At 41.3% G+C, this 68,391-nt stretch overlaps 1 protein-coding gene across 1 annotated transcript; it reads right to left on the bottom strand.

Moving 5' to 3' along the window:
• Window positions 1-10,761: 10,761 nt before the first annotated feature.
• TBX20 (T-box transcription factor 20) lies at window positions 10,762-45,255 on the bottom strand. The gene is made up of 8 exons (XM_050316262.1): window positions 45,129-45,255; window positions 42,723-42,957; window positions 41,276-41,440; window positions 36,012-36,120; window positions 30,362-30,520; window positions 26,844-26,920; window positions 15,970-16,079; window positions 10,762-11,610 (listed from the first exon to the last, which is right to left on the bottom strand). The coding sequence occupies exons 1-8, from the start codon at window positions 45,253-45,255 to the stop codon at window positions 11,270-11,272; spliced, it is 1,323 nt and encodes a 440-aa protein (XP_050172219.1). The 3' UTR covers window positions 10,762-11,269.
• Window positions 45,256-68,391: the final 23,136 nt, after the last annotated feature.

Raw genomic sequence — 68,391 nt, 5'->3', positions numbered from 1 at the left:
TTTTAACTTGTGATTTCCTCACTAGCTTAAAATGCTTCATTCAAACACTAATTTTAAAAGTGACTTCACATGGAGGAATCTATTTTAAGGCATTGGTTAATTCAACATCAGTGAAGTGTGGAGCAAAACAAAAATGAAGTCATTGTTCATTTTAAAATTATTTATGTCATATTCAATGGTAGGGGAAATTTTGCAGACCTCTGTTTCTTTCTCAATTTTATTCCAGCAGATTGGTGCACTTATTAATTCTTATGGCTTTCATTAGTTAAATGAAGATGATACACAGTTCCATGTTTCCTTTTCTGGGGTCTTTTTTGTCTTCTCTAAATAATTTCCCCATCTGGATGCATGTTCAGCACTTGTCATGAATCCCAGATAAAGCAGAAATCCATTATTGTCGTCCCATTTCTTGTCTTTATGTGTTTGGATAACTGGTTTAGCTACAGTCATGCAACTTATTTTATATGAACATACTCCAGAGCCAAAGCAGTACACAGGGAAATAGCAGTGTATTCTAACACAAAAATTAGAATAAGCATTCATATTTCCTGTATTTAGGCATGCTTACACAGGTGATTTTTAAAATTTTCTTCAGTCAAGATATGGTATAGCTGAATTTTGGATGTATGATCTGGTTTGCCTTCAGGTTATATGTCAGTGGAAACCTTCTTTCTAAGCTAGAGTTGTCTTTAACCATACTGCAGTTCTGTTTATGGTCATATTGCACGTGTGACTTTTAGTATTCTTTTTTGTGGTTTGCAATTTCTCATGTGATTTTAGGTTTTAAAATGTCTGCCCTATTCTCATGTTATCATGCAGGGCATAGTCAGTACAAAGTTTTATGCTTGGCACATAGAGCAATTCATCTCAAAATTACATGTTATTTGCTTAATTTGGTATTTCTATTTACTCTAACTCTAAATACCCACTTAGATCTTATGATCAGCTTCCAATTTATTTCTACTGTAGCATCCGGACAATTGCTATTTACGTCTTTCTAGATTTTCCAGTGTGTTCGTTCTGGTGAAAGTGTCCATCTCATCACAGCTGCACTGCGGATTCACATTTCCAGAACAATACAGGCATTAAAAATATTTTAAGTCATAAGTTTTCTTTGTGTGAGAGAGAGACCTGTACATTGAAGATCTTAGGTTCTAGGCTCTCAGATCACTCTGGGAATCCACAGCCTTCAGTGGCTCTAGGCACAAGCTGACAAGGCACTTTCTCGACATCAAGTAGTCTGTGTGTTTATATGTTCCTGGACAAGGTGGGTACAAAACAATCCCAAACCTGCTGCCTGCTTTGCTGCCTATACCAAAACCGTGAAGAGGAAAACATTTGGCTTTTTCTGTTGGGAAAACTTTACATGCAGAATGGCAGCAGCTGCTCAGGAGCAGGGTGGGAGGCACCACTTCCTGGCTGTGGTAAGACCGTGCTGATCCAATGCTTTTCCATGCATTTTACATTCTGACTTTTCTCAGCTGCTTGTGTGTCAAGACAGCTCGAGCCTATCCCTCAAATTCTTGACAACAAAATTCAGTTTTGTCTATATTGTCATGATGGTTACTCTGGTTTTGAGACAAGTATACAGGCTATTTTTCTGCAAAACACAAAACAACTAACCTTCTAAGAAGAGGATCCACAAAAAAACAACATGTCCAAAACCCCACAAACAAACAAACAAACAAACAAAATAAATTAATCTCGGCAACTTACATGAGTGCTCTTATTATTTAAGTAGCAAATAAAAATGAAGTATCCATGTGTTCTCTAACAGTTTGGCCAAGGTTGAAAGAACAGGAGAACAAAGGCATAATATTACAGCATGGAGCAAAAGAAGCTTTAAAATAATTCAGGAAGGAATGGTAAAGCGTTTAGGCTGGCCTCTGAAAAAACCATAAACCTTTTAAAATAGCAAACACTATAGTGAAGCCTTTCCAAACAGGACTTAGAAGCGTTGTTCTTGCTAAAATTAGTGGGATTTCTGCACCTACTTCCATGAGAGCTCTGAAATCTCAGCCCATAATATTCCTTGTTAGTCTTTTCCCTCATCAGGTATGTAGGAAGGAAAACACTTTCTGTGACTGAAAACACAAGTAGTTGTCCATCCAGAACCACTGGAAACCATGCCAAGTTGTCTTAAGTGCTGGATAGGCTATACAATACACACTAATTCGTTTAAGAACAACTGGAAAGTGTTTAAAGTCCTGTAAAGGAAATTATGGGGGCAGAAGTGTTAGACTTTTTTATGTTCATACAAAAATGCACAAGGTTCCTAGTGCGTTGTAAAACAAGGGAGCAAAGAAGTCCAAGTCTTTAACTGTCTGAAACAATCTAATCATCCTCTGGAAATGCACTGTTTGGGGTGACTGTGTTAACTGAAAATGGAGTGATTAAATAAAGTCAGGCTGATAAATCCCCTGAGTACTACTAGCTTATTTGTAATATCATTGAAGATGAGTAGTATGACTGGTGTCTCAAGTCTAAAAGCTATGACATTCAGCGGGAAGGTAATTGAAGCCTGCCATTCCAAAGCCTTCGGTACATGTTCAGATATTATCAATGCAAATTTTATGACCAACGATTTGCATCAAGATAAAAATTAATTCCTCTTTTGGCTGCCTTGGGATTGATCCATGAGAGAGCACAGGAAGAAATAGTAACTGATTAGTGACTATGTATCAACCATGTCTTTAAGACAAGGAGTAAGATAAACAGTAAAAAGCTGCTCTCCTCCACACTTCACCCATACTTTTACACTAGAGAACACCAGTGAAGACCATAGACTTATTGTCTCATAAAATCATATGGGATTTTCAACAGAGAGATCCCTAATTGAAAGCAGCCCCATTTCAGCAGCCCCTCTTAAGCATAGACCAGAGTTTAGGAATCACAACTTATTCTATCTCTGTGAGAACTCAAAGAAGGGTGGTTTCTGATGATATCAAATACCTGAATGATTTAGTATTTTATAGCTAAAATTACGCTATGCATTGGCCCTGGAAGCTGACTGGAAGACAGTGCAGACTAAAAATAAACATATCATGAACTTGTAACTTCTCCAAATCCATATTATTGCTTTCACTTCATTTTAAGATGCCTTAGGACAGAGACCCATGTAAAAATTTCAAAAATATAATCTAGTTTGACGTGACAAAGACATAGGAATGCATTGCCTCTGAAAGAGCAGATAACAGACTTCTGACACAAGTGAAAGACACAGATTTTTTTGCCACATGCTTTGTTCCTTCTATGAATCTCTCAGAACAACTGACCAAAGTTTAACATCCAAGCAGAGAAAAGCTGCAACTGTTTAAGGAACTTAACCTTTTGGGGGGTTATTTGCTCAAATATCATCCATTACAGATTCAGTTTCAAGCATTTTCCCTTTTTTAATTCGTCTTGCTGTTTGAGCTGTTCCCCTACAGTCGTTAGCAATTTAAGCAAACAAAGAGCTAGCTGAGTGCCCCTTGCATATCTGGAGGACAATCATTCAGCTCATCACCCTCTTTGCTAACCAGCCTTCTTCAGAGGCGAGCACAGACCTTTGCAGCAGGTGCTCGTTAAGTTTGTGAAAACACGGCTCAGACCCAGGAGATTCTCTAGAACACAGAACCTGAAGCCACTCAAAATTACTGCATATATTCCTGGCAGAGTTCACAATGAGAATAAAGCAATTAAAAGTCAACCAATAGACCAAAATTCTAGAGCATGGTTGCTTGATTTTAATTCAATAAATTAGTTAGTCAATGCAGTCCCTGTATGAAACCTGTTCTCCATCTTGAAAAGTGTTAAAAATATCAGAATTTTATGTGCCTGCCTGTCAAACTGTATTTTATATTAACAGAGCTAAAAATGCTACAGTGGTGATTTATCTAGTACTGTCTGCATTTGGAGAAATTGTTATTCTACTCTTCAAAGAAACATCTGTGTCCAACTTTCCTGGTAGGCATCCCCATAGGTTTCTCCTGGTCCTTCTAGTTATTACTATGGAGAACAAGGGCCAACTTCTGTAGTTCCCACAAAGGTCCCTAAAGCCTTACTGGCCAACCCTCATATCAATGAGTAACTTTAATAAAGATCTTGGGCATTAGACCACTGACAGTTTAATTTTTAGAACTATCATTACTGATTATTGTTAGTTTATATATTGAACTGTTGGTGTATAATCTAAATATTTTATGTGTATTTGAAATGATCTTGATTCAAAATATTGTTTATTGCTCTGTACTTCTACCATTAAATCAGTGCATTCATCATGCTCTTGCACAGGAAGTTTAGAAAATAGCATTTTGCAAATAATTCGTTTTCTGCGCTGCTTATCTGCAAGATAGATAATTTGGATATAAATCTGTTTTCTAAATGCGAAACACAATGACTACAGTCATCATGACTACTCATCAGTCTCTTCAGAGTAACCTTACTGGGAGGCAGTTCAGAATCTTCGTTTTATTTAATCCCTGTTTTCTATTCAGACAATACCAAGGTCTTAATTCTGCAAAGCACAAGGAGCTTTTACAGTTGCAGAGCCGCTGCAATACTTAAACCCTGATTTAACTTTAAGCAAGCAAGCCTACTGATTTCAGTGGGACCATTGGCATAAGTACTTCTTGAACCAGCGCGCAGCCAATAGTTCTGATTCAGGAAAGTGCCGGTGCACACGCTTAGTCTTACATGTAATCAAGAAAGCCCCCTTGGCCTGAGGTTAAGCAAAAGACTTTCAAAGCATTGAATATCCCTGAGAGAATACATGTGTTTTGCTACCAAGAAGCCATGGAAATATAATACAGAGACAAAAGGCACCATACAGAGTTACCAACTCAGCAATCTATCCTAATTTTCATATATTCCAAATGTTAACAAGATAGATTAATGCATGGTTTCAACTCAGCATATTTAAAAGTAAATTTGAATTACCTGAGGCTGTTCTCTACTTGCTTGCATTCACAGACAAAACCAAACCAAGGCAATGCTGCTGCTACTGCTGTTCCTTAGGACCTTGCAGCTCTTCTATCATGCTGAGCTTTTTGCAAACTAGGGACTCTTGTGATCTCCTTGCAAAGGCCCAGCAGCTGATCTCAATTTGAGGACAAGCTGAACTACAGGTGTGTAACAAAAACTTTTGGAAAAACATCAGAATTTTGTCAGAAGCTGCTTTAAGGCATGGCTCTCATAGATAGCTTGGAAGCATGTCAAGAGATCATCTGGTTGTCCCAAGGCAAGATTAACTTTAATCACATCATTCTTGACTAATGCATGTTCAACCTGTTCTAGACTTTCAGTGACAGGTATTGCTCCTTATCTTCTCTAGGTTATCCAGTGCTGTGCTTCACTATCACTTCCTCTTTGAATACCTTAGATGTCTCACGTAACTCTCCCTTGCTTTAATGTATGCTAGTATAATTGAAATAAAATCCTATTAAATAAAAGCCTGCAGCAGGAGGAATTTATTCCTCACTTCTTTACATTCTTCCTACATTTGAAAACTTTATTGTAGCCTCCCACAGTCTCCACTTCTCCTGACTAAACAGACCTAATTCCACTTTCTTCTTAGACTTAGTTTATCTTGGGGACCTTGAGAATACAATATTTCAGCCACCTCTTTGGGTTCTGCTGGCAAATCCAGCAATTTTTATGAACATATTTGCAAAGTATTTTGAAAAAATAATTTGTGTAACTATATACAAACTACAGTTGTATTTAACTACAGTAAAACTATCGCTCCATATGGACCCAAAGAACACCTTTCACAGATGAGCAGCCCTGATGAATTTTGTGCACTCTCAGAAAAATCTGTTGCTGGTTCCACTGCACTGAGTGACTTGGTGAGAGAAAAAACAACAGAAGCAAAAAGATTTGGCTAAATAAGAATGATATATCAAAACACCCAATATTTTAATGAAAGAAACTGAATATCCACACATTTGCACTTCTGTACAGTTTTTGTGATATATATATAATTTTAAGCTGTTTACAAATAACATTTAATGCTTCAAATATTACATAATGTTGATATTATATTTCTAGCAGAAATAAATATATTGCACTTAAAAAGAAAGTTTTCATTAGATGTTGCTTCATATTTCATGTTCACAACTTCTTTTTCCATAAAAAGATTTCCCCCTACCCACACCCCATACACACAAACACACACTTCAGTACATGGTGAATGTGCTCACGCAATGCATTATAAACAACAAAGTCAACACAGCAAACAGAAGAACTGTGGTACATTCTGTTAAAGAGGTTACATCCAGTTTTTTACCTTTGTTATTTTTAAACCAAATCCTTCCTCGTGTTTCTGAAGGTACAATTGGAAAAAAAAAAAAAAGAAACCAAAACCAAAACCGAAAGATTGTTTAAATGTGCTAAAGGTAAAATACAGCAAACTGTATTTTTTGTCCTTAAACTATCATAAAAAGTTACTTCAGATTTTACTTAAATCACCACTTAGTTTTCTTTTAAAAAGATAAAATAAAGAAAAAGAAGTTGTCATTTGATAATCTAGAGACTATATGCAAGGACAGTTGATTACAGAGTAATACATAAATCCTCTGGCCAGCAAATATGTGGTTAGTAAAGAAACCACATCTCCTGAAGCAGAAAATGCTCTGTAAGGAATAGCGAGAATAAAATATCACTAAAATCAAAATTAATCTTGCAGTGAGTGAATGTTGTTCCCCTGCAGATGATGAGTATAAGCACTGTGGCCACAACTCCCTCAAGACAAGAGGCTGTAAGTGTTACACTGATCTCACAGTTGCTTTCGCCCCTTATTTAGGAGTAAATTGCCATGATTTATATTAACCTACAGTTTTGGAAATCCCCCCAAGTTTTTGCAATAATTTTCATTGATATTTCTCTTTCTGTATAGTACATACACATAAAGAGGACGTATTGCATAATCAGGTTGGCAGCCCAAATGCTTTTTATAGAAAAGGTTCCTTTTCAAGTGCTGGTTAGTGTCTGCTGGATGTTGGAAATGACAACATTTTCCTATGAGTACATGTTCATGCAGTGCCACGGCCTTCATGAATAAAGCCTTCTGGGAGAAAATTTGCAATTGCATTTTGAAGATTGTATTACCCAGTATGTTAGCTATCATGCAACTTACTATCTTTGAACCCATGAAGAAGCATTTTCATTAGAAACTCTACCTACTTGGTATATGTTTGGTTTTCAGTTTATACCTAGAGGAGCTTGACTGAAACCCAGTGGCACTGATTTTCTGTCATTTTCTGCCATACAAAGCAATGCTGCAAAGCAAAGAGCCAGATTAATTTTTTTTTTTTTTTTATGTTTAGATCCTCAGGGCTCTGAAAGTAGAAGAAAAAAATTCAGATAAATACATCCAAGTCAGTTTTGTTAGTACACAGGATGCTTTTGTTGGATTAAAGACTGGAGGGTGTTGACTATCTATGGATAATATGGTAATTCAAAAAACCCCACAAAAATACTTGCAACACATCTGAGGATAATCTTATCATTCTCTTTTAAAAGTATCTTCAGGCATGTTCTCTCCACCCTTCTTAAAAAAATAGACAAACAAACCTAAAAAAACCCCAACAACATAAACCAGCTCCATTTTGCTGAGCCAAGAAAGTTCATAAAGGTGAAGAGCACTTCTCATGGGATATAAAATGTGAATTGTATTTGGAAAATAAACTCTAGGTTATATTTGGTGTTCCTAGCCCATCCACCAACAACAGATGTTCTGTCCTGAAAGTGATATAATTTTGACAGCTGTACGGCAACTCCTCAAATAAATTACTGGGTTATTGTCAAAGTGGTAGAGATAATTATTTTTTTTTATAATTTTGAAGAGTGATTTCATTCTTTAACCAATTAATTGTGACTTTACGTTCATTTTCTTCCAATTGTGAGTTCAGTGCTAAAGCTGATTTGTACTTGGTGTTTAGTCTTTTCTGTAGAGTTCCTATATTGTTGCTGTCACTGTTCTTGCTGTTAGACTTTATTTTCAGATGCCAATATGGAATTAAATCCTGCCCCCCTTATAGTCAATAAATTTCCATTTGACTTCAGTTGGGCAGGAATCTTATTCACTCCCATGCTGCTCCCTGCCTACAGAAGGGTGAAAGGGATGGGGAGCAGAAACATTGCTAGGTGGCAAAAGCTCTTCATGGGATGTCCTGTGGTCTCTGTGAACTTAATCCCTTAAATCTCAAATCTATGGAACAGGTTTTGTAGGTAGGATTGTGAAGGCAAAGAAGAGGAAGTGAGAACTAGACATACCTATTGGTCTCATTCCTGGGGAAGGCTGTCACAAGCTACCTTCATTTTCTTGCTTGGGATCTCCTTGTGATTCTGCATTAGTGGGGAACCCAGTGGGAATTAAACCATCAGAGAGCAGCATATGACAGAGAGGAGCATGAGGAGGGATGAGCACACTGAGAGAGACTTGATCTGACTGGAAAAATCAAACTGTGGATTTTGACAGGTAGTTCTGCATCATCTATCATATGAAATTCATCACTGAGAATTTGGGTGAGGAATTGGCTTTATCATGTTTTTATATAGAGACAGCCTACTGCCTTGTTTTTTCAGATATGAATCACACTCCATTTCTAGTGAAAAGCACTTGTCTGTCATTTAATATTTTCATTAATGAAGGTGTCAAAATCTAGTTTCATTCTCCAGAATGAAACTGGAGAATTTTCTCTGAAACAGTATCAGGGACATTTCTACATGCCAAATATTGGTGTTTTCAGAGCAGGGACAGGGATAGGGCTGAAGAGACTGTACAGTTTATTTCTCCAAATTTGCTTCATGAAAGGTCATGTCAATATATGAGCAGCCTTTATGTCACATGTTAACCATGCCTAAATCAGTCTACCTATTCAAACTTCTTTCTGGAGTCATATAAAAGCTGCCTACTCATTTGACCCTTTCTTGATGGAAGTATCAGCAGTAAAACTGCTGGCTTGAGTTCTGAACCTAACTATATCCTCTGCAACTCCAGATAAGTTAATGAAGCTGCAGAAGAAACCAGATAAAAGAAACCTAATTTCCCCACAAGCCTTAGTGCATGGCATCCTAGGGTCTTCATACAACTCTAACAAAAGTCAAGCAACTGAAGAGAGGGAATAAAGCTTTCTTCCAAAATTCCCCTGTAATTCTCGTGTCTGTAGAATCATATGTACTCGAAGAGTTTTGTTGTTGTGGGGCCAGTATCATCTAATTTCCTGAAAAACAGGGGATTTATATCAAAACTGGTCATAAGTAGATACAACCTTGCAACATGCACTTTTTCAAAATCTTTTTGGATACATCAAGCCAAATTCAGTGACTGATTTTAAGCCATTTAAATATTGCAGAGCTTGGCCTTTTATATTCATTTATGGAACTCCTTGTAGCAGCTCAGAACCCAGAAATTGTAAATAGATTTTCATTTTCATTCACATACAGAGCACAGGAGTTGCAAATTGCCCCAGGTCACTTTTTATCAGCAGGTCCAACAGTGATTAAAGGGGAATTATGATGGTACAGCAGATAACTTGATTGAAAAGGTGATTGAAGTGGCCAATTTGAGAATACTTTAAATTCAACTACTAGAAGACATATAAAGAAGGCCCTTATCTGTGGGATGCAAGTACTGTCCTACAGTAGAAGCTGGGAAAAGCCTGGAAGGTTGTCATTGCTCTGTGTGATGGGGCACGTAAAACGAGGCTATGGGACCAATAAGGGCAGGTGATGTGCTTGCACTTCGCAGAGATGGGAGATAGGTGGCTCAGTGTACTGTACGCTGCTTTTTTCCATATGATACCAACACAGACTGGTCAGAAGTGGACAAGTCTGTTTTCTATTTTGTGTTCCAGCTCTATACGGATCTGTAATATTTTGTCAGTAATGGTGTTATCATCTCTAACTTGGATGCAACTCTTCACAGAAACTGTGTTGACTTATGATTTACAGTGAAATCCTAGCTCCTGCCACACAGAAAACCGACGTCACACTGGTACTCTTTTCAGCCGTGTAAAGGATTCATGGTAGCTCTCTGCAGACAGGTCATTATTTTCTTATACCTCTACAGTTCCTCTGTTGCACCAGACAAAACATACTAGAAAAAGTGGACAGTACTTTGAATGAGAACCCAAATTACTAACTGAAAAATGTCAGATATGAATTTTAAAAGAATTTCATGTGAAATTCTGCACTGATATTTTTGTAAGGAAACTCCACCATCCTAGTGGGACATGTTAAAACTGGTAGTACAACCCTCATGTTCCTGGCCAAAGAGCGTGTATAGTATCAGCCATGACCTTACCCAAGAAAATTAGAACAAGTAGAAAGATACTCCAGTCATACTAGTCCACTAGATATAGTTTTATCCAGAGAGTCTACAGACTGATCTAGCCTGAAATTTGGTTTACTTGGTACACATGTGCAGCTAGAAACAGGTCTTAAGTGACAAGCACAGCAGCAAACAAGCGCTGTTTTAAAATTTGATATCTTGGGTTTCTAAGTTTAAGTAACAGATTTTTCCAAATCAAAATTTTCCTTCATTATACCTTAACAGGCAGCTAAATTGCTCTCCTAGGATACAGGACAAACTTCTTTTTAGACTGAAGGAGAGAATACATTATTACTACTACAGTCCTGTAACACAGTTCTTTGGTTTTTTTAACTGATAAGTGAAAGAAACAAAGAAAGAAAGAAATACTTGTTAATAATTTTCTCTTTGTGATTATAGTAGCAACTAAGAAATACTGGTTTTCATGAATATAAGCCAGTCTTAAAAAGGACAGTGGTCTTCTCCACTTTGTCCTGTTTTCAGGAAATGTATGCTGAGATAGCCTAAAACATGCTCAAAGTTATAGCAATACATTTTTCTGTTTAGATGCTCATCAGTCACAAGAAGAGATGAAGATGAGTAAGAGTATTGCCTTTTTCACAATTCATCTAGCATATGAAAAAAGACTTATAGACAATTAATTTGTACACTGCTGCATAAACATAATCTCTTTCTGCTAGGTATAATGCACCTCTGGAACAAGCTGCACGCGACCAAAAATCCTGGGGACTTTGGGATCCATTTTGTCTGTGTTACACATAGATCTGTGAGCAGCTCCAAGCTGCATGCTCTCTTCTTGTGATCCCTCAAAAGAGGAATCTATATCCATAATGCGTTTTCTTAGCTGGTTTGTTACGAGTTCAGCGCTCCTGCCACAGGCCTTTCAGAAAGGTCCCTTGTGTTTCTCATACCAAACTTGCACATTTAAAATGTTATGTTTCTCTTGTCTTACATCACTCATACAAACGGTGTCATCACTGCGGACGAGTGACGCAGTCCTTGGATAGCTGCATAAGGACCCTGCTGAAAATAATGGTGGTACCTAGGCATGTGGAAGGACGGGAAAGTGGGACCACTACCTTGCATGGAGCTGGCTATAGCAGAGGGTGTAAGAGGCATTCCCAGGCGGCTGTACGGAGGCAGAGATCCTTGGATCGGATGAGGAATGGGTGTAGCAATGGATGCAGTGCTGGTACCCAGGGCACTCAAAGACTGTGGATGCTGAAATCCTGGGAAACTGGTTGAAGAAGAAACCCAGGAGCTCAGGGACAGGTTATCAGATGTTGTAAAGGCTGACCCTGCAAGTAGAGAAAAAGAATGCCTGACATTGGCACTGCAACACACAAAACTGGTAAAACAGCAAAAAGGGAGAAAATCAGTATTTCACAGCAAGGCTGATTTCAATGACCAGTTGTCACTAGAAATACTTCCCAAATACTTCACTCTCTATACTATTATTATTATTTGCTGGTTGCTGTCCTTTATCACTACATCTTAGATGAATTTCCATTTTAAGAAGCTGTTTGCAGTGATTTGAACAGTAAAATCAGCTTTGCGCATCAGTCATTTTTGGTGTTGAGCACTGAAACACCTTGTAATGCTGCCACTAAACACTGAAGTATCTACTCTGTCATGGAATCTCACTGCCTTACATCCCCGTTTTGAAGACATGCTTGTAGTTTTTGCACCAGATCCTCAGTAGAACTATTTACTTTTTTTCTTAAAATTTCAGTGTGGCAAAAATGCAGAAAAATGTAATTTGCACTACAAGTTTTTCCTTTTTTTTTTTTTTTTTAACCCAGTAAAATTTGTCAACACTACACCTTTCCAGTCAACCTGCCTCTTTCTACAATAAAGAACAAAAAATTCTAGAAATGTGTATGTCAAAACATTTGTTGTATTTCCAACTGTGTACAGTGCTTCAAGAAACAACACTAATGCTAAGTCATAGTAGGAGGTGCCAAACTTGTTCTGAAGGTAATTATCTGCTTTTGATCAAATGGAAGTGGTTTGTCATTTTGTTCTGGGTTTGTTTAATCTGAAAAGTTCCAAAAATTATTTTCACAAGTCTTCATACTCTTTAAAATAATCTTTTTTTGAAGATTGAAGAATCATAAAGAAAAATAAAAATGGCTTCCTAAAATTTGAACTAATTACTTGTTGACAGTAAAATGTTGGGGCAAACAATTAATAAGTTGTTTGGATAATTATGCATGGTCATTTTCAAATAATATGGTTACTGTATTGCCTTTGTCTTCTGTAGTTCCTCTATACATCTACTCAACATCATATGTCCAATTTCTAGAAATGGGGAATATAATAAAATTCCATAAATAAACTCTCTTTATTCCTCTTCAAACAATAATTCAACTCAAGTCCCTTCTGTGTTTTCTTTCTGGACCAACTTTCCTACTTTAGAAAATAAATTTATTGGCAAGAGTGTTTGACAAAATACAATTTCAAGCCAGTATTGCTAAACATTCAGAGACCAAAAAAATAGTTTCATGAATCTGATTCTAAAAGGCAGGTTCATCCAAATTGTGAAATGAAAAAAATATGAAGACATCTATCTGTCAAGGTAAACTTACTGGAATTAAGTATACTGACTAATCGTAGACACATACTCAAACCAAAGTTATAAGCAGAAAACAACAGAAAGAAAAGAAATGCAAATTGCTATTTCTAAAAAATCATCCATCTCTTAAGGGATATATTCTCAAATCAGAAAGACAGATACTTACAATAATTTTTTCCCTGCTTAATGAAATAAGTAAAACAGTCCAGTAATAAGAAAAAGAAATTGTGTGAATTCAGCAGTGGAAATGAACCAAATCCTGGCCCTACCACTGAAATAAATCCTAACCACTGGGAAGTCAGGATCCAGAGACAAACTCTAAGGATAATACTTTACTCACAAACCACAGCAAAACCCTTGATAAATCAGGAGTTATCTGAGCATTATTGCACTACAGGAAAAGCAGGATGCAAATTTGGATTTGCCTAGAAGGTTTACATTTGGCTCTGTTCCAGGTGGCTACTATGAATCCTCTGTGTGAATGCAGATGTGCATTAAAGACTTTTAATTGGATTTGTATCTTTCTTATCTGTTAATTCCTTTGGAAATAAATGTCTTGTGATGAATGTGCTACTGTAGGCTGGCAGCTTCCGTCTTTAGATGGCTGAAATCATCTGAGCAGAGAATGCTCTGGCAAGGTGCTGAAATAATTAGAAAGTCTATCACTGCTATTTATTTCTTTGTTCTATGCAGCGTAAAGTATGTGATTCTTTCTCATTAACGATTGTGAGATGATCAGAGGGCTGGAGCACCTCTCCTGTAAGATTTAGGATTATTAAACTTCCTTAGAAATTTGGAGTTGTTCAGCTTTGAAAAGAGAAGGGTTTTGGAAGACCAAATTACAGCCTTTCAATACACAAAGAGGGCCTATAAGAAAGTTTGGAACAAATTTTTTAGCATGACCTGTTGTGATGAGGAGTGATGGCTTTAAACTTAAAGTGGTTATATTTAGACTAGACACAAGGAGGAAATTTTTTGCTATGAGGGTGGTGAAACACTGGCAAAGGTGGCCAAGAGAGGGGCTGGATGCCCCATCCGCAGAAATATACAAGGTCAAGCTGGATGGGGCTCTGAGCAACATGATCTGGTTGAAGATGTCCCTGCTCATTGCAGGAGGGTTGTACTAGATGACCTTTAAAGGTCCCTTCCAACCCAAACTATTCTGTGAATCTCATAAGGAACCTCCTCAAGCATCCTTTACTCCTCCAACTGCAATCGTCTGTAACTGCAGCTTAGTACTCCAAAAAATGTCACATACCACATTTGCCAGCACCAAGGAAATGTGCTCTAGTAATTCTGAGGCAATCAAGGTATCAGAGAACTTATAACACATGCCACCCAGCAACATGCATGTATTTGACTGTCAGCTCTCATATGTATGGAAGAACATCCATCAGTTTTGCATGCAAGATTGTTTTAAAATGCATTGGAAGAAATGAAGATATCTATGGGTTTTCAGTAAGAACATTATTTCTCTCCTTGTATCTTGGCAGGACTATTCCTTGTTTAAGGATACCAGACATAAAGAGAGACCAAAGGCAGTACCAGTTGCTCATCTGCAAGAGCAGTATGTTTTACCCTCTGTGCATGCCTCTGGTTGCCCAGAACAATCACGTCCCATGCTAGCATATGGCTCACAGATTAGAAAAAAGTTCATTGCCATAATTCATAATCTTCCTCACTTACTCACTTGCCATATTGTGAGCAAATGCAGAACTGTACCCTTTTATTATACATAATATTAACTGTAATAAAGTATTATTTCCTTCTATGATACCTTCCTAGGGATTCTTTTAGGAAGAGAAAGGATTTAATGGCCAGCTCTCATACTGAGGTTTACCTTGTTCGTTTTGTCACTCCCAAAGGAGGACATCACACCAGGGAGAAATTTAGTTTTGGAAGAGAAGGTGCCTTGCTCTGAGCCCTTCTGGTAAGGGAAAATTTAGTAGTCTTCAACAATAGCTGGCCTAGGATCTAAGAAGACGTGAAGCAAGGCAATCCCCCAGAAGTATGTGAAAGGATGGTATCATACCAGCTGAGGAGTTGCTCCAAAAACTCTGTAATCTAAGGACCTGCTCTTAGAACAGACATGTAAGAACAAGCCCACCTAATCCCATTTTATTGAAAAGCCAGTCATAGTTAAAAATAAGTGTGTTTTCCCTGTACAAGTCCAAAGAGCTTATGACCAGAAATAAAGCTCTTATCTTAGCAACACTGTATGAAGTTAGAGGACAAGACAAGGGCACTGCCAGTCGGAAGACAGACAGAACTGCTTTACCTCAAGTGGCTGTAGCATATCAGACAGGTCACAAAGTCAACATGCAAACTATAATGCAACACAAGTTTATGCTAGTCAGCAATCCCACAGGGTGGATTTGAGATCTATTTCCAGTGGCAAATTGTGACAGATGCAATTTGTCCAGTAAGTATTCCCACAAAGAACAAATCTGTCTTGCTACTACTTTTGCGACTGCTAAAGCAGACAAACTGATAAAGCATTTGAGAGCTAATTGCCTCAGCAGGAAAAGCACCTTTTAGAGACTAAGAGATAACAATTAAACATCAATTTTCCAGGGAGCTACAGACCTTTCTTCCTGTGGAGGCAAAGCAGGTTAACTACAGGCCAGTTGAAGATAGTCAGAACTAAGTCCTCTGTTCACAGAAGGCTGGAGGGACAGCAAGTGGCACATCTATAGGGTACTTTACAAATGGTGCAGGGCCCAGTTAGTAAGTCCTGCTAAGAGGTGGGCAATGTTAGCTTGTTCTTGGCACTGTGGTAATGAAGTTGCCTGGTTTTCAGACATCTTGAAGAGGAAGCAGAGCTGATTCTCTTCTGATGGCAAAGACTATTATGGTCAGCCCTAGAGCTGCCTCCTGAACTGAACCCCTTACACCAGTGTCACAGGCACATCAGATGTCCCAAAGAACCATAAAGTAACAAATATTCTTCTTCATTACAGGACTTCATGGCAGAGAGACACATCAGAGAAATGCTTTAGAGTACCACAGTACTGATTGTGGCCCTGGTGTTCTCAAGCATAACTAGGTCACCACAGTTTACTTCATGAGCACGTTTTCCTACCTCTGCTTTGTGTTGCCTGGCTGTCATCTCCAAGATCATCTTCTCCTCCATAGGTTCGAATGGGGGATCGGGCATAGGAATGCTTTTGGATAAGGCTCTCCACACTTTCTCTGTAAAAAAAACCAACCTACTGTATGAACATCATCCTAAACAGCATTAGCTCAATCTATTAGCTCAAATACGGTACCTTTTTCCTGTCCAGATCACAGTTCTCTCACACAGACTCTCCAAATTACTTAACAGAAGACTTACCTCATAGCATGACATTGAAAATACTGAATTTGGCCTGTGTTTTTTTAATATGGATGATCACCTCTTACCTGCTTACTCAGCCAAGAGAGTGAACTTGCTACTGTGTTCCCTAGATGTGGTCTCAGACAGAAGATGTAAGACCAGCACTGTCCATAAATTTGAAAATGCAAACTCAAATGGGGTTCTTTGTGCTGAGGGATTGGTCTGGGTTCAAAGAGACACCAGTGCTCCTTTCAAACAAGCTTTTGAATTGCATATGACCACCTCATCTGCTGCTCTCCCATTTTTCTGAAATCAGAGGCAAGAGACAGCTCAGCTCTAACCATGTTTTCTCAGCATCAGAGTCGAGGGCAGTTTGTAGCAGGAAGTCTGCAGATACTACTGATCTCGTGCCACATCTATTCTGGGAGGTTAGACGTGTCTGCCAGGCCCCTGCCTCACTGGTGGCACAAAGCACTGAAGTCACCCAAACCATTTTTAAATAGAAGGAAGGCATATCTACACGATAAGCCTTAGTAGTTTGTAAGGAAGATCCAACCTTACACATTCCCAGCGCATTTTCATGTAAGTAGGTGGCATTATACCAAAGAGGAATATGACCCAGGCACATTTCCAAAATGGCTTTGACCTTTTGTTTCTGTTTAAGAAATTTAAGTTGCAATAGCTGCTTAAAACTGCTGTTTAATGAAGGTTTTTGTCTGACTTTACCATTTATCCATCCATACTTGCTAATGCCCTTCGCTTGGACAGTGTGTCTGTTGCAGAAATTCCAAGGAAAAGTATTTCTCAAGTGACATGATAAATCACAATGGCACATGTTTTCCTTTCCTACAGAAAGTCCATTATGGTCATTTTGTCCTTGGTCTATCACTGGCATCATTACTTATGCTAGTCTCCTCAGAAAAAAAATAAATAAAAAGAGGATCTTATCAAAGTGATTTACTTGTGTCAGGATTGGAAGTGGACTGAAAGCAATGGCAGTTCCTACATAGAGGATGATATAATTGGATTACTGCCTTTTAAGTGATTGAAAACAGTAGGCATATCAGGGCTATCTCGAAGAAGATTTTACAAAGAAAAAGACAGATGGCATTGTTTACATTATGTGCTGAATGCCTCTTGAAACACAAGGCTTTTTTCTGAAGCAGAATGTAAAATGCAAAGAATTTTACTTAACCAAAGAGACTATCTCATATGAGTACAGCATAACAGAATAATGAATTAGACCAGTGTTGTCTGAGTGATTTAGATACCAGTATATAAACCTATTCATAACCAAAGAATGACTAGTTTTTAAAGGTCTGAAAAATAAATGCAAGTCAGGTGATTGTCTGTATTGTCTCTATTGACTTTATTACGAGTAAATGTCTGCTTATAACGACAGACATTATGGTATGTAATAGTATCCTGATGCAACAGAAACAATGCAGGCTCTAGCTTTAGTGCAATGGGCCAATTTCATCTCCAAACATTGGATCCAACAGCGGCTTGGGGATAAACTCACCCTAATAAATTTACATTTGAATTACCTACAGGGATTTAATGCTAAATCAAATGCCCACAATTATTGCAGACTAAATTCTTTCCAGATGGATTTGTATGCTAGACAGAGAACTCTATTATTCTACATGGTTGTCTTCTTTTTAAGGAAAAAGAGAGATGACTTCTTAATGAACCCTGAATCTGCAAAGTTTGAAACTATGTGGTAGGCTTATTTATTTATTTATTTATGTTGTAGTGATGCAAGTAGTATGCTAAAGGTTTTAGAAGATTAATCTCATTCATCGGCACAAGAGGCAAAGGTTTTTATGGCAGAGAGTATGGTCTAATGTGGAAACTGTGACCAGGGAAGGCAACTAATTTCACAAAAACAGCCGAGATTTAATACTCAAAACTGTATATGCTTATCTTGCCTAACCATGTTGGTTATTTATGCTATAATCACAAAACATCTACTGATTTTTTGGTTTAGAGGTTGAGGCTGTGATTGATATCATGAGTGCAAAGCATTGGGATTCACACTAGAATTTAGGCACCTCGCCCCCACAGCCTTTAGGTGGACCCTCTTCTTTCCATATAAAACACATGTTGCATATAAACCTCCAAACAGACCTACAAAATGCAAAAGGCTGAGCACAACTAAGTGTGCAAAAGGAAATAGAGAAAAACAAGAAGTGGTGCATTTTCTCCAGTTATGAAGTATATCTCTAAATTATTCCTGCAAGCACTATATCTTCCACTTGGAAAAACAAGAGCAGAAGTCTGCACTTAGATTTCTTTCCTTCCCTTTGTGTTTTGAAGGAAAGGGGTGGTGGCCTCTGAACCACGCTGAAATATTCCATGCTAAGAAAACACCATCCAGAGTGTGGTTAGTGGAGACAGGGGTTGCAACTCATCTAATCTGTGGAAATGTTTGGAGTTTACTCCATAGGTTGGAAAGAGGAAGCCAATCTCTTTACCCTTTAAAGACAGAGGTGCCTTAGGACTTACTCCAATACAGAGAGGTAGGAGAAAGCAAAACTTTAACAAAATTTAAGTGTCTGTGAAATCTAGTTCAAAATACAGAAACAAAGCTGGCAGTCTGTAACACAGATTTCTTCCTTATACTCATTTCCACTGGGGCCAAAAGGACTTAAATCTCAAAATCTTCCTGAAAATTCTCTTTATGGAAGTGTGAACACTTTAGGTTAATCAAATATGATGCTCTGTAGAGTGGATTAGTACAACACACTTGTCCGAGTCCCAAAATATTACAATAACATTACTACTAAAAGGGAAAGACATTATTACCTCTGGCTTTATAGTTCTGTATACAACAACTTCAGATATCTTGATGTGGTTCAAAGGATTTATTGAAATAATTTTTAGAATTACCAAATGATAAATCAATATTAGTCATTTTATAATCCTATGCTCAATTTCAAAAAATAGCAAGTGAAGACTATGGTGGAGTATTTTTAAAGCTTTCTTTGAGTGTTTTTTTAAGTGCTGTTTCACACTAAACTGTCTGAAGAATAAAGTGATTTCCAGTCACTCAATACTCAACTTCTGTCCTTCTGTTTCTTTGTTCATGATCAGACAATTGTTATCTAATACTGGGACCTAACAATGTTTACCTTTCAATGTGTCTTACAACTCCAGTTCTTCTGTTATCAATAAATCAGCAATAAACTTTGTTCTGAGAGATCACTAGCTGCCAACTGGATAAAGGAAAGATGTTTTCTTTTTGTCAAATTCTTTTGTGTTGTCTATCAATAATTTTCAGTCTCCCAGTCTGCACTTCAACTCCTATCTTGGAAATACCCAGAGGAGGAGAAAAAGCACGCACATAGGCATGAATTTTTTTACTATGATTAAGCTGTGCGATGTTTACAGCTGGATAATAGTGGCAGGTAACAGGCTGGAGAAGAGCAAGTTAGGGACTGAAGCTGTTTGAGAAAAAGAAACCATGTGCCAAATGGAAAGGAAAAAATTAAACTCATATTGGCAAGCACACCCACAGAGAAGATGCTGAGGCAGGAAAAATGTGAGGAGGGGTAATAGGGAAAAAGACCTCAAGCTGACCCCAATGATCTGCATTCCAACAGGAGCACACCTTGAGTCCAATCCTGTCAATAAACCTTACTCCAAATGAAGCACTTCTCTCCTTTGTGCAAGAAATAAACCAGCAAAATTTGAATCTGAAATCAAAGGATGTGAAGAGCTGAGAGAATTCATCAATTAGCAAGGGTTTAGGGTGCACAGGGAGCATCCTGCTATTCTGCAGGTTGACCTCTTGATTAAACATTTCACTCTTGTCCCTGCTGGCAAATGATTCCAAAACTAAACTTCCAGTTAGGGATGCTTTATGGTGTGCAGCTACAAGCTGAGTCTTTGGCCTTGTTTAGTTAACAGTGCCCTGTACATACGGAGTTGCCTCAGGGGACAGAAAATAGACTGGAAAATCCTGATGTAGCTGACAAATGACTCACTAACACTTTACAGACCAAACCCAAGATCTTGCCATGGATTTGAACTGGGAGCCAGGTTCAAGCTCCTTTGAATACAACGCGCTAAAGCCAAATTGCAGTGACAAAGAGCAGGTGGCAGAGCCAGGCACTCTGAACTTACGTCGTCCGCATAAGTTACTGCTGCAGGAATGGCTACCAGAGGTACAAATTTCGGAGCAAAGCTGAGCAGCTTCTTAGCATTATCTCTTTTTTTCCCCCCTCTCTTTCTATCCAAGTGCTAGATATGTGAAAAGGTAAGGATATCCTCAGAATCTTCTCTCTGTTCCTGGTGTCATGGGCTGTGCTATTTTCTTTTGTTTTGTTTTTTTGGTTCTTTTTCTTTATAAGGAAAGGCAATCCCAATAAAAAATAATAGCAGGAAAATAGTAAAATAATAAAACTGACAAGCATGTTTTGCTTGGCCTTTCAGTCCAACACAAAGAAAAATACAGAACAGGATATAAAGTGTATGAATTATCAGTTTGCAGCCTGAATGACTTCTTTAGTTCTGCATTTCAAAGGTTTCCTTTTTTTGTAGCTGCCAGTTAGTATGTTTGGAAGAATGCCCAGATAACAGAAGACGTCAGAAGTGAGGTGAGGTGAAGACAGATGGAATAAATGGACTGAGAAGGCACAAAAATAAACTTGTCGGAAGTCAAACTGTAGTAGAACTTCTTTTTTAAGGGAAAAGATGACTAATTTGTCCAAGGTGCAAGTGCTAAAAACAAGTCTGTAAAAAAAAATGAAAAAACCAAAAACCAAACCAAAACAATCCCCCCCCCAAAAAACCCCAAAAACCCAACAACTACAAAAAACTAACTAAACAAAAAAACACACATCACCCCCAAAAAACCCCAAAAATAACTCATAGGAAGGAACAAATACGTTTCTGTAACAGCAGCTATGAGTGAACAACATATGCTGTCAGAACCCCTGCTCAGCCTTTATGTTCCTGTGGCTTTTATTTGCTATTTTACACATGCACAAACATACAGACATATTAATTGGCTACATATACTTGCTCTTGCACTGGTAGATGAATATTAGAGGCTGACCACAGGAACATAATTCAACTCTGACATGGTATGGACCAAATCCTCGACCAAAACATTATAGCTCCATTCCACTGCTTAGACTAAAACAATTCCAACCAACCAGGGATGAAGCAAGGCCTACAGGCTATACTGGCTCACGTGAGCTGAAGTCTGATTTGGCCCAAAAGCTAATACACAGCTACAAAACATTTTTACATGAAGTCAAAACTGTTGGGCAAGTGTTGGATGGATGCACTAATTCAAGACTATATGTAATTTTAAGAAAGAAGGGAAATGAGACTTAAATTATGAAAAATCTAAGTTTTGATGATGCTAGAGGAAAGAACAAGTATACCTCCACAGTGATGTTTGCTGTCACCCTCTCAGTAAAAATTCAGCAATTCTGGAAGACCTATAATACGCATGGATGTGACATAGCCTGGCTGAATCCATGACATGGGAAAAGTAATGACATTTATGAAGAAGGAACATGAAGTTATCAATATACCTCATTTCTCTCAACTGCAAATAAAAATGAGAAAACTATCTTACATAGCAAGCCCCATAGAGCTCCACTTCAGCCAGTGACTGCAATTATTTACTTCTTAAGGTAGAAGATTAGAGGTGAGGAGGAGAGGAGTACTGAAACACTGACTGGGAGAAGTCCCTGGAAAACCCACTCTGGGGTGGAAACTGTAATTTGACCTCATCCCCTATTGTCATGCACACACTACCTCTGCATGACGCGAATGGAAACCTACTAGAAAAATACAACATTTTTATACCATTGTGCAAAAGTAAAAAGTTAAATAACAGAACACTTAAGTGGAAAATGAGCCAGGGTATGCATGCTCAAAAAGTTGGGAACTAAAGAGGTTTTAACTGGTGTGGAGGGCTTTCTGCTGGGTAAAAAGGAACCGTTGCCTGGCTAACAATAAGCAGAGTCAAAGGAACCAGATTTGAAGGGATTAATTCAGGTGTCTAAACAAAGGCAGGTAGTGTTTTCAAAATGTGCTATGACATCAAGCCATCTGCGGTGGTCTGGAAGGAATGATCTGGAAAATACAAAGAATCCACCCAGCCAGTTGGAGCAGCAGCTGAAGGCTGGAATAACATCAGCAATACCTGGAGTGCCTCTAGATACAAGGCATTTAGGTATCAGAGTCCCTGGTATTTCTCCCTACATTCAGGACTTCACTTCTTCTCCAAACCTAAACATCAGAGATGATATCTTGAGGCTGGTTGCTGACATTCACAGACTGAGAACTAGCCGAGGGTAAAAGATAAGCTGGGATTTCGATTTGTTGGAGAAGACTGACAAAACTCAACCATGGACGTGGGAGTAGGTCACAGTGTGTGTATATATATATATTTCTGGCTGCTGGTAGGGGCTTTCAAGAGTCAGGGAAGTTCTTCTAGATGAGCAGTAAGCAGTGGGAATGGGGAGGAAGGCAGCTCTGTGAGGTGAGCAGGGAAGGGAAGGAAGAGAGGATTGTTGTTCACAGCACATCACCAAGCATATGGCTTTGACTCATACTTTAGCAGGGCAGTGCCCATGCCCAGGCATTAGCATCCATTTTGCTTACAGCCTTGTAAGCCAGTGCGATGCATTTCCATAAATCATACATGAAGCTCCTCAGGGAAAAATTCTGAACTGATTACTATGCAAATCCAGCTGGGATGCAGCTCTCTTAATTCACACTCTGCCCACCCCCATCCTTCCCATCTCTGCCTAAAAATTACTTGGGTGTGCTACCAATACTTTTCCATATTGCATTCTGAAGTATGTATCTTCCTCCAAGAAGCACTATTGGACTTGTGCAGATGGGTATACTCACTTAACTCTCTTTAGTAGTTACAAGTCCACACCCTGAACTTGCCTATCACATACAAGCAAATAAACAAGCAATGTCAAATAAACAAGCTTGTTCAGATCATGATTATGATCTGCCAGTTCTTATTGGATCATTATTTTATGATTCAGTGGTTTTCTGTTGACTCATGCTCTTGAAATTATCACCTTTTTCACTCAATTGTTTGAATGGTATGTAATAATGATGCTTTTATTTACCTATTTAATTTTAACAGGCCAATTCCTCAGAACAATTTAAAAGATAAATTCATACTCAAAGGAATTCATCTGTCGGGTTCTGCCTCTGCATTCTTTATGTCTTCGGCAGTTTTCTCTTCAGCAAAACCACAAAGGTACTCCCTTAAAGCTTATCTCCAGAGTGAATTTCTCATTAGAAAACCTGTATTAGCCTTTTTTCACAAGGGTTACCATTAAAAAATATCACACTCATCCCCATTACTGCATTTGGCATCCCCTAGTCAACACCATGGCATGTTAAGCTTCACATTCTGGCAATTGCTGCTAAATGTTTGGGTTTTTTCAATCACGACCACTGTGGGAGCCTTTTTATAGTAGAGGAAATGTAAATACCACATAAAAAGATCAAAAGGTGAATCAGAAACTTATCTAAATCACAGTAGCCCCAGATAAAGTCTGCCCATTGCCCTAAATAGATTACCACGAGTAATTTAGGGAAGAGTTGATTGTGGAAGGAATCTTGCACCCCGCTAAAAACTTGGTATACACCAAACTCACCAAAGATTTTTTCAGTGTTTAAAAGCTTTGCATATATAGCCATGAGTGCAAGGAAACCATTCCATGGAACAAAAGAAAATGCAGGCATTTCAACAGCTTTGCTGTTACCTACTTCCTCTACCGTTTTGCTAATTGCACTACCTTTACATATATTATTTAACTCCAAGACACACAATGCCAATAGATTTAATCCTAAAGGCATTTGCAGCTTGAATTTCCTACAGAGGGATCGTAAATCTAGAATGGAAAGCCTGAAATCGTTAAAGTCACATATTTATAAAATCATATTCAATTAGGTTAAAAAAGTGCAATTTCTGTCATCATGTCATAAAAAGATGTGTTTTTCTCTCAGATCTACTATAAAGAAAAGCTCCCTATATTGTTACAGATAGAGGCTGTTTTCAATCAGTTACAAGGAGCAATCCAATTACTGGATGGTTTAGTGCAGTAACTGACTCCAGACTAATTTAATTTCTTTAGGTCTCTAAAGATCAATTGATCTGATTTGTTTCCCTCCCCAAAGGCTGTTTAGGAAAAAGCAGGCTTAAATACCTGGAAATGAAATACAAAGCTCTGTACGCTTTCACACTACTTAGGTCATTTGGAAAAGCTGGAACTCACGATAAATGAGTGCTCTCTTGGCCCTAACATCACAGGATGCTTTACGGGAGGCCATTAGATCGCCACACCACGCTGTAGATTACTCCTGCACGTGCTGTATGAAGGCCTGCTTAGGGAGGAGTGCATGGAAAGTATTTCCACAGCTTCTAGATAACTATTCCACTTTCCAGAGCTGCACAAGTGTGCATTTGGCCTTCATAGTCTTTTCCCTGGCAAACAAGTATTTTTCTCCAGCAGTTATCTTACAGAAATAACTATATTTCCAACTCGGCTGAGCAAGAGTCATGCTGTACTATTGAATATTCACCTACTTGCAATGCATGTTGCAATGGACATCAAGTAACAAATTTTTCCTCTTGTCCTATCTCACTTTGCTATTCCTTTTGCTTTGTTTCAGATTTCTTTAAGCAATTTTGCTGATGATAAGATGAAATCTATACAACTAGAGAGGCACTTAGAGAATTACATTCTCATCTGCCTGAATATTTTAATTTCAGAACAGAATAAAACCCTTGGTATTTCTGGACCATATTGTATAACTTAGGAAATTCTCAAACAGTCTCTTACCAGCCCTCTTGCATGTTACACTTTCATTATCTCATGACTTGATGTGTTGTGCAGCAGGTTTTGTATTTTTGCTAATCAGGGCTCAGATTTCCAATTAAAGTCAAAATAAGATCGTAACCAAACTTGGACTCTCAAACCCTGAGATTTACTATAATTTCAATACTTTTCACAAATTCTGTTTCTTGTATTTATTGTAGGCTTCACATTTGTCTGCCTTATCTTTCATGGTAACATTCATGCCTGGGCTCGGCTGCCTGTCTCAGGCTCTATTCTTACACTTATCAATAAACAAAAGGGCACTGCAGCTTATGCTCAGCATTTCTGACTCCATGCCATGTGCTGTTATAATAAGATGTCCTCTGGAAAAATTCCCTTCATATCCAGCACCACGATAGTCGGTTCATCCACACAGAGGTAACTAAGTTTTTCTCCCAGCTTATCTGCTCAGACTCTTTCCGCCCTTGCAGTGCTGTATCATTAGATGTCTCCTGCCTGTAAAACAAGGAAACCTCTTCCAACAGGTCCTTTCTTGACTATTTATTACATACAAACCTGAGCTTTGGATGTTGTTTTCCTCAGTGTTCTGTCAATACAGCAGGCTATGCTATTTTTATTAAATCTGCCTTTTTTTTTTTTTTTCAGTGAAGGCTTTCACTTAGGAAACAATTTTCAACAACTTTGCAAGTGTGCACTGGAGCTGCAAGCTTTCTTTCCCCAAATCACTGTTCTTTTACCCATTTACTCAATTGATCACTAGCAATCCAGTCACCAGTAAGGTATAAAGTATATCACGATTTCCCATCCATGGACCTGTTTAGATAGATGTACTTTTGAAATGCTGTAAAGACTTTGTCTAGCTCCATGAATATGACTCCAGTGAGCACTTTGTCTCCTATATGCACCTGTGAAAGATGATTCACAGATACATCTGGATATCCCAACATGGGAGCCTGGAGGGTTTTGGCCTCTCCAAACTTTCTTTCATGATTGTGCGCTCCTAGGAAAATTTGGATGTGCTATATCCATCTCCATTGAGTTCTCTTCCAGCCTAAAGGACACAGGCAGCTTAATTTGCTTCATTTGCCAAACTATTTGACACGATATCATAAAAATGTGATGTGCTGGAAAGCAACCAAGAGATTGAAGTTTATTTACTACTCAGCTGTGGGTTAATGCTTCTGTCCCTATGGCAGCAGTTGCTTGTAATGAGCTGTACAGACACAAAACTCAACAGTTTCCAGATAAAGCTTTCCCCCGGTGCAGCCGGCAGTACAGTTTTGGTAAAACAAAAATGGCATCTTTGTTTTCAGAGAGGGAGTTATGGGATTCATCCTGATGGGAATAATTGCCAATTCAGTGTCTGGGACTGCTGAAGTGCATTTTGGGAGCTCTCCTCTCTTCTTTTCACTGTATTGAGCACCGGGGAGTGTAAAGATGTTTTTCACAGGACCACTGCCCTTGTTTCCCACTGATCCAATTCACAGCCCTCAATAGGATTAAATGGCATGATAAGAAAAAAACTTTTCATTTTGAAGTTGTAAAACTGGCCCTCTCCCCCCTTCAAGAAGCCCCCTGAGGAAGACAAATATATTGGCCCCAACTGGAACAGATGTCAAAACTCAAAACAGCTCTCTCTTCATAAAGTTTTAAAGTATTTTTAAAGGAGGTAGAGGAGTCTTACTATATGCAACAAGATAACGTTAAAATGCATAGCTTCTGAGGAGTTGAAAGGATGCTTTTCCTACGAACTCTCTCTTCTCTTTATCTTATCTGCATGCAAAGTAAACAGAAAGTCCCCATTACCTCTCAATATCAGTGAGTCTGGAAGAGTCACGGAATCCTTTAGCAAAAGGGTTGCTGTCAATTTTCAACTTGGTTATCTGCAAACACAGAAAAGAGCAACGTTACATGAATATAGTGTTTGCAGCGTACAAAGTGTCAACCAATCCATCCTCCTGAATTCACTGCTAATTTTATCCGTGTTCCTTGTGTGTGTGCTGCTCTCAAGACACCGCAAAGCTGAGGAGGCAAACCAGTGCGTATTACACATATGGCAATGGAAAGACCAAAGGGCACACCAGGCTCAGCCTTCACATTGCCCAGAGCAGGAGGACCCCACCCCACATACAGCATTACAGCTTCCAAACACTTTGCCAGCATCAATCAGGTTGTCTTTTCCACAAGCAATGCAAACCACCCTGCTAACAGCTAAGCCTTATTGGTGGAGCTGCACATCAACTACTAAGACCCCAAACTAGGAGCTGCCACCTGCAGGCCTGAAGTCATGGCTTCAGTTCAGCATCCCTTGTTTCTTTTTTTTCTTTTTTTTTTTTTTTTTTTTTTTTTTTTGCTGGGATGAGAATTTTATCAGCCAGCCTGACCAGTCATCACATCACGGCAGTTTAACTGGTTTTGTATGAAAAGATGCTGAGGAAGGGAAGGAAAAATTTGGGGAGAACTCAAATTTAAAGTGACTGTACCTGGATTAAAGGAGTAACCCCACTGAAACTATCAGAGTCCTGAAAAATGAGAGATCTTGCCATCAAAATTCTCTTATTCAAAAGCAGCTACAAACCTGTCCAGTCATCTAGTCAGCCTTCCTATTCCAACAGAGCAACACATTGACCAGGAAACTCTCTGCCACAAATCATCCCCTTACCTTTGCAGTGAAACTTCTCAGGCATATGGTAGTGGCTTTGAATATGCTTTTTTTTTTTTGGAAGCAGGAAAAGAATATGCCATTGTCCTTGCCAAATTTTCTATATGTTCAACGAATTTAGATTTGGTGAATAAAACCTGAGATGTAATTACAATATTTGGATTTTCCAGCCACTCTCCTTCCAAGGGTTAAAAATAAAATTGTAAGTGGGAGTCAGAGCTTGATGATGTACAACTCAGGACCATCTGCAAGGTAGTGAATGCCACCAACTCCAGCTCCCAAGAAAATCAACATTTCATATTAGGTGGCTTTGTCCGCCTAAATTTCCTCCAAAACAAACTGTTGAGGAGGCCACAAGATCATTTTTAATACCTGGGCCTCAAGATTCAGGAAAGAAAAAAAAAAAAAAGGAAAGAAAGAATCTTTTCCAAATCCTCAAGCAATCAAATGCTCTCATCAAACAAAGGTATTTCAAAACAGGGTGGGTTCTCCTCCAAAATAAAAAAAAGTAAAATAAAGAGGACAACTGAACCCAACTTTTAATTCTGACAAAGAGGTCTTCTGGGAGGGAAATACAGAGAGGAAGGGATGTGCTGACAAAGACAAAACCTGAGTTTTTAATTAATGGTCTTCAGTGGGCTGGTCAAACACCATGGGACCTCAGTACTGGTCAAGGATCTGAGGCTGTCTCATCACACAGGTACAGCTGGTGGAAACAACACTGCATCCTTATCACAAGGACCTTGAAACAGCTCAGAAAGTTAGCTATAGTCTCATTCCAATTCCAAGATATCCATAAGCCCTTGACTCACAGTGATATTGCAAAGAGTGGCGAGTTAGTCCCTCATGTACAGTGAATGTTTTTATGGCAGCATTATGAAAACTACCTTGAAAAAGGCAAGCTCTAACTAGTTCCATTGACTTAGATCACCAACACACAAAGCCAACTGTACTACAAAACAATAAGGATGTCTATTCATCTCTTGAGCATATTTTCACCAATCAAACTTCCATTTTCTTAATATTAAAGTTTTGGTATGACATCACAAGAGAAACTTTTTGTATCCACTGAAGCCAGATGAGACTCACAATCTGTTATGGCCATATTCTTCCTGAGAGACTGTCTCACAAACAATCAGAGAACATCTGCTAGAAAGCATTTTAAAATGAAATCTGACCTACAATTCAACTCTGTGGCAGTGGTTTGACTGTTTAAACAAATGCATGCCCTTTAAATCTTAAATTATGAGATAGTTTGTTGAAAGTGTAATGTATTTAGCTTTTATCTAATAACCTCCAGAAATGTAATCAATCCCTCCTTAAAACAGTTCTGAAAGAAATGGCAAAAATGAAAAAAGGCTCCATTTTCATTAGTCATAAATAAAATGACAACATCAGCCTCTAGGGGTTCCGGAGATGTTCCATTGAGAAATTTTCCAGGACTCAATGTATGTGCTTTGGGAAGGTTAGTTTAGAAACATCTCTGGTGTAAATATCATCCATAGACACAAATCCATCCTACAGAAATAAATTCCAGGTTAAGCTGTTTTTGTGCCTGTTACTATTTTGCTGGTTTCTACAGAAAGTTACATGAAAAAATCTAACTGCCTGTTAAATTCATATTCTTGAGATTGCCAGGTGTTGAATGTGTTTTCTGCAGCATTCGGATACAAACCTGAGTTTAAAATCAATACATTGAAGCCTTAAAGCAGGATGTGGTGTCTGTAATAGGACTGACTTAATATTACTACTATTATATTCAGAGCATCACTGGCCCCCTATGCAGTAGTTTCATTTTATTCATAGCATTTCAAAACCAATTACTTTTGCTTCATATTAAGAAATGCCAACTTCTTTAAATAATCCATAAGGTACACTGACTGTGATGCTGCCTGCCCACGTGCTTGGAGAGTACTTATATTTTTCTTAACTTGGGGAACTAAAGAGGGAAATAGGTTTATTTTTGAAGTGCCATAGTCATTAAGCCCTTAATGCATGCTCTGAGTCACACTGAAGGCAACAACATATTTCTACTGACTTAAATATTAAAGCCCAATCCACTGTCAAGTGGAGCCTCTGGTCTCTGACTGTTTATAGACTTCCTAAAATTACTCATTAGCAATCCATTGTTATGATCTCCTCCATTTTGTATATATTATTCACTAGCATGCAAATTGAAATTCAAACATCTGGATGTAATCTGGGCAGCCTCTGAAAAGCATATCTCTGAGTGATTTTCCTTACGTTTGAGCCTTGCTGCTTAATTAGTCAACTTTTTAAGTCCATGAAATCATCATGTGCAAACCAGAATGTCTCTCAGCTCGTAGCTTGTGGCATGAAAGATCACTGCAAATAAGAACAGTTCCTTAATGAGCTATAATTAGAAAATGGCTAAATGTTAATATGCAAACAGCTTTGTAGAGACAGAAGGGAAGACGAAAGAAAGCCTCTTACTTGTCATCTTTACTCTCATGAATAATACTTATGGCTCTTTGAAGTCGGTACTACTACCCGTGTATTTAATAATTACTCCTGAATGGGAATAAGATTGTCGTGGAAAGGTAGGTTATGCCAGCAACTTTCCTAGTTTAGATGGGGCAGAAAGGAGTTTTCGGCAGAGTGGGATGTAGTTATAACTGTAAAAATTAGCAACTGTACTCACCAACTGATTCTGGTAGGCGGTAACAGCAGTAAAAACTGTCTCTGGAAAGATAAATGTCCTGAACTCTTCTGACTTCAGATTTAGCAAAGAAGCTGTGTGATCCTTTTTCTTAATGATGTGTACCCTTGGCTGGTACTTGTGCATGGAGTTCAAAATGATCTGAAAGAAAGAGTGACACAGCACTGTCCTGAGAGGAAGGTTGACAGGACCCTCGACAGCTATAAAACCATAGGGGAAAAGAACCCATCTAATTAGCACTGCAGAGGAGGCATCTGAAATCTAACTAGCCAGGGGCTGGTTTTCAGAACAAAATTCTCCAGCTCCTTTGGGTAGTTCCAGGAAATGAAGGTGGAAAAGCAGGCATCCCAGGAGCTAGTCTCCTCTCACTCCTACGCCACTGGTGAGCATGCATTTTTTGAAGCATACATATCTGTTCCTACAGATGAGGTGTTTTTTACATACAGAATTAGTCACTCCCAGAGCGTGCCCCAGTTTGCAGGTGTAAATATGTAACTCCTGAAAGCTAATGACCAAGAGTCCCCACTTGCGAAAAGGCGCAGGTGCAGAATGAAAACAGTCACAAATCCCTCTGAAAAAAACTACAGAAAAAATAAGACCCATCCAAAAACCCACCACCAGTGGCAGCCCAAACTGGCTGACTAAAAATAAAACACGGATCCTTTCACTGTGGCAAACCTTTAAAACAAATTACTTCATAGATGCTCTTTACCGCAGACTACCAAAAATGAGAGCAAGGAGGGAAACTAGTACAGAACCCCAAAATGACCAGGTTTTGCTATTCTGTCCTCATTAATAATTGTTTACGAGCTCCCAAAACAATTCTAAACCTAAGGTACTAACTAACCAATTTCAGCATTCACTGGAGTCAAACTGAGAGTCCCACTTGCTTCAGTTACCACTGGCTGGAGGCCTGTTTGGCTGCCTCTAACCACAGTATTACAATATAAGAATTAAATACAGAGCTCGTCTCACACCAGCCCTTGTTTTGGATATAATCACAGTCACAAGACGAAATTGGCATTGGTGTGGGTGGTTCTATTTTTCAGGGGCCATAACGACATTACAGTCAGCTCCGTACATCTGGAACAGCTAATGCGCATTCCTCAGGAAGCGCTAACTTCAACTGAAACATAGCATAAGTGGTGCACCATTTCATGCTAACTCAGTCAATGAGAAAGGTTGCATATTGCACTGGAGTGGAGAGCTTAGAGACAGCTCTACCGTGGCTACAATTTCCACCAGCGTTTTCTTTGCTGCTTCTTTGGGGCCAAATATTACCAAGAATCATACTGGGACTTTGGGAGAAGGCACACAGCATCAAGAAAGTCCTTACAGTGACAGGGAACCATTTCCCTTAAAATGTTGCACGTCTGCTTTTACCAGCTCAGTCCTTTCTCAAAACACTTCACCATTTTATACAGGCACACACACAATTTTCCACCTCTACGTAAAATTTTGTCTTACCATCTAAATCACTTGGAGTGCTCTAAGCAGATGGAAAAGACGTTTTAAATGAGGGTGTATGGATGGTCATGAGCTTACTGAAGGGTTAGCCCACAGTTGGTGCTTTCCGTTGCCTTTAATGGCCATGATATCAACACCAAGGCATTACGTCTGAGCAGCAGCCGAGTGGAATGAGGAAAAAGCTGTGACAGAGCAGCTCCCCCATATGCCCTTGCCTTTACTCCTCTGTGAATGCAAATTGTGATAAAGAAACTACAATTCTAAAACAAGACCGCATAATGCTTTATGAAACTTTTCCAAAAATTAAAGTGCACAAACATAACATCCCCTGCCACGATGCTTGCTCTGCCTTGCTCGCTCCCATCAGAGGCATGGTCTGGTCATTCAGGTACAAAACAAGTACCAAATGTAGCCAGGAGGTCACACAAGAGCCACGGGCAAGGTTAAGGTCAGTATTTCCCTTATGTGAGGGTCTGTACATGTAGCGCTCCACCTACCCCCCCCCCAAAAGCAGCTAGTGTTGCAACACACACTGATAATAAAGTGAGCAGGATAATGCACAAAGATAGGCCTTAATATCTATGCAACTTCTTACGTTAGGACCATCAAAACAGCCCAAACTACTTAGATACTCAGGGTGTACCTCACAGAGTAGCCTCCAAGAGTGGTCTCAGAGTCCAAGCAGAGCCCTGCCCACATGGTGTAGCTATTAGAAAATGCCTGATGCCTGCTCTGTCATACTTACACTGGCACTCCCCAAAAGAAACATCAGGTGCACGTATACTCACAGCAGCCCCCCAGCCACAGGCCCGCAGCCACCCCATCTACCTTTGTGCTGACAGCCTGCAGCTGGGCAGATGACCAGGATCCCTCCTTACAGGATCCTGATTGCTGTAAGGTCAGGCAGGTTTGTAGGCATCTGGCTCCCACTGGCTACAAACCAGTCACCAGAGGCAATCTGGATGCCAGCTGCAAACTTCCAAGGTGGTTGGGAATCCAGGAACTGTGCTGTGAATGCTGCTTCCATATTTACCAAAGAACAGCATTATCAGGCGAAGTTTTCTTTCTAAAAACATGGAAGTTCTGCGTGGCTGACTCTCAAAAATCCTGGGCATAACTCCTTGTGGCTATTCCATAACCCCTGCTTTCACAATTACTCGTTGGCTATGTTCACACCTTTCTGTTTGCTTTCACAAACATTTATGTGTTTAAGTTTTGTTATTGTAAATGCCAGAAAAGCAATTACAATAATGTATACACTCATGGTTCACCTCACCAGAAACCAGAAACTATGCCACCCCAACAAAGTGCAACCAGAAGTCCTAAAGAAAGCGCTCTGTGTGAAAAACATCACCAGAAATCTGAAGAAAAAAGTCACATTCATAAATGTTTCACAGCCAGAAAATGGCAATTACTCACTCGGCTGTAAAAATCCAGAGATAGAAGCCGTTTCCTTCCTCTGGCAAGGATATCTGAAAGTGTTTCCACAGAGCAAGCTGTATGTCATGCACACAGAGATAAGACTTCTGCCTGATGCTTGGGGAGAATATGTGCATAGCTGTGGGGTTACACATGCTGCTGAAGGTACACATGCAGAAATGCTTGCCAACTCCAGAAGTCTCGGAATAGGAGAAAACAAGCAAATGCTAGAGCAAACAAAGGCCTCTCTTCTCTCCAGAATCCTTTTCAGGAAATGACCATCCTACAAATAAAACACCACAATTACCTGAACTCCCAAAACTGTCTTCTAGAGGCTGAGGACAACAAGCAACTAGAACAAGATGGAATCAGGTTGGATCCAGCTTCTCTACCCATAATTTGTATCCAAAGGCATCTTTTAGGTCATTCAGACTTCCTCAGGAACCAATACACCTTATCAAGCATGATTAAAAAGTTCTCACCAGTAAAGACTGGCTCTTTCAAACTGAAAGGAGAGATGGTGCTTCAGTTCTCCTCTTCCCTTAGTACACAGGAGTTCAGAAATGCCATGGGCTGTAGCACAATGAGCCCTCCCTAAAGGCTCCAGAGAATTAATTTCTTCCTCTATTCTACTGATCATCCAACGATGGTATTTACATAGCTTCAATAAGGCTGCATATAAAACCTGATATCCTAATTTGGAACATAAAAACCCACAAAATATTAAAAAGGGAGTGCTCCGTGAAGGTGTAACACCTGTCAAGCAAATCTCAACACAGGATCAAGCCTTCAGGGCTTATTCTTAACTGAACAAGCAAACCTTTCCATTCACGTTGGCTGTCCAAAGCCTTTGTGTAGAGAATGGGGTCAACCTTTACTGCTTCTTTGGAAATTAATGGGAAGGCTGTATCTCAAACACTATGGATCATTTTCACCCATTGCCTGTATTTGAGACGATTACGTCTTCTTGCTCTGTCATGTCTCTGTTCCCGACAGCTTCTCCAACCTAGTTCTTCTTTATACCCATCTGGGCTTCTGGGAACTGCACTGCTCCTAACTAGCTTGCAATATACTGCTGCAAGCCCTTTATTAGAGGCACACATGGCCCCTGTTATGATGAAAAATGCTTCTTTTTAAGTGCGCACGTATACTGCTCTATCATCACTCAGTGATAGAGCCCACAAATCTTCAGCTTTGCCCTTCTACAGATTATGAAATAAAAGAGAGGAAAAAAAATACATTCTCCACCAGTCATGAAAGGAACAACGGTGGGAACTGGATTCAAGAACAATGTACCCACAGATGGATCTTTACAAAAGAACAGCACAAGGCTTTCTGGGCTTTCTTTTGTTTGTTTTTTTAATACTTTTGTTCTTGTTATTTCCGGGATGTATTTTAAATGATCGTGGCTGTGATTCAATTCTCGGTTCTTGAAATGAGTAAAAATTCTCTTTTGGATGAGAAACATTTGCACAGAACACAGGTCAGACAAATGGCCACTGTTTCACACAGTACAGGCAATAAATGTCACACTAGGGAAGGGGTTTCTGATACACTGTATACCGTAATTATTCAGCTGTACAAATTAGTAACCACTACAAACGCTTTAGAATTCAAAATCGCTCCTCCCTTCCCAATACCTCATTTACTAACACTGCCTTTAATCTCTCTCTTCTAAACTGCCCTGTTCTCAGCCAACAGCTCTTTCAAATCCATCCCCCTGCTCCTTCTGCCTTCCCTGAGAGAACAACCAAGCCCAGAGGCAACACTTTTAGTTCTTTGCAATTTGGAAGGCCCTACCGAGTCATTCCTGCTCTTTAAAGTCACTTTTGGGGAGAGGACAGGACAGACAATACCTTTTCTTGCCACCTACCAGTAGACAGTCAGGTAACTAAAGGAGTTGTTCCCTGTAATGGGGGATAGCAGGAACCCACAGCCAGCAGCTCTGCATCATATTTACCAGCTTCCAGCCTCAGGGCTTGTGAAAACAAACTGGCACCAATCAGATCTGGGACCTGACTCCTCCAGAAGCCCAAGTAGAGACTTTGGCACTTTGACTTGCAGTTAACCTACAGTTATCTCAAGGACAACTGAGGCACACTTATAATTCTTTAAACCTTGTTTTGATGTCACATCAGTATTTTCTTCTGACTCTATGCCCAGGCTGCAATGAGTCTGAAAGTAAAGGAGCTCTTGTTGATGGACCCAACCCTAACAGGTTGCCTGAAGGGTGAGAGGGAGCTTCAAATCAGACATGTAAAAGTACATGGGCTTCCTGGCCATTGCATGTGGCAGAGCATACTGTCAAGTCACAAAATGCAAGCAGAACCACGACAAATGGCTCATCTGCCTTCCTTCTATCCCTCACTTTGATGCTTATATCCACCCTGAACTTGTCTCTGATGGATGTTCTGGCTCTGATGTCAGCAGGAGCATGATTCGAGCTGTTGACCCAGGCTCTAACTTACAATATATTTTTTAAAAACCATGATTTTTGAAGCTGCCTATTTCTCAACAACAGAAGAACCCAAAGGGGCCCTTAAATGTGTTAAAAAAACCACATTCAAGCTTCACACAACATCTTCCTCCACTGTAGTACTAAAGGGCTGGCCAAGATAGGCATAATGTGGGAACCATAACAACCTTTCCCCATTGCACTCTCTCTCCTGCAAGCTTAGCCCTGTGGCACATGAGCAATTCCCCTCTGGACATTCCTTGACCCATTCACACCAGGAGGGCTACTCACGTGGCCGTGCTGATCCAGCTCATTGTTGGTGAGTTTGACTTTTTCAAAGGACACCATCTGCTTCAGCAGTTGCTCTCCTGTGAATGGGGAGTCAGGGTGCACATACAACCTAAAAAACACATGGAGAAGGTCTGCTCATAAAAAATCCCACCTCTTGGTTTGTGCTTGGGCACCACCTCCATATGAAATTAAAAAGCACATATCATCTTGCTTTTGGGATATGCAGTAATTTCACGGACACAGATTTCCTGACATCTTGGGGTAATACAGATTGCTGCTAGAACAAGCCACCATCTCCCCCAAACTAATTAATACCTGAAAAACAGCTAATAATGAAAAGAAAGTAAAGCAGATGACTTATTTAATTCACTGGAACCTAATGAAGAATCCTGTGTCTGAGTGCTAGACTGCTCCCTAACCATACTTATTATTTTATCCAGTTATCTAAAATGGAGACATTAACTAACATTCACTGTTGTGTCTTTTCCCAAAAGAAAAATTGATTATGCCTTTCCCCACAGCTGTACTAACAAGCACTTAAAATAACAATGACTACAGCTCCAAGAGAAAAAACATGGTGTCATTACAGAGATAATGGGGGAATGTAGATAAAAATGCATTTTTCTTTATTTGTAACATTAAGCTGTGATAATGATTTTAACCTGCACTCGATCACATGTTCGCTGTGGTGACATCTGTTTATAAGAAGCTGAAGGCTGCAGTCCAGCACAGTGGTCTGACATGAAAAATTAATTGCAGTTCTGTAATTAACAATCCACCACTTGGGAAATTAAGCAGAAGAAAAGGAAACAAGGAGACATGCAGATACAATGATATATACATTATGACTAGACTAATTACAAGTGCCAAGCTATTTAAAAACAACGATTTTATAGGAATAATATATTGCTGAAAATTATTAACTCAAACGTTCTTTTGTGATAGTGAATTAAGAGCTGGACTAGACCTTCAGCAAGTACAAACCAGCCCTGTTCTGCATTGGTTATCACTCACCGAGGCCTGACTCTCGTTTTGGGTGATATCTTTGGCCACACGAATGGATTTCTTCCATTAGGTGGGCGGGACACACTGAGATGTGAGGTTAGAAAGATAAACATTTGTTCTCGTTGTTGGGCTACAATTTTAGAATGGAAAAAACCATTAAATGATTGGGTGTAACTCCCCGATAGACTGCATGGATCCCTAATCAAGGAGTGGCCATACTACAGACGCTAGGGAGCACAGCTCCCTTGCTCAAAGAGGAAGGACATTTGATCCTGCACTCTCCATTTTTGCTGGCAGAAGCCCCAAGTCACACTGAAACCAAAGTTTTGCAGGCACAGCTCACTTCAGATGTGCAGGATGTTTTCCTTACACTGATCTGAAGCACAGCTTGGCTGCTCTAGCTGTGTTCATGAATGGGATGCTAGGCCTGTTGCAATAAAATATTCCTAGCATGTAGGTGCCCTCACTGTTATTGACTCTGTTGATTGCATTGCAAAGCTCATAAAAAATGAGGATGTATCAGAAAATCCAAGACCTGGAACCGTGTTATGTCAAATGAATTTTAGCTTTCATGAAAATTAACTTTGCCTTCCTCTAAAAAAGCTGTGAAAATTTTCAATCTTTAGAGTCCTGAATTAGAAAAGGCAAAACAAAGAGTCACAAAAATGTCCTTCAATGTTTCAGCCAGCCTTGTGACATTTTTTTTTTGGAGCCTGACTCCTAATTTTGAATGTCTGGATAACTAATAATGTTTATTGTGATCACAGAATGTCAGGCTCAGCAAGATTTGGCTAATTGGGACCAAAAAGGCAAAGTATTTCAAATATGTGCTGGGGAATGAGTAAAGACTTTCATGTGTCGAAAAGCTGAGCACAATTGTTTTACACCATCAATGGTTAATGCTTGGCACTGCTTTAAAACTATCAAGTGCCTGTATGCTAGCAGAGTGCTAACAGGGAAGTCACTGAAGGATGGCACCAGAATATCAGTTACAGAAGTGTAATAATAGACCTTATTTTTCTTTACCCATTTGCCACACACCATCAATTCCACTGCAACACAGGACTCCACTTGGTAAGCTACACCTATTTCACACACTTCTCCTACAGCCCAGGCTTGTATACCTCAGAGAAGAGGGTTGCTTTCTGAAGCTGAAGTTGTTGGCAAGACCCTGAGAAAACAGGTTAAAGAGATAAATATGTACATTCCAGTGCAGCACACAAGGCTCCCCCAGAAGCTTGTGTGGGCTCAGCTGCGAAAGGCTAGTCAGATGTGAGGGGCTGCTTGCTTTGACTCACAAAGGATTTAGGAGCCATATTTGGGTATGAATTTGCTCCACAGTATATGATGTTTCACGATATGTGCAAAGTTTAGGTACTGCTTCTTCCTTGTATATTTTGGGATGTGATACCACACTCCCTCTATTTAGTTTACCAGTTGATCTGGTCCCACAAGTTCCATGCATGCTAATTTATTTACCCTAGAGTCTCAAATAATTTGAAAAATATAATACCTTTTAAAGGTTTCCTTCATAGAGTTCTCTGTGTGTGAACACTATAACTTCATTAAACAAATTACTGTAGACAAATTCAGTTTTTAAAAAAGTGACAAACTTTTGAGTAAAGAAATAAGGTGAAAAAGGAAGATCAAACAAAAGTACGTGCTGAAACTTACTAAACTGATGTTTCACACAGTAATGTGGAAGACAAACATAAAATATCACATAGTAACTCCATCCCCAGATAGCACTTTAGAAGATTTACAAATGTGTCTCTGAAAAGTATTCTTATTTAAGTTTTCATTGCAACATAAGTTTGTCTTCAACATTGACAGCAGGAAGACAAGGATAAAACTGGTTTTAATAGAAAGTTCCCTGAAGGGCTAATCTTTCAAACAGAATCACAGAATACTTACTAATTTGAAAAAAAAAAAAAAAAAAAAAGAAATCAAAAAAAAACCACAACCCCCCAAAAAACAACACAGAACTTAGTGTTGAAAGTTATTTTGATAATGGAAAGAGCAAACTATCTAATGGGTTCAATCCTGCAAATTCTTACACCCGTGCACAATGCAACTCCTGAATAATTCCCCTGTTGTCATCATGCCTGTGCAGATGCAGGCAGTGATGTGTGTGGGGAGTAAGAACCTTGTTACCAGTGCCCAGACACTAAGCACACATACACCCCTCGCTGACACTCCTCAAGCACAGAGAGCTGAAACCGCCTGCTTGGAGGACAAGAAATCATAACTTCATTAAGGGTTCCGGTTACTGGAGCAGGACCAAACTCGTTTCAAGATGGGAGGAGTACCACTTTTAATCTGTTCAAGCAAGACTGAGGACTCCCACCTCAAAAGGTGCATTAACACTCTAGAAGAAGCACTGGTAATGCAAACATTGGCATATTGAACCTCTTGATGTCCTTTTTCTCACCAAAGAGAAACAAAGGAAGGACAAAGTACATAAATGTATATTTAAGTACTGTTCATACAAAGAAAAAGCAATCTAAGCCTATGCTATGATCAATAGTCTTTTTGGATAAGTATCCTGAAAATGAAAGAGGAAAGGTGTACATTTACACGTAGAGGCAAAGCAACCTGAAAATGAAACAGCACAGATACACATTTGCACACAGGGGTACTAATCCACTGAGGACCCTGAAGAGCTACCACAGTACAATGATAATAACTATTTAACCTCAAGAAAGTTTGAGCCCAACTTTAAAACACTCAATAGGGCAGTTGCTAATTATTACAAGGATCAGTCTCTTGTCTTATGTTCTTGTATTTCTTTGTTGAACTAGATTGTGCCGGAGAGAGAGTGCGAATTAGAATCTATTTAAAGGTATCCCAAAAGGGGCGTGAACAGAAAAATAAAAAGGGGAGAACCCTGCCTTAAAACTATTTCTGTCCTTCTGTTATTTCTTCTTTTGATGCCGACTCCTTTGGAGAAGGACCCGTGTTTTTTCTTTGGGTTTTGATCAGTGCCCATTACAATACGTCAAATGAAGCCCTCAGACGTTAACCACATTGCAAAAAGGAGTTTTTGGCCATGAAAACAAAGCCGACATAACTCCTAGGTTGCTGTCTTTAATCACAGCTTCTCTGCTTGTGCTTTTTGTTTGTTTACTTCCCTGAGCAGGCTTCCAGAGATCGCCAGTCACCAAGATTTCAGTCCAACTATTTATACAAGGAAATCATGCAGTATTTGGTGCCTATACTCACACACCAAAAAAATTTGTTTCCATTTCTTGTGTTTCACTTCTAATTTCTGCCTCTGTAATAACTGAGTTCTTAACCCCAGGCTATGCCACCTGGAGCAGATCTGTGTCCCTGTGCAGAGCCCTCCACGAAAAGTTTCTTTGAAGCCAGAGAGGCATCCCCATTATTTCCATATCTCCGTCTCTGACTCAGCAAAGCCGTTCGACATGTGCTGCAGCCTTACTGGACTTGGGGACTTAAGTACGTACTGAAGTGCTGGGCTGAATACGATGAAGTGTGGGTCTCTGCTGAAGTACCCTCCCACCTAGTGCTGCAACCTCAGTTGCCCAGCGACAAAAAGAATCAGCCATTAATTACATTAATTGAATTATTTTAGAAATTAAAACTTCTACAGCGTTTGTTTCTGTAAAGAAAAAGGAATTTGATTTTTTTTCCTGATATCTCAGAATGTCATGATTTCTTAAGGAAAAAAAAAGTATCTGTGCTGTAGAACCGATCTGTACTTTGCCTGCTGTCTATGGATGACTAAAAGCAAGAATAAAATTCTTGGTTAGCAAATGCTGGATATGCTAGAGAAATAATATAATTTCAAGCATAAACAGCACTGAACTGTAATGCAGGCTTTTCACTTTGGCTTGGCTAGTGGCGCCTGGATTGCTTTAAAATATGAGGTCAAATACTGGGAGGGAGGTGAGCCAAGAGACAAATCAAAACTTTTTTTTTCAAGCTTTCTTATCTCAGTCAAGATACACTTCATTAAAAAAAAAATCAAAAAACAAACAACATTTGTATAAAAGAGCCCTTAAACAAATTCTGCATGCCTTGAAACACTCAGTATAAATCAAGCCTCAAGTAGAGATTTGAGGCCAGATTCTGCATCACAGAAAATTATTCAGTTTTGCAACCAACTGTTGAGCATGGACAGACCAGACAGAGCACTATTTGCAAACAGAATGGAAAGATCAATAGGAAGTATTTCTTGAAGGAAGAAAAAAAGAAAAGTAAAGAAAAATAAAAGACCAACAGTAAAATCTACAAACCTTGCAGGGAGAGGAGGGTCAGCTTTTCCAGCCACTAACCAGGAAGACCTGTGGTAGGCATATCTATATCTTTTATTGTCCACAGGAACTATATCCATTAACACAATATACTTGGCCTCAGGGTCCACTCCCGAGAAGGAAACTCTGATCGTAGGAAACATTCTCCTGAAATAAAGGCAAATCAGAAAATAAATATGTAGGTAGAGAACAGAAATAAGAGAGCTTATGAAAAGCTGCTAAAAGTAAGAATTATATTTAAACCACCTGTAAAACTAAAAACATCTGTTGATTCTGCTTAAGCATGATGGAAGTTAAAAGTCTTGTGTCTCTCTAATAGGCAGAGAAAAAGCAGCTTGAAATCAAAATGATATCTGGGAAGTAAAGAGGAAAAAAAATTGTAAAAAATGAAAAACTAAAAGAGAAATATACTGTTTGCCTGTTAGTTAAAAGTACACAACGATTTCAGAAAATAGTTGGACCTAAGGTACATAAATCTTTAGAAATTTTTTTCTTATTTTTGTGGGATCCATACTACTGCTAGGGAAATATTGCAGAAATTATTTCCGTTATTATTCTCGCGTATTTTGGGTGAGTGTTCTTCTAATCCCGCTCACCATATTTTTGAGCGGAATCTTCAAAACTAAACTTTCTTTTCGGTACTTAAGTTTTGACAAAATACAATTGAAAAGTGTAAGGTTAAGTTGTAGAAACAAAAGTCAAATATCTTTGAACAGTTTGAAATTTTGAACTTCAAATTGCAGATTTTTTACCCATTTTTTTTATAATACTGTTTAAAAAAAAAGAGAAAAAAAACCACATATGCCGATAGATCTCATCATCTAGGAAAAAAAAAATGCCTTCAAGGAACTACATTAATAAAAAGTAACTTTGGCTATTACAAGACCCGAAAAAACATCTGGCTTCTCCAGACTGCGTTTGACTGACTCAAATCCAAAGGCTTTATTGACGAAACGGCATAGTTTGAGATGACGAGAAAGCATGGGATTCTTTTGTGCGTTTTTGCAACCGAGTGAAAAGAACAAACCAAGCCAAGCTCTGACCGAAATACTTTCCCAAGTCCCTGCGTTTCCCTGGATCTGTAACAACCCAGCCCCGCAAAAATCACTGGAGTATTTTAGTTACGGACCGAATTATAAGGGAAACAACATTTCTACCCATCGACCGACACACCTCAGATGGATTCCATCCGGCCCCGCTGCCGCCCCGGGCCGCCTCTCCCTCTGCCCCAGCGGGGCTCCGTGCACCGCACTGCGCAGCGCCCGCCGAGGCAAATAAGGGGCTTCATCCTCCTCCTCCTCTCCCCTTAGCCCAGCCTTGCTGCTCTCCCGATACAAAACCCGCAGGGTTGCTTTGCCTTATTTCCCCCTGGCCAAAGGCGCTTTTTGAAAGCTGCCCGGAGGAAAAACCCGGGGCTGCCCAGCCTTACCTCCCGGATTTGGTGATGATCATCTCGGTACCCAGTTCGTGAAACTTGTCCCAGAGCTCTTTGGTCTCCAGGCTGCAGGAGATTTTGGCCATCTCCTCGCTGGGGATGATGGGGGTGGTGGGGATGAGGGGCTCGGTGCACAGTGACGAAGGGCTGCTGCTAAAATCCCCGTGAGGGTCCAGGCTGGATAAATCGCTCAAAGACTGGGCGCAAGAGGATTTCTCAACGAATTGTTCTGCAGGATTTGGGGAGGGAAAAAAAAAAAAAAGAAAAAGAAAAAAGAGAGAGAGTCTAGGGGGGATTCAGCCAGGACGGGGCGACCACCAAGACAAGCTATTTTTTAATATATATGTATATGTGTGTGTATACGTATGTATATATAAAAGGCATTTGTCGTTCATCTGCTCCCGGTCTGCCCAGTACACCCGCAGACCCGCGCTTGTCCTTCAGGCGTCAGCTCATCATTTGAGGGCAGCGGTGGTGATTTTCGGAGATGAGCTCCGGGGAGAGTCCGGAGCGGCGCCACTCTCCAGAGGCTCACCGGGAGAGATGCCGTGGGGCGGCGAGGGGCAGCGCGGTCCCGGCCGCGTCGCCGCCCGGCTGTGACCCACTCCGCGGGGCGCGGAGGGGGCAGAGCAGGCCCTGCGCTCTGCCCCCCTGCTAACCCAGGGGTTCCATGGAAAGGTCACTAATTCTCATTAAAACGGGAGCGCTGGGCGCCGAGGGGCTGTTGAGGACCGGGGTCACGCTGTGGGAGCGCTGAGGCTGCTCCTGGATTGCGCCGCTGGCAGAGTGCGCAACGCAGAAGGAGCCGGAGCGCGGCCGCGGAGGGAAGCGGGTGGAAGCGAACCCCTAATACTAATTCAACGGCGAGCGCGGGCTCACCCTCCCGGAAAGCCAGGTCTGCCTTGCCTCACAGCCGGTTTGCTGACGCTGAACACGCTCCTTTTGGAGAAACAAGCTCCTGGGGAGCTGCGTATGCCGCGCAACCTACGCGGGTGCAGGTCGCTGCTGCTGGTGCTGCCCGCCCGCCGCGGCTGGTCCCGCCGGCGCTGCCGCCCACCCCCGCAAGTCCCGGGAAGCTTCTGGGGGCTTCAGCAGCTCCGCCGGGAGTTTCCGCTGTAGGCGAGGCCGGGAGGGAGCAGGGCTGCGCCGGCTCTGCCTCGGCCCCACGCTGCGGCACCGGGATGCGGCGACGGATTCGCCGCCCGGCGCCAAGGAACGGGTGGTGCACGAACGCGCCCTACCCCTCCAGGGAAAGGTTTTGCCCGAGTCTCCACTTAATGATAAGTCGAGTTACAGGCAGCCGTTTCCCTTCGACTATAAGCTGAATGGCGTGTGGGAAGGAGTTAAAAATTTTTGAGAAGTTAAATTAAACAGGCGTTTTCGGGAAAAAGGAACAAACAAACAAGCAAACAAAACTCCACTAGCACTAACACTACGTTTAACGCAAGCCCTCGTAAATATGCCGAATGGGAATACTGCAACATTCCCGGCCTACATTAGCGCCTAGACTAAAAAATGAAGTTCACAATGAATCTCTGGACAATGTGAAATCTTTTGAGACAGTTGATTAGATGGAGCAGACGCTGAGGGAGCTGCCTTTTCTAAATTCTTTTAAGGTTGAATGTAATCCTGTTCATTGGCGCCCTGAGAGCTTAACACATTTTTTGTAGTTTTCTGTGAACTCCTGGATACATGCAAGGACTACAAACCTCGGAAACTCGGGGGTGGGGGGAGAGGGTGGGAGATGAGGGGGAGACGTTAATATTTTTTAAAAACTTTCAGGATTCTGAATCGAGGCAACCGAATAGAAGCGAAATCGCTTACCCGAAAATCGCAAGCAATTCTACAAAAATCCTTCCGGTCTACGGAGAGTAAAACAGCCTATATGAGCCTACATCGAGGAGCTGTGGAGCCAAGAGATTTCCAGGTCTACGCACAAGTTTTACTACCTCTTGTAAGCTTAGGCACGATAACGGAGAGTCTTCTCATTTGACTTCAAAAACAGAGAGGATTTGCAATAAATATTTAAGAGATTCATTTCATATCAGCAACGAGAAATGGAACTACCTTAGGGTGTGAGATTATTCTGCGAATGGCGAAGCTGGATAAATAAGTGGAGTAGCTGAAGCTGGAGGAATTTAGGAAACTGTTTATGCCATAAACAGCCTCACCTGTAAACGACGGTGGGTGATGAAGATACTCAACTGACTTAGGTGGTGTGGCTTTCCCCTCTGCAGGGGAAGCGTTCGGGCTGGGGGGGACGCGCCGCTGCCCGGCTCCGGCTGCCGGAGCGCGGAGAAGGGTGAGTCAGGGAGGCCAGCGGACTCCGCCAGGGACAAACGGACGGAGTGGAGCTTCGCACCCCACGGACACCCGGCGGTCACCCCCGTCCCCACTCACCCAGAGGCTTGATAGTGCTCTCGGGGGACTCCTTGTCCTTGGAGCTGCCGCTCGACATGAGGGCGGCGATGGAGAAGGCGTTGGCCCGGGAGGACAGCTGCGGCTTGGGGGGCGGCGTGTACTCCATGGCCACTCTGCGGAGAAGCGGCGCGGCTCGGTGCGGCGCTGCCCGGACGGGGCGGGCGTGAATACCGACCGGGAGCTGCTGGAGCCGGGATACCGGGAAGAGCTCTGCTCCCGGCGCCGAGCGCTCCCCCGCCTTAACGCGGGGCCGCAGAGATCCTATCGGCCAGCGGCCAATCGGCGCCGGGACACGTCAAGGGCCCCGGCCCGGCCCGGCCCGGCCGCGGGGGAGGGGGCGGAGGCGGGCAGCGGGAGGAGGAGGGACGGGCAGGATGGGAGGGGAGGGCTCTGCCCGCCCGTGGGGTGGGCAGGGGGCGGCCGGCTCTCGGGACAGTTCCCCGCCGCCGCTCCCCCTTCGGGCAGCCCAGCCCCGCTCCCCTCCGGGGCCCCGGCTGCGGTTCGGGGTGCGCTCTCTGTTCCTCGGAGCCCTGGGGGCGGGAAAGGGAGGGAGCAGGCCGCATGGCCGGGGATGCTCCCGAGAAGGTCCCTAGGCTATTCGCTTTGCTGAGGCAAGAATCAGCGGAGAGGCGGTTGAAAGGATGGAAAAAAAAAAATGTGGATTTTTCTGTGCGTGTGTGTGAGTGTCAATTTTCTATTTTGAATTCAAATATTAAAAGACCACAACTTTCAAAGCAGCCGTTTTCATCGTTGTGTGCCTTCTGCTGGGACAGCATGTTCCTTAAGGCTGATCGTATACTTGGTTTTCCTGCAAAAGATCCCAAATATTGTCATCCCGGTCAGATATACTCTGCCCTGACGCTCCAGGTGAGACCCTTGCTGCGTTCTCTTCCCAGTGAAACCGGTGCGTGGGCCTCTGATCCCACAGTTTTCTTCGAGTCCGTTTCATCGGCTCCACCAAACTAGATGGTATTGATCAAGCACAAAAAAGCCAGAGAATGTCGGGTCATGCTGAATAATCTGCCAACGAGCAGATTATTCCAAGGCAATGATTTAAGTAAATTGCTTACCAGTACTCTTTTACACACATTATGTAAGCATACTCCCATAAATAAATTAAACAAACAAACAAGCAACAAACAAACAAAAAATCAAGGGTATTTAATTAAATCCCTTTAAGTGAAAATATGATCGAAAATGTTTGCTCTCCGAAACGACTCACAAGAGGACATGCCACTTTGTCACTGAAGTTCCACCTTTTAAGCCTGGAACAGAATCCAAGCGCTTTTAGTATGCAGGCTTGTGCCAAGAGCCATGACATACCTGATCAGGTATAGTCTGTGCCGCTCCTATTCCCGCTGCATTTAATTAATCAAGGTGGAGAAATTATTACTCGGGTCACCCTTCAGAGCCACTGAAGTGGGGAAGACGAAATAGTGCTTTATCTCTTTGAGATCAGAGAGAACCAACTGCAGTTTGCCCTTTTATTACCTGAATTTGCTAATAGATAGGATATCTACCAGAAACGGGACGTGAATGTTTAGAAGCTCCTGAACCGTTTGGCAGAGGATTTCAGCGTGGCCCACCGTGGTCTGGGGGCCCGGTCGTGCCTCAGGCATAAGCGGGGGGAGAGGGGAGAAAAGGGAAAGCTCGGCCGGCCCCGCGGCCGGAGAGCCGGCAGGGTCAGATCGCCAAGCATCGCCTCTTGACACAGCGGAACCGAGACTAGCGGTTCTGTAGACATCAATCCGAAGAAAACAAACGAACAAAAAGTCCCCCAAATGCTTTACCGCTTTATCCCGAGGGATACCTCTCCAGCTGCCGGCCCGGTTTCCTTGCGGGACAGCCCCGCTTCTGGCGTGCGAGGGGTGGTGGGACAGGGATCCCGGGTGTTCCGACCCTGAGCTCCCTTGAAAATCAGGGTCCGGCCTGCTACAAAGATCCGGGGAAATTATTGTCTTCACATTTTCTGTGGTGGTGGCGGGGATGCCTTTGGTTTCTTACCTACTTTATGCGCCGCACGAATAAGGATAACTAAAAAAAAATAAATTAAAAAAAAATACCTGTCTCCTTATTTCCATCCCCCATCAGCCAGGTCGCAACATACCTCTCCCTGACAGAGGCTGCCCCCGGCCCATCGGGGCTAAGGGGAGGGGGGCGGCCAGTGGATGTTTCGGTCCGAATGGAAAATACCGGCTCAGACCCCGCAGCTGAGGCAGCCCGGGACCCTTTTCTGCTCTGCTTCGCCGCGGGATTTCCAGCCCTGCGGGGCGGCCGGTCCCTACCTTTAGCCGCGGGAGAAGGACTCGGCCGCGGCGCGGGGAAGCGCTGCGCGGTGAGAGGGGCACGGCGGGCCGGGCGGGGAAGGGAGCGGAACGGCGAGAGAGGGGGAAACCGAGGCCGCGGCACGGCCGTGGAGCTGGGACTCGCTGTCGCCTCCGGGCAGGGGGTTGCCCCCCGGGAGAGAGACTGGACGTGGGGGCTTGAGGGTCCCTGCTCGTACCTCGGAGATCAAAACCTCGGGGACGAAAGAAACCAGGAGCTTCGTTTTATTTTATTTTATTTTATTTTAAGCGGGTCCGTCCACACGGGATGCCTTTTCTTTTGCTTGGGTAAGCCATGCAATTTTTCGCTCTATCCCACGAGAATCTATATTTTTTTTAGTTTTTCCCCGCCCCGCCTCAGATAAGGAAATGAGCCTTGTCTAGACGTCCAGAGCACCCCCTCCTTCCCCGTGGGCAGAGAATGGGGCTCTGGCCGCCTAATCCTCTCTACGGCTCCCTCCCCCACCGAGTCCGAACTGGGGAGATACGGGAATCAGGGTACTCTAGTGGGAAGGGAGTGAGAGTCTGGCTCCCCTGGGCTGCTTTGCCGTCCCTGCCCACGATGCTCTCCGGGAACAGTGGGGGCTTCCAGAGACGAGAGGGATGGCTGGAGAACCCATCACTACTCCAGTGCTCTTGGTCCCTCTCTGCTTTCCCAACCAAGTGGATGCAGTCAATAGCGTCCGTGCGCTCTTCCCCGGGGATGCGAACCGGAGCAGCCTGTCCCTGCCACAGCCGGGCACAGACCGGCTGTCACCGCTATACCGCCCCCTCCCGAGAGCAGAGTTACCAACCCTGCTGCACCCCAACAGGGCGGTTGCCTCGTTTGAACCCGTTTCAATTAAATCCTTCGTTATTGTTATCCGTACATAAAGAACACGCAGTCTACACCACAGTTTGTTTTCAATCTAGCAAATCCATGTGTTTGTCGTTAGTGTCAGCCTGCTGCGGCAGAGCCATTTCATTAGGCTTCATTATCCTTTCGAAGCACCTCTTTTCCCACCTTCATTTGCCTGAAAAACTGCTTACTCTCCTGTGAACCGGCAAAGAAAGCGTGCGGGTAATTTGTGCACACCTCGTCGCGCTCGTTCGGTTCCCAGCTTTAATCAGGATTAGGTCTCAGTTTCGCCCTCAGGTTTCTAACAGGGAGCTTGCAGCCCTCCTCCAAAACGTCCCTCTGATCCCTGAAAAGTCAAAAAGAAAATGCAATCCCTTGAAAACCATGAGCACCACTTCTTCCCGGCCGTTTCCTCACCTATCACGACGGGAATGAGACACGAGAGACAGAAACCCGCAGGAACCCTCTGGGAAACTTAGGGTCCTGCCGAGCCAGAGGGATGGTTTCAGGTGCGCCTTCTGACAAGAGCTCCGACCCTGCGCTTTTCTGCGCGGCCGCGCAGGCCCGGCGGCGGGCGAAGTGTGCGGAGAGGGGCACAGACAGGGTAGGGATCTGCCCTCAGATTTTAAGCAAGTCTTTATCGCAGTGATGGAGGGGCCATGGTCCTTTTTCTTTTTCTTTATTTTATTTTGTTGTTGTTGTTGTATTTTTCTCTCAAAAGCCCCCATGCCGCACACTTCACGCCGCAGAGACAAACCTGTAGGCATCCCCTCTTTGGCACCTGTGGGGCTGTGCCCCTAAACCCGTCCCGGCACTGAGCCGAGCTCACACCCGCTCTTCTCCCGGCTGCCCCTTGGGATAACCTGGCACTTGCATCTCATCCCTTCTCCTCCGTTACTTCCCCGTCTCCCGTCCGGATTCGTCGCCTGTGCAGAAGGGCGAGGGCCACCCTTCCATTTAATTCGGAGCCTACAGTTGCGGGGTGGCCGCTGCCGAGACCCTCACTGCCGCCGTCCCGCCCTGGCCGATGCTGGCCCGGTGCCGACCGGAGTCTGTGTCTGACACTCGCCCGCAGCATCTCTGCAAGGTAACCTACGGCACTGCTTTGCGCTTGAAGGCACTTCTGCCTCGGGAGGGGAGAAGTTAAAATCTTTTGCTTTTTCTTATTTTTACCCCTTGCAGACGAAAACACCTTGTCCTGTGTAAAGAATGGTGTTTATTCGCTCGGGCAGGGTCTCAAGCACTCCCGTTCTTGCCTTGCGAGAGCACCGCTACTTCACAAAGCGATGGCTACAGCGCTCCCCGGCTACAGCTCTGGCTCCTCTGCAACCTCACGCGGTTATCAGCCCTGCTTACAGGAGCTTTTTTCTCCTCTTCTGCACATAATTATATCGCTCTCTCCGTCGCATTCCACCTCCCTTTGCGCTCCCCGATTTCGGAGCAGCCCCCTTGCTGGGGTGGGGGGACATCGCTCTTGCTGCGGTGGGGACATCGCCCCCCTTGCCGCCGCTTCACATTCTCCCCTTCACGAAAAGAGCAGCGCCAGCAAGGCAGAAGCCCAGGTACTCGAGATCCAATTTCAATACAAAAACATCTCAATGTCACCTACAGCGAAAAGGTGGCTTATTGGAGCAAAATGCGAGGCATTTAAGCCCATTAGGCATCTCCCAGATGCAAATCCAATGGTGGAAAGAGAAAGGCTCTATTAAGACCCGAGGGCTGACAATTAGATTATAGTCCAATTGCCAGCGGATAATGTGCTAAAAGCTTTCCCACTTAGTGTAACTCTTCGCTGAAAATTATTCACACTTTGCAGGCTGCCGCGCTCGAGAACGGGAGACGTCTTTGTCCGCGGAGGGCGCGAACAGCCGGGCGTAGCTCAACACAGACACACGGACACACAGACACATGCACATGCAGGAGGTCTCGCAGCCAGGAGGATCATTAAACACATCCCTCCTGATCCAGAGTCATATAGCAAATCTGTTTCTGGTGCAAGCTTACCAGCCCACGCACACCCGCTACCAAGACGCCAGTATAGTTGCATCCTTAAGCGTACGTGCTCCTATTCCAACGTGCCATACTATGTGGAGCGTGGTTTGGGTTGAGAGGGACCTTAAAGATCATCTAGTTCACGTGCACACATGGGCACGTCAGCTGGATACGGTCAGACTTTAATGCCGCTTCGTGTGCAGAAAATACACTATTTTCCATATAAACCTAAAGTTTATGCTTAATGAAAGTGATGACATTTTTATTAAAAATAAATATCTGAGTTTGGGTACTCCACAGACTTTTTTTTTTCCGTCACTAAAAGCTGACGAAATTTTCACTAGGTACTCCTAACGCTCTGCAGCTAAAATTTGAAGCGCCACCAAGCAGCGCAGGACTTCGGACGCGATCATTTAATTCCAACATCGCAAAATCTTTGTCATGGAAGGAAGGAGTTTGCAGCTGCCTGCCCCGGGGGACAATGGGGAGTGGGAGCTTCCTTCCCTCCGGCGGGGGCACGCTCTTGCACCCCAGGGAAGACGATGCTCCACGGCGGCCTGCCAGCATCACGTCCTGACCCAGAGGAGTCTGCCTCGGACCGGAGCGGGGTGAAGGGCAAAGCTGGGCTCCCCACGGCGAGATGGGGTAGGCAGAGACAGCAGGGCCTTCCTGACTCCATTCAGTGAGGGAACCTCTGCCCCCTTTCATGTAACTCGTAACAAAAATCATGACTTTTTGTTTTGTTTTGTTTTGTTTTTAAGGTATTTATATAAATAACACACGAGTTTGTCTTGCTCAGCTCTCCCAACATCATTTAATTGAAAACTAAAGCAAAATGAGTCATCCCCCCCCCAGCACCCATGACAACCAAGACGTACGCAATGCACCCCAGTGACCAAGAACCCTCTTTGGATTTTGTTACAAAAACCCCACATCTTTAAATGCCCTATTTTTGTTCAACCAATTTCAAACCAAAATCCTTTAAGAGCCCTTCCACATTTTTTGCAGTTAGAGGAGATATGCATTAACTGGCAGAACTAAGAAGAAAGGCTGGCATGTTAGAGGGATGGATAGGTTCAGAAAAGCTCCTTCACAGATCTTAAAAAAGAATACAAAATTTTCTGTCCAGCTACTTTATTGGAGGGAACAAAATTTAAATGGCTTGCCAAAAGATCTGTTTGACTGGTTTCTTTAAACACAAAGAATTTTTAATTTATTTACTCAGCATTTCAGAACACTTCAAACTTTATAAATCATAAAATGTGGCTTTCTTACTTAGCAGATATTGATTTTTTCATTATTGTTTTTCATTATTATGATTTTTTCATTATTGTTCAATAATGAATATTATTGAACATGAAAAAAATGTGTGTGTGTACACATGTCTATACACATACATCTGCAGTACCATACATTTAAACTTTCCTGGTGGTGCTTTTCTTAGTTGCCTTCCATGAAACAATACAAGCAACCCACAATCTGGCACAGTGCAAGACTTACTGTAAGCTGAAACCACTGCTTTGGACCAAACTTTTAGTGGAAAACAAGACTTGTGTATTTCAGTGCTCATATTAAAGATGTAAAAATTTATGTCAGTGACATGGAAGCAGTTTGCGAGAGCATCTGAAAAATCTCTGCTAGTTCATGACTTCTGAAGTCTCACTAGAGTTAAGATGTCCTGACAGACATGTAGACGTCTATATGTCTGTCTATTTATCTGTCCTAGAGATAAGACTGAGCTTCTTAATTTTCAACTTGATGATGGAAGTCAAGATGCAGTTCATGGCAGACTGCAAGATCGTGATGGCTCCTTCTCCTTTGATCAGGTACAGTGATCCACCTGAAATTTTGGGCTTGCAGTTTCCAGGAGAACTGTCCTTCCCATTGTTTATTGGTTGAAGCAAATGTCTGGCTACTGTGAGACATGACTGTGCAGTGGGACTACCTGGAAAATGTACTCAAGCTCCTGAAACAATATAAATTTCTTCTTTTTTTCTTGTATCTGTGACAGATATTTTAAGTGAACCTCTTTTATTTTCATTTTCCTTCAGGTGTCCTTGACTTTTTCCATATTCCGTATTTAATTTTCTCTAAAAATAATAAATTAGCACTTTTGAGTGCAATAAGCAACTGGAATTTAAACAGTTAATTTGTTCGCTATTTAAATTGAAAATTTTGTATTTAAAATATACTAAGAAGTGATAAATTGCCAACTAAAAGTATTCAGAACAATTTTAGCTAAATAAAAAAAGTCTCAAGGAACGTGGTTTGGTTAAAAAAAATTATCAGACTTTACACAGCACTCAAGATGATCACATGCACATTATGAGAAAGGGCAAATTTTTCCCTCGACTTGCAGGCCTTGGATTGGTAGGAGAATTTCAGAGTTGCCTGTAAAGGCGATATGAAAATAGGAATAGCGGGAAGTGCTGGGAAAGATAGAAACCTCAGGAACTAAGAAAAAACATTTTCTGGCAAATGTTAAAACTTTTTTTTTACTTTTAAATAAAAGAGTCTGGTTTTGGGTCTCCGGTTCGAAATGTCCTGGGTGTTACTTACTTCATCTAGATTTATAGTTCCTTGACACTTCTTTTGTTGTGTCCAAAGTTTTGTCCCAAAATATCCAAAGCTAAGAACCTAAAATTAGAGACTGCCTTTGAAACTGCTGACCTCTGCATATTTTCCCTCTGTGAACATACAGCAGTAGAATACGCCCAAAGACAACGAGTAAAGACAACGAGTTTTGCTTTGAGGGCCAGCGGTAGAAAGCATCAAAAAAAGGCTATCAGCCATTTTCAAAAAACTTCAGTAGTGGTGCTTTTCCATTTTCTCAGTGATGTATCTACAATTTGTGTCCATCTCTCCTGGTAGATGTAAAAAAAAAAAAAAAAAGGTATTTAAAAAAAAAAAAAAGAGAAAATAAAAAGTTAGAAAACCAGGAGGAATAAGGTGAACACAGAACAAAGATTTCATTTTTCACCTAGTGCGCTTGGAAAGTGAGAAGAAGTGTTGTGATTTACAACTCTCCCAGATCATGCAGAGCAGCTTGTAACAGAGAGTGTGATATGGTCTGGGAGCATCACTGCTGTCACTGAAGCACTGCTCTAGCAGCCTTCTGCTGCCTGAAACCTTGCAGCCACGATCACAGAAACCAGGTGTGCAGATAGGGCCGTGCTCCTGGGCCCATCAGGCTCCACAAAGAGGGCCTGCCAGATATTTCTGGCTTATTTCCACACTGTAAGGATAGAGGGAGAGGCATTCCCACACTGTGGCATGGCAAAAGGCCTTGCTTTTGCTTATTTTAACAGTATAGGGAACAGGATTGGGGGTGTTCTGGCATAAAAAGGATATGGGGGTTTTTTTGGTTTTTTTTTGTTTTTTTTAAAGCCTGAAATTTCATAAGCATTCAGGATTAGGGCTTGAAAAACATCTTTCAGTACCCATAACATACCACTGATTTATCTGGCAACAGCTAAGCTCACAGAAGGAAACTAAGCTTATTTGAAATAATGCGGTCGTAAATAACATCAGGGGGAAAACTGTTCACAAGTTTGTGTAATTCCCAACATACACTTTGCTGGAAGGCTGACACTGAAAGGGTTTTCATTTCAGTAGCATGAAGACAACCTTAGGAGGTAAGTACTTCCTGCTCTGCCCACTCTGCCTGCATGGGTTTGCAGGAGAAGCCAGCTTGCTTCCATTACTTATATCAAAGTGAGGAAACCAATCAACCTGGAATTTGCACCATAAAACACAGCTACAAGCTAAGTAGGTTGCCATCAGCTTTCAGGCAATCAGAGGTGAAATTCTGGCTCCTTTAAAGTTAACAGTTCATTTCGCATGGAGAGCTCGAACCAATAATTCTGTTCAGCTTTACCAGGGATTTTTAGCCTGGTTTTATGGCTTAACTTGTTGTTGACCATAGTACAGTATTCATGGTTGATATCAAAGCCTTTAGCAATAATGACTGTGGTAATGAAAATACAAACTAATTAGGCTTCTGGGTGACATAGATACTAACATTGCCCTATGATAGACATAAGATTGTAACGATTTATATTTAATATTAATGACCATGTAGTATTTGCTAATGAAGAACATTTACGATCTTGCAGTGCTCAAATTTTCTAGTTTAAAATAGAGCTAAATGAGAGTAAATAGCATGTTAGCCTCAAGCATTCTTGCAGGATAAAAAGCTGGACTTGGTTTTTCGAGACACAGGAAAGGTTTTCAAAATTTGACAGAATTGTGACTGCTGTTACTATGAAACACAAATGAAACTCCACGAATAGAATAATACTTTGCTGTTTGTGTTGAGTATATAACCAAGAAATACAATCATAAATAAGGTTTATAAATGGGTATAAGTCATGTACATTGGATATCTTAGGGCTAAAACCAATGGGAACTAAAAAGGTGTGAGAACAGCTCCTTTCCATCAAAAAAGAGACAACACTTACTACCTATCATGCATCTTATTTTATTCCATAGCAGAGAAATTACCTTTCCTGGGCTTTTATTTAGATGATGCATGGTTACACGAGGACTGAACTACATTAGAATTCCAGTTTGCTCTTTTGGCCCAGCATTAGGATGGTAAATGGGGAGCTTTTTAAAGAATCATGGAATCATTTAGGTTGGAAAAGACCTCCAAGATCATCGAGTCCAGCATTTGACTGATTGTTGCACTAACAGTCCAACAGTTGACCTTGTTAACTAAACTAAGGGCCACATCCAATCTTCTTGAACATTTCCAGGGATGGTGACTCCACTACCTCCCCAGGCAGTCCATTCCAACATTTCCCATGACAACACTTCCCATGAAGAAATTTATATGTCCCTAGTTATCTAACACAGCTGAATCCCGACACAACACAGATGATGATTAGTGGCCAGGGCAGCCCTGTGTACACTAGTAGTTGATTAGCTTGCTTGTCTTCAGCCCTAGCCATTGCTGAGGTCTGGGCTTATAGCAGCTTACCTTGCCTCCTTGATAGCCTCTTAAATTTAGGGTTAAACATTTGTCTTTTTTTTCTTTAAGAGATCTTTCTTTGATGAAGGGATTGATAAAAGTCAGCCCAAAGTCAGAGGCTTTAATTCCATCTATACGTGGAATTCAAAGTAAAAATAAAAATATTTGTTAAATAAAAAATCTCTTTCATTGACTGAAACATTTTTCCAATAATGAAAATTATTATTTGAAACAGGTCAAAATAATATATTTCAAGTTAAAAACCACATTTTACATTGTCACTTTCTGGCAAATTAGGGATTTGATCAAGGTCTTGCACAAGTTCAAATGAATGGGTTGTCTGTGGATCCTTTTCATATACCTCAGTCCATGTTCCTCTTCCTGTTACAGAAACTCTTGAGCGAGTATGGAGTACAGAACCATGTCAAGCATCTTTCAGTTTCAAAGACAGCTGCCAAAGTACTGTATGAGAAATAGTGTTTTAATAAGTTTTTTCTTTCTAGCACCAGGAATGCTATGAGTGCCAGTGCCAAGACAAACCTTGTCTCTCAGGTTTGAAACACTTGGATGTAAGTGGTCATGTGTAAAGCGATATTTACCTTTATATAGTGTACAAAATAATAAAACTATTAAGTGTGATTAGCATAAACATCCTAAAAATTCCTAGAATAAATGAGAATTGAAAAGAAGATTCCCTTTAGCCTACTAGAATAAATTATATGGATTTACTAAGTGGATAGTAAAACCAGGGCTGGCATCATAAAAAAAAAGACAGCAGTGTACAGTAGGCTGTGACAGAGGTGAGAAGTGGAAAACTTGGACAGAATTTAGTCAATACTTTAAAACAGGTGTTTTATATCAAAAAGGGGAAACCAAGGTTAATTCTGGCAAAATAAACAGACATATCTGACACTTGATATTGGAAAGAAAACTAAGACCAAAGGTTAGAGAGACAGAAAATTTAGTGCTAAGTGTCAGGAATGGAAATACTTGCTAGGAAGAAATAGTGGCTTAAACACAGCTAACCTTTCACAGCTGTAATGACAGCTGTAATCACCTCAGGTGATTCCTACATCCTTCCTTGGCAATTCCACGTTTTCTCTTGATCAGTATAATGTGATAACTAGAACACAAGACCAAAATTTACTAGCCATAGACTACAGCCCAGAATTGCAACTGCTCTTTGTTCCTGCTTTGTTTTGCCCAAAACCGAGCACAATGATACCAGCTTGCTGCAGAAAAGGCTTTGGAGTCTGCTGATGAAAATCACCATATAGAAAGATGGTGTTAGTACAGCTTATAAAACAGGGCATTTAGAAAGGCAGTTTGATTTGTAGACTCTGCCTGAGCTTTCCCAAAGAAGAAGAGTCTGTTCTTAAAGTCGATGTTACTACCCACTAACAGCTGATGACACTATCATATTTAATTAGGTCAGATTTCAGAGAGCTCTATAATTTTTTGTTAGCAAAACAACCAATACTTAAACCCTTTGATTTCTCAGTTCAGTTTCAAAGGGTTGCATGCCTTTTGCACCGATGTGTTCCTAGGGATTGGGAAGAGCACTTCTATGTTTAACATGCACTCATGTTTTCAGCGAAGGAAAGGCTGTATGAAATCTGTCACTTAATATTTGCAACCTTCATGGTATCCTTTTCTTCAGTTTGACAGGGGAGATTATGCCCACAAATAAACATTCCCAATAGTATATTTGGGCTCTTACCACTTGGCATCTGTCAAACAACTTGCCATCAGCTTTCTAAAATTGACAGTTTCAGTAGATTTCTGCTAAATGTTGAAAAATAGTTTTGCTGACCTCTTCTCTATTGAAGATTCAGACACCAGCTGAGGCAGCTGTCCAGTCTGCAGTATGATATAAGAGAAGAGGAATTAACCCAACAGCAATTGAATTTGGAAATGTCTTTAGAGAAACTACCGACTGCTGCAGAAAAAGGAGTATTACTTAGTTCTGCTGTCACTAAAATGGATGACATCTGCTAATCTACAGTGACTGATCCCTCTCTAATGTGTGACCTAAGCACTGGAAGGACTGAATGGGTACAGACTAGTCACAAGCACAAGACAATGGTTGCCATCGGTTTGCTGGTCTTCTTCACTAAAAAATTAGTATATACAATTTTGAATAATATATGAACCTTGGTATTTCTTGCCTATTACTAGACTGTGCTCTTTAGCATGAAAATTTGTCTCTGTTGTGTTTTCCATGGTGGTGATAGTGGAATTACAGGAGCAGCATGCACTTGTGCCACCAACTGTGGTGTAGGTGGTAATGATGGCAGGGGCGGAGATGCAGCCACTGAAGAGAGAGTGGGATTTCTAATGTATCCATGTCACTTACCCAATTTTCCTTCTGTTAACACAAGGTTGCATTCTTAAAGCTGCATAATGCTGAAACATGGAGAACCAGCTGTTACGGGAACAAGAGGGCTTTCATGGAAAATCAAGACGCATAAAGAACCAAATTTTGAATGTGTTTGAAGCACGTAAGTGAGAGCTGCATGGGCTAGAGAGGTAGAGGAGAGAGGTTGTACATGCAGAGAAAAAGAGGAAGAGCCCTTCTGAAAACCATCTTTTCTCTTTCCTGCCTTTTTTTTTCAACAAAAGAATTTTCAGTTTATTCACACACTGCCTAAGTCATCTGAATGCTATCTCACGTCATCACTGGCAACCTACAGTCCTTGACATCTGTAACTCACTTTGGTTCTCATTTTACTTTTAGATTTATTTTATTTTAAAGAAAAGAAATTTCTGCTGTGAAATACCAGCTCTCTCTCAGAGCAAATAAACATTGAGGTAAAGCTGAAACATCGTCACATTCAGCCCCATATCCAGAGGAGTTAATAAACAGTCATCATTTTGCAGTGTTCTTCCTGTGGTATGTCATCATTATATGTTCTTAAGCCACTGTTTAGATGGAACTTTGCTAAAACACAGAGTTACTGGTAGACTTAGCTGAGCTATCCACAGGAAACATGCCATGCATGATCTAGCAAAGACAGGGTCATTTCATCAGTTAAACCATACTCCTGAACTTAGCTCTTGGTATCTTAAAATAACCTTCCCTCAGAGCCATAAATCAGGGGGAAGGATTGCAACAAATGCTTTTGCAGCCAAAGTTAGAGTGAGATATACTAATAGGCTGTTCATAGCCTGGTCACATATTCTTTGTTGACTCGTACAACTGACATCAGAAGCTGGGGTTCCTTGCTAGGCTCTTTTTTGGTCCTTCAACATGCTCATTGCTTTTATCCTCTATTTATTAACAGGTAGTGGGGACACAAAACCTACTTATCATCATCTGTCTCTAGTAAAGAAGAGGCAGGCCTGACCAAAGCACTCGTACTTTGAATCTCCTGGGGGGAAGGAAGGGACATGAGAGACATAACAGAGCTGATGAAACTTTGAGGACACTGGTGCAGGCTTTTCCTGTGAAAGGAAAGACTTCATAGCTGGCTCTGCATATGGAACCCAGATTTTACAAAAGCTGGGTTCTCTTCTTAAGAAGAAAGACAGAAACCAGATTTACTATCTGTTCAGCAGACTTATATTAATGTGCCACGCTGATACCAAATAGCTTTAGACATGTCTAGGTGAGGTCCTTTTTGAAGGCTTGCAGTGAAGCTCCCAACAAGTTTGTTTAGTCATCCACATGCCAAGGACTGGAAGAGGTTTAAACTATTATATGAGGTAGTAGCACACGCAACACACCTGAAGTGAATTTTGCCAGCTCTGGTATAATTGGAATTTATGAATTTATCTTTCTTTTTTTTTTTTTTTTTTTTTTAACAGTTGCTTATAACAAGTGAAACCTGTGTAATCAAAGCAAGAAAGCTCACAAAACTCTGTGTGTTGGGAAGCCAGACCCACTGCCTATGCTCAAGGAACAAGACTTACTAACTAGTACATCTACCCCATACTGGGTTTGCTGAGGACCAGGCTGTTCCTCTATAATGCAGTGGAGCAGGCAATATGTGCAAATTTAGTTACAATTTCTCAGCTGCATGTATTGAAGGGGACATAAAGAAACATTTTGATAAAGTAGTAGAATCTGTGAGGGCTGGTCACCCATGAATTTATATCTTGTGATAAAGTTTGCTATGTCAATAATTATCTAATAAGAAAGAAAACCAACCTGTGCTGTAATTCTTCTATAAATGGAAGTATAAGCAGAATTTCTGCCTCTTATATTAGTTTGTCTATATTCACAAAACAAGTATGCATCAAATATCATTGACATCCTGCCCTTATTTTCAAATTAAATTGAAATTACCCAAGTAGTTCATAAGTTTTGTTGGAGAAGGAGTGGGACAGAGAGACAGAATTGTTTCAGCCTTGTCTCCTTAAGGAAGCCTGTTTTGAGAAACACACAACAAGCACAGTTCCCTCATGGTAATGTCACAACATGGAAGCATATCTGGTTTGTATTATATAAACTAAGACAGTGCTTCAGGGTCAAAAACTCCACAAGAGACATTACGATGTCTTGCAAACTGCCCAAGTTTTAAGTGTTGAAGGTGAAGATCCTGCAGGTGAATCATTAGATTAGACCTCTTTCGATTAAAAGAGATACTGAAAGCAAAATTGTGCAGCATCCATGTCAGGTGAATGTAGGAAGAAATAAATAGCAAAAGACTCCTCAGACAGGCCAAGTGGAAAAATCCTGACTGCTACTTCCCCATTGTTTTGTATCCTACACTTCTGGGGAGCAGACCAGGCAGCGTTAATAAGCTAAACACACAATGCTTCAGGAACTTTCCCTGCTTTTGCAGCTTGACCAGCATCTGGTAAGGAAAAAAAAAAAAAAGATAACAAAAACCTGTATATGTGGGAATATTTTGCCCTTGGCAGCAGCGAAGAAACCCATATAAATTATCTAATATGTCAGCAGATTGTTAGCAGCAGACGTGACCCCAGTTGGGTGGGTACTGCATCTATGCAGAAGTATAGTGTTATGGAGAGGAACATAACGAGAACCAGGCTGAGCTGCAGCATGGCTCACACGGAGAAAGGCTTTCTTTGCAATCACTGTGATGTGTCAAGGAAGTGAAGCCTTTTGTGAGTCAGCAGCAGCAACGTTGCTAGCGTTCCCTCAGAGGGACACTGCCGAAATGGCTAACAGACCTGAACCAGAGCTGTAAAGGATGAAAAAGACTCTATTATATCATCTGAAACATTCCCCTGTGAATGATGGGAAGGCTGTACTCGCTCTCTGGTTTTAAATGGAGCTTTAGAGCATTTGGGAACTGAATCTGCTGTTTCTTTTCCTCCTCAGAGAAGTCCTCAGAGCTTTGCAGAGCAGCAAATGCTGTAGCACACAGAGTAAGGAGAGTGAGCAGACAAGTAAAGGCAGATTCGTATAACCATCTTGTTAATTAATGTACTACTTGCAGGGCTGGGGAAACTGCAGATAAAACACCAGGGAACCAGTTACCAGTTCATTATAATACGACAGGCACCTCTGACATGTAACACACTATTGTTACGTGTCTTGCTGTTCTTTCCTCCTCCCGTTCAGTTCTTGTCCATGGCCAAACATACGAAAGACTTGACACCATGGCCATTTCTCTACATTTGTGCTCTAATGGCAATAGATTTTGGCAGTGTTCTTTACTGCTGGTTCATTAGCAGGCCCCATGCCCAGTCTTGTGCAGTTCATTGCTGAAGTCCCAGCTGCCAGAAGCAGCATGAAGAAATGATCAGAGATATAAGTTCAGCAGACACTGGGTACTGCCCATACTTTTTCCACATCTCAGCAAACGTTTTGAACCAGCATGAGGAGGCAACAGTAAATTGTAAAATGCAAAACTGTAAAATTTCAGGACAATGTACACACAAGTCTTCTTTTAATGACTCATTAATGCATATTGACACAGAGATGATACTGGTATTAGCCTGCCCACACCACTGATCTCTGCTGCAAGTAAAAGTAAGCTTTATGGTTGAACAACAGTATCAGGCAAGTATTCACATAACGAAGGTAGTGGGGTAAGTACCCTTCATGAGCTATGAATATTTGCATGAAGAGAAATCACAAGGCACTTATCTTCTATTGTACTATTTGTACAATACTTTTTATTATTTTAAAACAGTGATGGTCTTCCTTATGTGTGAGTATAACAGAAATATGTATTACCAGGACTAGCTAATGCAAAAGCTGATGGTATTTTATTGAGTACATGTGATTACTGAATAGCATTGTGCCTTGTAGAAAGCAGCAATGCAGGAGCAGGAAGGGATGCCCAGGAAGTCTGTGAGAGAAAGACTTTGTGTATCCAGCACCTCCAGAATACAGTGAAATTCAGCTGAGCTTGGATCACACATCATAACTTGCAGAAAACTATAGCTGTCAATATTCTTCTCTTTCTGGGAAACTGAAGAGGGATCTGTGGGGCAGCATTTTGTTCTCTTGTTTCATGAAAGCACCTGCTCATCTTCTCCAGGTAAGCTGCAAAAGCCAGAGGACAAGGCTGGCAGCTTGTGCAAACATGCCGTGACAAGGACAAGAGAAGATAACAAAAAGGGTGTCTTGCAAAAGAGCTATGTATTCCCACAGCACTCTTCAGAGAAAGTGTGCCACCAAGTGTCTATTTAAATATAAGCTGCTAAAAGCAACAAGTGTCTGAAATCAGTTAATTAATGCATGGAGCATCTGCATGAACAAAGCAGAGAGCACTCATCCGAATACTAGAGAGGTGCAGCGTCACTGGCAGGCATGTGGCATTGCTTCTGTATCACTCAGTGAATTAGAGGAATCGTTCTTCCCCACCACCACCACCTCTCTCTGATAAGTGAGGGAACAAACAGTCATTTCTGCTTAGGGACAGTGGTGCTCCTCATAACCCCTGCTTAGCCAAGTCCACGCTTCAATAATAATAACAATAAGTAATGATGAAAAGGCCTTCTATTGTGCTTTTCAGTGGGACAGCTCAAGTTTTTTATGAATAAGCGTATGATCATGATAGATAGGAAAGGAAGAACTGCACAAATTGTTTCAGCTGTGTCCCCTGAAGTACCAGTAGGTAAATGGCATGGTAGGAAGCATAGAAGCATATGCATGTCTTCCAAGACTCAATCCAGGCTATATTAAATATAAAATATCTATGCTGCTTTTTGGTATATAAATGAAGAAGCAGCCTGAATACAGATGCTTTGATTGGTACTGGTGTTCTCCTGCAATACTGGGAATCCACACCTGGAAATGCATCAGTATCCTGTCAGAAAGAAGCAGCCTGAGGTACCTTGAAGTAGCAAAGCTTTGCTGATGGCTCTTTGGCAGCCCCTACAGAAGGAACAGAGGGTTTCTCTCTGATGGGACAGATGTGTCAGTGAAACCAAGGCATAAAGCTACAGAAACAAAAACTCTGGCTGCAGAAACAAACAAACAAAAAAAGCCCAATCTAGGCTATGATTTGTAGAGAAACCAGTGCTGAGGGACTTGTTGCAACATGGCACCATCACAAAAACACAGCAGATGCACTGATAAAACTGTGGCAGTGATAGGGGTGTGTTTCTTCTTTATTTGCTATATGCATGTAGCCCCTATGCAGATGTTTCTTTACCCCTATGCAAAAGTTCTTTATGTCCAAGTAGTTTATGCCTTTTCCCTTCCAGAAATAAGCCATGGCAGTATAAAACATACCTTATGTTCAAGAACAAAATGAAAATTCAGAACTGTTAGCATGCCACATATATTCTGCAGCCCACATCAGAAAAGTTTCAGGACATGGTAAAAGCAGCTTTTATTTCACCTCATTTGCTTCACTTACAGAGTAAATTCAACAGAATCACAGAATAAGGTGAAGAACCTTCAAACTCTGATCAGGAGTTTGACTCAGGAATTTAAATGGTGTATAACTAATCATAAAATATGCACTTTTAGTTCATTTGGCTTGTTCTTCGTTTGCATGACTCTGCATAGACAAGCTGCATGAGCTTTGATTGTCTTCCTCAAAGAGTGAATGCAACAGGATCTTAATTTCAGTTCGAGCTGTTAGCCACTATCCAGATACCATAGCAAAATTGGCAGTACTCGAAGTTTTAAGTTATACTGCTACTTATTTTGACTTTCAGATTGCAGGAGATCAAGGCATGTTTGGTTCATAAAGAAAAAAAAAAAAAGAGAAGTCAGACACATGGAGTCTCTCAACCAGCACAATTCTCTGAGATTAGGAGACTGTCATTCAGCTTTCATCTCTAATTTTTCCCCTTGCTCGTTTTTCCATCTAAATAAGAAGTGTTATTAAATCGAGAAGATTAGCAACAAGACCAACACTTTTTCTTTTTCCCCTGTGTTTTTCAAGGAAGGAAACATCCTGCAATCACTTGGAAAGCACATGGTCATAAGCACGCTGCAACTGTAGATACGGGTGTGCAAGTCGATGCTGCAGCTAAGCCTCCTGTTGCTTAAACAAGCGATTCAGCCAGGGCTACCTGTTCTCAACCTAATTTCAGTATTATGTTAGGGAGAGAAGTCTCTTTGTATCAGATCTGACAGGCATGTGTTCCTGAGGAAGTGGAGGGGAAGCCCTCCGTTCATATGACTAATTAGACAGGCTTCACGCTGTGTTGCTCTTTTTTGATGCTGATCCCTGTACTAATTGTCAGTTTGTTCCTTGGGAAGGCAAGGTTGAGTTCAAATGCTGCAGTGCCTTGTTCCCCGTTAGCTTACCTGACCTTAAACTGATGCGAATTGACAAGGAACAGACTGAGAGAGCAAGAGCAAGAGAGAGAGCGAGCACGCACATGGTTCTTTCCGCTTGCGGAGAGTGCGTTTTGGAGTCACAGGAAAAAAAAACAGAAGCAGGAGCACAATTAACAGGGAGCAGTTAGATAAAACAGGCAGTCTTACACCTGAAGCGAGAGCACAAAGAGTTTGAGGAGGAAAAGGCAGCACAATTGATACACAAGTCACTCCTAGCTGAGATTCTTCAGCTCCTTTAGGAAAATGTAGATGGCTTAATTTTTAACCAGATCTGCAATTGGATTTTTTTTTTCTCTGCTTTTCTTCTGGTTTGATCTGCAACAGTTTAAAACCAAACTACTACAGCTGAGCCAGGCTCACTTTCCAACAGCTGCCTTTTTTTTTTCTTTTTTTTCTTTTTTTTTTCAGAGGCTGTTTTAGTTCTGGTCAGGCTTTCATGGTAGGAGAGGAGGAGGGGGGAAGAAAGGGGGAGCATTTAATCAAAACTGACATTCAGGAGCTCAATTCTGCAAGGTACTGAGCTCATTGACCTCAGTCCGGCAAAACAATATACATAGGACTTCAAAGGGGATACTCACATGCTTAAAGTTAAGCAGATGTCTAAGTGGTGTATTGGATTTGGGCCAGGGAGAGCAGGGCCTTCCAAAAAGTTAAGGCACTCCACTGTGCTCAGGTCTGCAAACCACTACCTTTATCGACTCAGCTCTCAGTGTAACTCCAGAGCAGGTGTTACAATTATAGCAGGGTCTGAGATGAAAGGGGCCCAAGGGCTTGGCTGCAAAGGGAGGAGAAAACTGGCAGTTTTCTGGGCAGTAGTCTCTGGTTTGTTCTTTGCAAAATAAATGCTCTGCTATGCTATTTCTAGTTTAGCATGAAATGAGGCAGTCAAATGCTCCATTCCCCTCTAAAGTCCTAAAATTTCAATTTACAATCGAAGCATGACAACTCTGCAAAAGAGGGAAGAAAAGTTTCTATTTTTTTGGTTGGGCTTTCCCCCCTTTCTTTCTGATGAGTTCAGGAGTACAAAGACATAGCTTTCTGATTTCAGGGGAAGATAGCTTAGAAATTACTTGCGTGTATATGAACATCCTCAGAACCTGACTTGAAAAAGTGGTCATTGTGCAACTTTAACAGACTTTCCTCCACACTGTGTACAGATATCCAAGGAGAGTTTTCAGCCAAGTGAAGGCTCTCTTGTCTGATTTCAGACACGATGCTCTCTGGAGGACTTCAACTATCCAGTGTGACTTGGAGGTAAAGAGTGAACAAGACCTGACTGTAAAGTCAACAGCAAGAAGAAAAGAAACCCCAGGCAGTGATCTCTACTGGAAATCTCTGTTTGAACTCCACTGGGAAAAACAGTGATTATCAACTGCTCTGGTCCTTTTGTCCAACATCCTTCAATTTAATATGTTCTACATAGGTACATATGCACACAGCTATATATCTTCCAGTTCTTAATTTGCTGCTCAGTAGAATTTGGACAACTAGAAATCTTATTTCTAGACACAGCATAGACATATTCCCTTCCATCGTAGTGCTTAGAATTGTAAGAAAGTGGGAGGGATACAGATAGAATGTTTCAACCTCCAAATAAATTAATTCTGCAGAAGTTCAACTGGCTGGACAGGAACTATGAAATTATTAAAGATCTATTAAATTCCCCCCTTTGAAATGTCTTCAAGATATGCTAGGAACATGTATTAATCAGTACAGCATGCTAAACATCAGCTTTCTCATAAAAGGCACTACTAAATTACAAGGGGTTTAGGGCTTTACACAGCACTCGTAATGTGATTTTCAAATTGTCTTTCAAGGTTTGACATTTAAAAAATTTTCTATTTAGGTTATGCTTCCCTTTTCAGTGAGATTGTCCAAGAATGTGAGAGACAGTGCTCCAGAAACAGGTGGGAGAAATCAGTAAAAGAAGACCCTAGAGGAGCAAAGTACTGTCATAGATCCAATCCGATTTAAAATCTGTGTCAGAGGTAGAACTTAATGTATGCTAAAAAAACCCAAAAAACAACAATCCCCCACATCAGACCTTTGTTAATAATATGCTAGAACAGTTCAAAAGAATTTTGCATTCCTGTTTTAATATCCCACTAGTGTGGATAAGACTGCTCCAGTCCTGCTTTCTTGTGATACCTCCAGAGAAAAATGTCACCTCAGTCTTTCAACTTTTGAGGATTCAAGGCAAAAGCTGACTGTTTCAGATTTGCTACAAGCATATATATTAAAAGGATGCAATCTTTCTCCTGCTACTGTGGATGATTGTCTGGTCTGGAATAAAAGGAATAGCACAAGTGAAAATTCACCTCAGGCATCTTTCACTCATGACACCAGAAATAACAAAACATCCTTGCTTTCGTATTTTGAAAGCACAGGTTTTCTATTTTAGCACATTAGCAGTAAAACAGCTTCCTTGTCTCTGACTGCATATGCAGTAGGCCCTATTTTGATTCAAATGATGGGTTTTCAACCTTCTGTGGTCTAGACTTTGTCTAAATAGGGGAAGACTATCTCATCAACACCTTCCTCCACGTTCAAATCAGCACAGACTTGCAAGAAACTTTCCTGCAGAACTTTATCAATAGATGTATTAGTAATACATTTGAGAAAACCCTATAAAAACAACAAAAAATCCAAACATATAAAAGAAAGGTCACAAAGTGCCATACCTGGTGTACACATTCCCATAAAATCTTTCAAAACCAAAGCAGTGGGCTTCCCTGTTCAGCCATGACATCTGTCCCTGCAAGTCCTCATGAATTGCTTTCTAACGAAAGAGAGGACTTGGAGAATGTTAGAAGGCACTGTCCTACATCAAGTTTGCATTCAGATCAAAGCACTTATTCCAAATCCTGTCTTGGCCCTTTGATTTTTCTCTTTAAATACAAAATAATGTTGGTTTTTTTCCGAGCTTTCTGATGCAGTCAGTGGTAATCTTCTACCCATCTGTGAAAGAACTAGTTACTTGCATCCTGTTACCACATGTCTGGATAATGTTCCAACAGCATGTATTGATAATACAGCTAACGTGAGCACAGCCACAATTGTGCTGCTGTAAAAGCTCCTCTTGCATCAAGTCATCAGAAACATAGATGAAAACAGAGGCAGATGCTGCTATCCTCCTGTCCTAGAGTTCCTACACCTGTAATGAAAACTCCCCATGTACCAGAGTTCCAGATAACAGTTATAACAAAAACACCAGAGTATAGATGACAGGGTATTTACCTCCTTCCTCTCCCCCTTCTGCAACTGCCTCCCCCCATTCTCTCTCTTTCACATACACAAAAAATAAGTCAAAGGGCCATAAAACACAATTATAACACAGCTTTAAGAAAAGCTGAAGTCCCATCGTTAGGGCTACATCAGAACACAACCAGTAGTCGAGGTTTCCTGGTAATTGTTGTGGAAGGAATCTATTTCAGCATCATGCATGTGCCATGTAGGCCACCTAAACCACAAAAGAACAGCAGGGTATCTCTGCTGCAGTTCAAGGTCACTTGCAAATGTCTATTGAAATGAGTCTCATGAAAACAGTGCTCTTGATATTGCAGAGGTCATCAGCCCAATGCTTGGTTTGTCGACATAACAATAATTATTCCACAATAACAAGCTTAGCTGCAACAATGGGGACGGAGTATCGGGGTGGTAGAGTCTCCAACCTGCAATTTTCAACTTCAGCCTCCCTATTCAGAGTGGAAACTGCAGTGTGTGTGGCATGCCCTCTGACTGATGTACAAGGTCACTGAAAGCAAAAGTGTAGCACTTGGTGAAATAAAAGTTTAGACTAAACAACATGAGATATTGTCAGAACTTGATCACGTGAAGGAAGCTTTCATCACCAATTCACATTTTACCAGATGTTCATAAGCATGCACACCCAAACTCACAATCTCTTGTCTATTAGGTGGAAATTCACACCATTTTCCTTTGTTCATTACAATAGGGTCCTACTTGGACTAGGTTTATAGGAATATTTCAACATATAACAGCTCTCATTGTAGACAGCTGGGAGTGAATACTTGAAAACCTAGTCATCAGACATAATCACTGTGGGAGAGAGACAGAGAGCTCAAATGCAGTGCTACTGACAGTTTTATTCAAAGGTTGCCACAACATGAAGTGGGTAAGGTGAGGAAAGGGAGCTGGGAGGACTGCAGGGACTTTGGGATAGATGGTGATGGAAGATTGTAAGGGAAGGAACAAAAAACTCTGGGTTGGAACAGGGAAGGAGCTTGAAGAATGGGAGCGATGTGCTGGAAAAGTGTCAGAGAACTTAGAAGCACTGGGGGTCCTTGAACTCTAGGACAGGAGGGTTGAGAAGTAGAAGATTATGAGTTCCCATCACCCAGTCTCTCATGCTAAATCAGGAGAAGATGGGATTATCT

The sequence above is a fragment of the Myiozetetes cayanensis genome, unplaced genomic scaffold (genome assembly GCF_022539395.1).
Source record: "Myiozetetes cayanensis isolate MyiCay16 unplaced genomic scaffold, myiCay2020 scf1, whole genome shotgun sequence".
NCBI lineage: Eukaryota > Metazoa > Chordata > Aves > Passeriformes > Tyrannidae > Myiozetetes > Myiozetetes cayanensis.
This window is presented reverse-complemented; position numbering and strand designations above follow the sequence as displayed.

Bases quoted from the DNA above. Each gene is read 5' to 3' on its own strand.
- TBX20 (XM_050316262.1), bottom strand. From the start codon at position 45,255: ATGGAGTACACGCCGCCCCCCAAGCCGCAGCTGTCCTCCCGGGCCAAC. The intron at 42,958-45,128 runs GTGAGTGGGGAC...CAAATCCTGCAG, and splicing joins GAGCACTATCAAGCCTCTGG to AACAATTCGTTGAGAAATCC. The intron at 36,121-41,275 runs GTTTGTAGATTT...TGTGTTTTTTAG, and splicing joins GACCCTCCTCTCCCTGCAAG to GTTGTATGTGCACCCTGACT.